Raw genomic sequence first — 72,089 nt, forward strand, 5'->3', positions numbered from 1 at the left:
GGGCACCTGGGTGGCTCAGTGGGTTAAATGTCTGACTCAGTTTCAGCTCAGGTCATGATCTCATGGTTCATGAGTTCAAGCCCTGCATCAAGCTGTGTGCTGACAGCATGGAGCCTGCTTGGGATTCTCGGTCTCCCTCTCTTTCTGCCCCTCCCCTGCTCATTCTCTTTCTCTCTCTCTCTCTCCCTCCCTCTCTCTCTCTCTCTCTCTCTCTCCCTCTCTCTCTCTCAAAACTACATGAACTCTCCCCCTCAAAACTATATAAATAAACATTTAAAAAATAAAATAAGTCATGGAGATGAAAAAGTCCAGAATAAGGAATATAATCAATAACATTGTAAAAGGTTGTATGGTGACAGATGGTGACTATGCTTATCGTGGTGAGCACTGAATAATATGTAGAATTGTTAGATCAATATGTTGTATGCCTGAAACTAATGTAACATTGTATGTTAATTATAATTCCATAAAATAAGCTCATTCTTAGATCTTTTAAAAGAGGTGATTTCATGCTTATACTGGGATTCAAGTACGCTATCCCATATAATTTGACTGAAAAGTGTATATAATGTGACATGTTACTCCCAGGAATTCTCATCACTGAGTGTGCCATTGATTAAAATATTTACACATAAAATTGAAACTAGTAAATAAGTAATTTAAAGGATTTTTGCATGAACACAAATATTAACTTACTGTTGACAGAAATGGAAAAGTAGAAAGTTACATACAAGTTACCCTTCCCCAACCACTATAATCTTGAATACAAAACTGCTGAATTTCACCTATGTTGTGGCATCCCTTTCCCCTAAATCTCTGTACAGCCAGACTTAGTCATAACCACGCCTTCTTTTAAATGGCATTTGGCTGACACTACTCACTTTGCATATTATGAAATTCCTCACAGACATGGTTGGTTTCATGGATATTTAGATGACAACATGTTGAAGGTAGGATATCAGTATATAGTCATGTTTCTGCTTGTTCTTAAGGACAGAGAAGGAAAGAATGAACACAAAGATGGTTTATTTACTTCCAAGTCGTACAAAACATGTTAGAATTTTCCAAAATGTGTTTTTAGAATACCAGGCTCAAGAGATATTCCATGAAGAGTTCCATGGACAAATGACTTTGGCAAATGACATACAGCATATTCCCTTCCTAGAAATTTACAAGGTGCATTAAACTATTAGAAAACTCTTAGAAGTCTAATAGTAGGGTAATATGGTTCATTCTGTTTAGCCAGCATTCCCAGACTTACTTGATTATGGAACTGAAGCATGGCAGAATATGTTACCCCAAAATATTCATTTGTATGTAAGGATTATTGTGAGCTAAAGGCACCCAAAGAACAGTAGAAAATGCTGCACCAGAGAAAACTATAGGGGCTATTGTTGAAAGTGTTTCTCCCATTTTAAGCAGAAATTCTTACTTTATAAAATGGATAGATGATGGGGTTATTATTCAATTGTCATCAATATTCACCATAGCATTATCTTATTAAACTTCCCTTATACATTTAAAATGAACTAACTTTAGGGGTGCCTGGGTGGCTCAGTCGGTTGAGCGTCCGACTTCAGCTCAGGTCACGATCTTGCGGTCCGTGAGTTCGAGCCCCGCGTCAGGCTCTGGGATGGCCCAGAGCAGGGAGCCTGCTTCCGATTCTGTGTCTCCCTCTCTCTCTGCCCCTCCCCCGTTCATGCTCTGTCTCTCTCTGTCTCAAAAATAAATAAATGTTAAAAAAAAATTTTGAATGAACTAACTTTTAATTTGTTATTAGTTAACTTGTATGCAAGTCTTTCAGAAAAATAGTAATTGAAGTGGTGTTCTTAAAACCACTGAATGTCAAAATAGTTCTTCCCACCCAAACATGATATGATTATAAAAAGTAAAGACCCAGAATTCAGTAACACAGTAACTAATGAGATCTTCTATTAAACATATTTATTAAAATAACTTGCACAAAGTAGGGACTTAATAAATTCTACTTGAATTGAATTGAATTGAACTGAACTGAATTGAAACACAGTATGCTTAATGGGGGGAAGCCTAAAAAAAATGAGCTACAGTCTTCTGCCAACAATGTGTTTCTACAAATCAATCAGTTCATAAGTAGAGGAATTCTGCCAGTTAGAATGCAAAACTTGTTTTGGTTGATGTGTTGTTGTTGTTGTTGTTGTTGTTGTTGTTGTTGTTTTTCCAGGTAAAGACAGTGGAGGAAGAGGATTCGTCTTTAGCAGGAAAGGAGAACAGTTTCATCTGGTAGCTGTACAGATAGGAGCCTTTTTATTCTATTTTATTTCAAATGAGTGTCTTCTCTCTTCTCCAAAGAGGTGCACCCCAGCCTTGAAATGCTCTTCTTTCTTTCCTCTGAGCTCCAGTTCCAGTTGCACTGTCTCCATGTTGGCCAGCCAGCATTTTCATTCTATTTTGCTTGTGAATTTGTAATATCCCCTGACGCAGCTCCCAGCTGTTTAGTCTTCAGACACCATTCCTGTTTTTGTTTAAGTTCTGGTTCCAAAGCTGCATAGGTTTTAAGTGGTCTGCCCCAATTCTAATTCCCCATAAGCCTTGTTATTTTTAGAACCCAATTTTTCAGAATAGGAGGCTTTTTGAGGAACATAAATTTCATGTTCTATTAAAAACTCCTGCAGTTATAAATAAATTACTCTCTTAAAAGAATGAATGAGTAGTATGTTTTGATGATATAGGCCGTTAGGTTATTTCTCAACCCCAAAGGGTGTTGGGGGAGGGGAGGAGTTGGGATTTAATCAATTAGCTCTGTTATGGTTTGGATAACTTCAATATCCTCCCAAACCTTCCATTTGCTCTCATCTAGCCTTTTTTCTGTTTCTAGAAAACATCATGTCAAACTCAAGGCTTTTGTAGATATTATTTCAGTTCATTCAAGTCTCCACTCAAATGTCACCCTCTCAGAGAAATCTTCCCTGACCACCTTACCTAAGGCTGTACATCCCTGAACTTCTGTTCTAGCCCATTTCTCTTTTTCATTGTCTTTGTAACAACTTAATATTTCCCAACTTTTGTGGTTTGTGAGACCATGAAAGCTTGGACCATATCTGCCTTTTTGACTAGAGATAAAGCCAAAGACAAAGGCGTTCACAGCTGGAGGGATATACACAGTGAAAAGACACCCCCATCTCTACTCCACCATCCACATACCTATGCTTCTAGTCCTACCTATACTGCTTTCCCTAATCACTTCTCATCACAGCCCTAGCCATTATTGAAAATTTAGGAGGAGCAATGAGTCTCCTAGCTTGGTCTCAGGTCATACCCTATCCTTGCCAATTCTTTGATAAATCCTCAGTTTCTAGAAGACGCTGGCTTCTGGGAGGCACTACAAAAATATTTCTTGATTGTATGGCATAATTAAAAGAAAAAATACTAATTGACAAATTAAGAGATTTTTCTCTGGCCATTCAAAATGATCTTTAATTAGCTGAATTTTGTCAATTTGTTTTTTTCTCCCCTGTGCTTCTCTGCTATCTGATTGTCTCTCAATGCATTTAGATGGATAGACTTACCATACTTTCAGGTTATTTTTTGTTTTCTGTGTCTTCTTATGGATCACTCTTCAGCTCTTTTCCCTGTTAGCTTTAATGTTTTTTAAAGAGCTGTATCATCTAAAGACAATGTTATAAAAACAAGCAGAGTTGAGTGAATGGGTGCCTCAGTGACTCAAACAATCTGAGTACGGTATGTTCTAGTAGAAAACCTTGCTTCAGAATAGATAATACACAACAGATTGGAGGATCTTAATGTCCATATTCAAAAAAAGTGTCAAGTCCATAAAGCCTTATGCTTTTTATTGCCATAAAATAAGCGAAAGTAAACAGTCTCTAGGATTATTCTTTTAAATATACATAAAATGTATTATTTTTTCCCCTTCTCCTAATCCAAGCTCAATTTCAAAGAATGATTTCCCAAGGAAGAGAATTATCTCTATTCTTGATGTGTAAAATCAAAACTATGCTGTAGTGGGAATTTACATTTAGATAGATTTTCCATAATAATAAATTTACTAATTAAGACGTAAAAATTTAAGCCAAACAAATAAGCATTTTGGTCTATAAGGAACCATATGATATGAATATATATTTTGATTTTTGATTAATTATTATTTAGGTTAGTGCCATACAGCTACAATTGCAGTGATAAATATGGGCACTAGTTATAGTTGGTATCTTTCTTCATTCACCTAACATCACTGAATAATTTGAGTCATGATTATGATGTTCAAATTTAACACCAATGAATTTTTCTGTGAAATTCATATACAAAAGCTCAGGCACATGGCACTTTGTTCTAACATAACAGGATCTTTAGGCCTCACCAGCTCCCACAGCTGTGTTACTGTCACATTCTAATGGGGCTACAAAGCCATTACTCTGTACACTGCCTTGCAACTAGGAAGAGCCCCTGTTTCTCTGAATAGTAATTTCAAATGTAAACAATACCTGTAAAACGAACTATTGGAAAACTCTGAGCCTAATGCAGCTGCAAATAAAAAAAGACCAGAAAATTGAATGTTCCCACTGCAATAACAAATGAATTCACTGTAGATGAAGCAGTTTCTATTAACTGGTGCCATGGGGGCTAGGTGGCTTAACTGTCAAGAAATTTCCCATGGGGTTGCTACTCACAAATCAGTCCAACACTAATGAATCTCATCCTATTTACCACACTTCTAAAACCATTATATAAATTGGTTCAATTGCATGGAGGATAAACACAGTTAGCAGGCTAGAGGATAAAAAAGGACAGGGAGAGGGAGCTTAGCATTAACACACACTGGAAATCCCACATGAAGAAATTTTCACCAGATCCACTACCTAAATATAAGCTAATAAATAGTAGTAGTGGTAGTAGCAGTAGTAGTTAGTATTATTATTTGATGATGATGATAAGTAACATTTATTAAGCTGCTAAGATGTATCAGGATTTGTTCTACCAAGTGCTAAATGCTATGCATGTCAACTCCCTACTTCTATAAACTCCCCTTGAGAGATAAAGGTAGGACTTAGGAAAGTTAAGTAACAAGTCAGGGATCATATAACCAGTAAAAAGCAAACCCTAAATTCCTTGCTACAACTCCAGAGTCTGTCCCTCTGTCATACTACTGCATAGAACAGATAAACATAAAAATATAATAGGAATGAAAAGTTTTAATTTCCTTCTGATGATGTCAGGGCATGTGATTTCCTCTCTTCAATGAATTAAATATGAACAAGTACAATAAATAAAGAGATCTCAGACTAATATCACCTTCCATTGTATGTTATTCCTGCTTTCAGAAACATGAGATTAAGATGATATCCAAAGTCCTTTCCAGTTCTCCAGTTCTTTCTGACTTTCTTCCTGAGTATGTTTTGCTATGACCAAGTCCAATTTCTTCAACGAGATACAGATCATCAGGTACAGAGAGCCATTGTCCTGCTCCATGGAGGCTTTGTCATCTGTTGAAACAATGGACTGCTGTTGCGAAAATTGGGTCTCCCTAACTAATATTTTCTAAAATTCCATGAATATTTTAATCTTCCTGTGCTTTCTAAAGTGCAGCCTTATCTCCTTATGTATTTCCAAAGTCCACAGGTCTAATCGTAAGGAAAGTGAAATCCTGCCATTGATAGATCCCATGAAAGGACATCTAGGAAGGCCTAGAGAAAGACTACAAAAGACCATAGGGCCCAAGAGAGTAAACCAAGAGACAGAGAGGTGGTCAAGGTCATAGGCCTGTGACTACTGATTCATGGATGTAACAAATTCAAAAAGAGTTGTTTACAGAATACTCTCAAAGCCTCTGTGGCTCTGTAAATCAAATTTATCTTTAATAACTACTTTAAATCCAATAAACATTCAATTATTACAGTTGTTACCTCCTAACTGAAAATCAATTGCTTAGCTTAGTGAGGCTTTATCGTTTTGGTCTGATCTACCTGGAAACATGCAGGGCCAGCAAAGTCATGGTCAAGGAGGTAAGCCCTGACAATCTCTTCTTTTTGTCTCCTTTGTAGACAAAAAAGGCTAAAAAGAAATCGCTAATGCTGGGAAACAAGCCATTTTTTTAATTGAAGTATAAAGTATTGGAAAGTGTATACATCTAATATAGACAGCTCAATGAATCTTTACATATTTATAACCCCCTTTTAACCACTACTCATATAATCGCACTGGAGTCTGGGAATCTCTAGCACCACAGATGGTTCACTTGTACCCTCTCCAGGGTACTACCTCCACTATTCACTTTCATGGATCCATTTTACCTGTCTGAACTTTTTAAAAAATGGAACCATAAAGATACAGTACGTATTCTTTTCTATCTGGCTTACTTTGCTCAGCATTGTTTTTAACGTTTATTTTTTTATTTTTATTTTTTTTGAGACAGAGAGAGACAAAGCATGAACAGGGGAGGGGCAGAGAGAGAGGGAGACACAGAATCGGAAACAGGCTCCAGGCTCTGAGCTGTCAGCACAGAGCCCGACGCGGGGCTCGAACTCACGGACCATGAGATCATGACCTGAGCTGAAGTCGGACGCTCAACCGACCAAGCCACCCAGGCGCCCCTGCTCAGCATTGTTTTTAAAATGCATCCATGTTTTGCTTGGATCAATAATTCATTCTTTTTTATTGTTATGCAAGTAATCTATTCTATAGAAGGATATTTAAGTTGTTTCTGGTTTGGGGCTTTTCTGACTAATGGCCATATGAACATCCTCATACAAGTAATTTCTGTTGGGTAATGCCCGGGACTAAAATTGCTAGACCATAGCGTAGGTACACAGTTGCCTTTAGTAGACACTGCCAAACAGTTTCCCAAGGTAATTGTATCAATTTGACCCCTACAGCAGCGTATGAGAGTTTCAACTATTTCACATACTTGACTGGTATATTGATTTTAAAACTAGCTGACAGCAAAGACTTTTTCAAACTTGCCCATGACCTCCAAATTTCTAGTCATTCCACAAATCCAATTACTATCTTAATTTCCCAGAATTAAAACAACCAGAAGTGTTTGCTCAGACAGTTAATATGAACATCATAAGGGGTGCCTGGGTGACTCACTTGGTTAAGTATCTGATTTCAGCTCGGGTCATGACCTCACGGTTCGTGGGTTCAAGCCCTGTGTCAGGCTCTGTGCTGACAGCTCAGAGCCTGAAGCCTGCTTCAGATTCTGTGTCTCCCTCTCTCTGCCCCTCCCCTGTTTATGCTCTGTCTCTCAACAATAAATAAATGTTTTAAAAAAAAAAAAAAAACATGAACACCATGAAATAAAAAGAACTCTATAGATCAAATACAAAGATTTTCTGATAACAGCAAATATCCAATGGAGAAAACATTTTCCAACATTTCTGTTGGATATGTATGCAAGAGTTTTAACCTTGCTTCATGAACAAAAGTCTGTATTTTCAGCAGGGTGGCTAACAACAGCTTTAACAGGAATTAAGCAATTAGATGATTCAATTTTTATCCTGTACAAACAAATTTGCCTTTAGCCAACACAATGGGGAATGAAAGGTCCTCCTCCACAAAGTGCAATCCCTACTTTATCCCATCCGTCTTCATTAGCTGGCACAAGAGCTAATATAAGAGAGTTCCACTTTCAGCAATTTATTCTTGAACCAATTTGATTATGAAGTTTATGCGCAAAAGGCCCATTTGTCAAAAATATAGAATGTACATGGTTGGGAGATAGGTTTTGAGGAAGTGAAAGATAAATAAAACAGTCACAGAAATTAACACAGAAATGTCCATGCCTTTGCACATTAGAGTAAACAGACAATGTGTTTCTCTAAAATTCTTACAAAATAGTTTTCTTTCTTTTGGCATATGTCATATGCAAAGCAATTATGTATATCAATCCTACTCAGTTTCAACTACTTTTTATTCTTTGTTAAAAGTTTGTTCATGACCCTAGTTCCTCAAAGTCTGACTCAGGCTTACATGCAGACATTCTTCCCTATGCAGCACTTTTTGTCATAAAGAAGATGTCCAAGACCATTCTCCTAAATGATCAAGCAAGACAGTACCTCAGATGTTTGATGTCTCTTCTTCCTCCACTGCCGTTTTTGAAGGAACTGTTTGCTTCTGTAAGTAAACACAACCTAAGAGTTTACTCTTCCATCTTTTCTCCTACATAAGCCCGCATCCATGAACTTCGTAAAAGCACCTACTATAAAAACGCAGTCACAGAAATTCCTTTTCTTTAGTCCAAAGCACTTTTATCTTCTAAAAGAGGATGTACCAAAATGCCATGATGGGCTTATCTTGGCTCCTCATGCTACAATCCCTAATTTTTCATTTTTTAATTCCAGGATGTTCTTAGGGAACTCTCTGCTCTAATTTGTCTTCACTTACTTCTCCTTAGTTACCTTTCCTCTAGTTACTACATCTCTAGTATCTTCTCCACACTTTCTGCTTTCTACCAACTCCTTATGCTCATTTAAATATGCTAATAAATCCCATTTTTCAAAACAAAACAAATTATCTACTCTCATCCTTTTCTTCAGTCCCTATTCTATCTCATCCTTCCATAATCAAATCTCTTGAAAGGATTGCCAAGATTCTATTCGCTCACATCCTAATCAACCCTCAATCTGCTCAGATCTTCCTTCTGTCTCCACCAATCTCTAGAAATTTCCACTTTATTGTATACCATTAGCATTCTTGTTGTTAAATCTAATTCACAATTTTGGGGTATTCCATTACTTTACTGTGGAACCTTCCTGAAGTACTTGGTCTGCCTAGATTCATGTCACCACTGTCTCCTGCTTTTCCTTCTGGTTACACATACCCTTCTCCTCTACAGCTTCCTGTTCCTCTATGTGCCCCTTAGAAGTTGGTGTTCCCAGGGTTCCCTGAACCTTCTTCTATACTCATGCCACTCCCCAGACAGTGTCATCCACTCATGTGGATTAAATTAGTAACCAGGGGAGCCTGGGTGGCTCAGTCAGATAAACATTTGACTTCGTTAAATTAGTAACCAGGGGAGCCTGGGTGGCTCAGTCAGATAAACATCTGACTTCAGCTCAGTCATGATCTATCATGATCTCATGGCTCGTAGGTTAGGGCCCTGCATTGGGCTCTGTGCTGACAGCTCAGAGCCTGGAGTCTGCTTGGGATTCTGTGCCTCCCTCCGTCTCTCTCTGTCTCTTTCTTGCTCACACTCGATCTCTCTCTGTCTCTTAAAAATAAATAAACATTTAAAAAAATGTTTAATTAGTAAACAGAGTACACCACTTTCCATAGATTAGTGGGGTCAAATGCAACATGAACTGTGGAATAATAGGAATATGAGGAAATAGAATCCTGCCATTGTTTTAAGAAAAAGTTTTATGTAGGTAACTTTCAAATCCCTCTACTGAATTCTAGACCCATAAATGCAAATTCTACACCTCCATGCAAATTTATCTTTTCTACCTTCTTCAACATCTGCTTCCAAATTTCAGTGAATGGCACCATTATCCACTGGGTAAGGAAACCATATTTGGATAACATCATTGTCTCCTCCTCCTCCCTCATCATTCCCAGTTACTCAAACTGTCTGATTCTAAAATAACAAATAATTATTTATTGAGTGCTTCCTATATACCAAGCACTGTGCAAGGAGCTTTTACATGCATTATCTAATTTAATCCTTTAAAGTAAGAATTACTATTACCCCATTTTTAAGGATGAGGAAACTAAAGCTTAGAGATGTTAGGTAAGTTGCCAAGGTGTTCAGCTAGAAAATATGAAGTTAGAATCCAGAGAGCCAGAGCCAGACTTGTTCAGAGCTAGTCTATTGTACAGCTTCCTAAACATTTTCAAGTCTGCACAGCCATCTCCCTATGTTAAGCCATCATCACCAGTCATTCATTCATATTCTCTCTCTCTATTTTATTTTATCTCTCTCTCCACTTTGCCTGGATTCCTAAAACAGACTTTTAATGTATCTCCTTAAATTCATTCTACCTCTATCTTCCACGCCAAAGGAAAACTCTCAAAACATAAATCTGATCAAGTTGTTCCCTGTTTTAAAATATTTCAATGGCTTCTTGTTGTGTTTCAGGGAAAAGTTCAAACTCCTTACCACAATTTACAAAAGCTTCTGTAATTAGACCTCTTCAGTGTGTCTCTTGTCTTTCCCCTTACCCTACACACCAGCACTAACAAACTTGTTTCATGTGCCAGGTGCATTCTAACTATAAGACCACCACTTACTATTTTCTCTGTATAAAATAATATGCCACACCCCATCCATTGCCTGTGGCTAGATCCCACAGGTTCTTCAGATTGTCACTTCCTCCATCCCCAACAGACAGGTCAGACTCTCCAGTTGTGTGTCCTCACTGCCCTATGTACTTCCTCTATCACTCTTTATTTTAATTGTTTATTATACTGTTTTCTCTATTTCATTTTAAACTCTTGAGGACAATAGTTGTCCATTTTCTATCACATTTCAGTACCCAGCACAGTACCCGACACAGGGTATCTAACCAATAAATATGTATTATATGGATTAAAATTCACTAATTAATGTTTAAGACAATTACAATTGTTCCTACATTTTCCCTCCAGAAGCAAGTTATCCTCCCCCAGAGCAATTTGTTTGCCTCCATTTGCAACCCCTAATACTTAATTTTCCAAATATTCTTGTCCCATGCAAGACACTGCAAGAAGTAAAGATGAATGAATTAGAGCTGCTACTGACAGTGAGCCTGTGGTCAGACAGGCAATGAGACAAAGTCCCAATTAGCTGAAGAAAAGGAGAACATATGATTAATTCCCCCAGCATTATGGGAAGATGTAATTTGAAATAAAGCTTTGAAATGGTTAGACTTTCAGTACACGGAGATGGAGGTAAGGGTCCCAATAGTAGACAGACTCTTAGGAAGAGAACAAAGCTGGAAAATGAATACTATGAAAGCTTCAATGGCAAGAGGTGTGAGGAATATGGATAGTCTAGTTTGTCTAGAGCTTAGGGAATGACATTAGGAGTAGATAAACCAAGAAGATATTTTGGAATCATTCATCCTTGGAGTCACTGAGGGCCTTGATACCAAGGGAAGAACTGTATACATATTCAGTAATCAAAGTGGAGCCAACAATTAGTTTGAGCAAAAGAGTGACATGGCTGGAGCTGAATTTCAAGACTTTTCCCCCCACATGGTATGTAGAATGATTAAAGCATGAAGACACTTGAGGTGGGGAAATTCCCATACTTCATCAAATCAAGTTCAAAAAAACAATAGCACAAAGCACGATTGTTTGATTTTGCATTGAAAAAGAAAAATAAATATCCAAGATTGAGAGTCAATTAGGATACTGAAGGAAGGCAATGTGGTCTCTGCCCTTGAGAAGCTTCAATTGTACTAGCAGAACCAGGAAGAGTAATAAATATTTTTTAAAAAGTATGATGGGGAAATACAGAATGAAAAAAACAAGAGTCTAAAACTTGGCACAGGTCTAGGAAGGAAAAAGTCTTCCCCAAAAAACTGAACTACAATGCAATTTTTATATAAATTGGTGGTCTGAATCACATTATCACTGTGATCCAAAAAATGTCAGACAGAATTTAAGAGAAAGGACAGAAGAGACATTATAGAACTGGAATTTATACAACTGGCAAACAACTTGATGTGGTGGAGGATAAAGGAGAGGGAGAGGTCAAAGACATGAAGGGTTTGATCCACAAGGACAGGGATTATAGTATACCTGGGGCAGACATAGAAGTCAGGATTAGGTGTTGTTGGGGAAGGGACAGGAGTGTGGTTTTGTACAGGCTGCATTTTAACTTTCTGTTCTGCATTTTTCCAGATGATTATTTGTAACAAGAAAACCAAAATGCAAACTAGGAGTTTAAGATTACGTTTTTTTAAAAAAAGCAAATCCTGTGTGTTGTTTGTTGTTGGATACAAATACAAAGGAAAAGCTGTGTAAGAACACATGCCCCACCCCCTACGCCCAAGGGAAATAGCACATGTTACAAGACTAAATGTTGGGGATGAGAGATACTTTCGTGTTTTACTCTCTAGATATTTATATTATTTGAATTTTTATAATGAACATGAGGTTAAGTATTATGTAATTTTTAAAGTTTTGGCTTAAAGCATTTGGCACTAGAAACATAGATTGAGATATCATTGGTAAGAAGATGCTAGCAAAAGATGCAGGAGAAGATTTAGTCGGATAAAGACACAAATATAAAAAGATAAAGTAAGTCATCTAAAGATTAAGCCTGGAAACACACTCTCAGAGAATGGATAGGAGACAAGACCAAGGAAAAAGGAAAATATCAGTCCAAAAGGTAAATGGAAAACCCATAATATGCAACATCACATAAAATTTAAAAAGAAGCTGGGGGTAGGAAACAGACACAAATTACTACATGTCAGACATTGTCTTAGGACATAACAGAGACAGTGCCATTTACTGAAGATTCATTACACATCAGAAACATGCTAGTAATTTTATAGTAATAATTTAATTTTGTTGTCCTAAGAAGCCAAAAGGTATACATAAAAGTCCTCATTTGAAGATAGGGAAACTTATACTCTGAAAATTTAAGATTTAAGATTTTATAGGTAGTTTGGGGCACTTGGCTCGCTCAGTCGGCGGAGCATGTGACTCTTGATCTAGAGGTTGTTAGTTCAAGCCCCGTGTTGGGTAGAGATTACTTAAAAATAAAACACAAGATTTTATAAGTAGTTTAGTTGGAGAACCCAAGTTCAAACCAGTTCCAAATTCAGAGACCTTGCTCAGAGTTCTGGCCATTTGCTTTTCTTGGAAAGAAGGAACAAAGTGTCAAATGCTACACTGATGTAGTGAAGATGATAACTAACAAAAGGGAATTAGATTGAGTATTTTAAAAAGTATCTACCAATTTTTTGGGAGCAGCACTTCCGTGAGTGAAGGGAGTGAAAGCCAAAAGCAAGAAATTAAAATGTAAATAAAGCCTTGGCAGTTATAGGAGTAATTTTCTAACATGGCATTAAAGAGAGGATTATTTATGACTGAAGAAGCAAGAGAAGGAACACAATTAATGCAGTGATATCCTGGAAGAGACGGGGCCATGACCACAGAGGGAAGTCCTAAACTTGGAAGATATTAGATCCTGAAAGAAAGGAATAAAAAAGAGAGAGAGAGAGAATCTCCGTGGAATGAATTGAAAGAGTTTCTACTGAGTGGTTTCCAACAAGAGTGGCTGGAATAGGATTTGAGGCTTGGAGAATGTAAAGAAGATTTTGAACAATCACTGTGAGAAATACTACAGAAAGTCACAACATGTGATCAAAGTTGGTGGGTAGCTGAAAGGGTCTGATTAAGAAAATAGCATGGACTGTATAAATCCACCTACCCAGATTTTTAACTTTATGTGGCAATATACAATATTCTAATATTCTAGAGGGTAGTCTATAGGAGTTAAAAATTCATCACTCCAGGGGCACCTTGGTAGCTCAGTCGGTTAAGCAGCCTGACTCTTGACTTTGGCTCAGGTCATGATCTCCCAGTTCGTGGGTTTGAGCCCTACATCACTCTGTACTGACAGTACAGAATCTGCTTGGGATTCTCCTTCTCTCCCTGTCTCTCTTCCCCTCAAAATAACTAAATAAACTTAAAAATAAATTCATCATTACACAATGGGTGGTGAAGCCAGAAATCATGTAGGAACCTGGAATTTATCAGGCCATATCTAGCAGGCTCTATAACCTGCTCCCGCTATAGCCTTGGGAATTTTACTTCATCTCTAAGCCTCAAAATTTTAATCTGTAGAATCAAGATAATAATATAGTGCCTGCTCCCATAATTTATTGAGAAATAAATGTTTGCATAACACAGTATTTCCTCAATACATAACCAATGCTAAGTAATGGGAGAATTTAGAGAAGTCTATCAAAGGACTGAAAGAAAAATGAGGACAAGGTACAAGTTAAGGATGAGGGATAGAGCGGAAGCAGAAAATGACAAGAGGTTGTGGTCAGAGAAGGAAATTTCAGAATTTGGGCACTTGCAGGCAAAGCAGTTTTGACTGATGAGGTGCAAGGTCAAACCAGGCAATTAAATAATTTTCAAAAATGGAAGCCACTGGAACTGAAGCATCTGAGAATTTGGGAAGGAAATATAAAGATAGTCCCAAGGGAAGTCCCAAGCCTCAGGATGGGTAATGAGGAAAACAGAGAGGGAGATAGGTGACCCAGGAAATCATTAGTGATAAGAGAACATCTATATGTTGTTTATAGGTGACTGAGACAAGAAATAAGAGAAAAATGGTATAAAGGAACTTCAAAATAAGAAATTACTAATAGAGGGTAAAGAAGATATAAAACTCTCTGAGAACAGAATGTAAGAATATCATTATCAAGAATTTTGAAGGTTCTGAGATTTAACCCTACTTGTAAGTAGCAGATTAGTTTGCTATAGCTTCATGGGTGTTAGTAGAAGACACAGGCCATATATAGCCAGAGTTCTAGCATTTTCTGTGTCATTTTGGGAAACCAGTTCGCTCATGGAGTTAGGAAAAGGGCAATACCTGTATACTCAGTGGGTTGAACATAGGGAGAGGAACCCCAAGCTTTGGGAAGCTGAAACTTGGAGTAAACATGGCCACACTTGTTCTGAAGGGAGACACAGTATCATCCACAGCTGTTTTCTGTACAAATATCCTTGAAAAGATAGTCTAGAACAAAGGCAGCCAGTGCCTCTACTCACAAGACATGCAGAAATGCAAGAGACCCACAGAGAGTTGTTGCCTAACAAGTATCTTCTTCTATTAGAAAAAGGTGGAGGGGTGCCTGGGTGGCTCAGTCGGTTAAGTGGCCGACTTCGGCTCAGGTCATGATCTTGCGGTCCGTGAGTTCGAGCCCCGCATCGGGCTCTGTGCTGATAGCTCGGAGCCTGGAGCCTGCTTCTGTTTCTGTGTCTCCCTCACTCTCTGCCCCTCCCCATTTGTGCTCGGTCTCTCTCTGCCTTTCAAAAATGAATAAATGTTAAACAAACAAAAATAATTAAAAAAAAGAAAAAGGTGGAAAGGAAATATTATCAGAGAAAAAACAGGTTCAATTACTGTAAGGAGATAAAAATAGAGTCACTGTATTTACATAAGTTTAACCTAATTTCAATGACAATTCCTTCTCCGAGGGACTGTTTTCCTCCAGGCTAGCATCTTAGAATTTGGGGCTTATCCAGGTTTTTAGAGACTGTGCCCTCCTTGGCTTCCCCACTCATCCTCACCTAGAAGACTCAGCAGGTCTCAGGCTCCCTGCTTATTCACTGCTGATCATCAAAAAGCATGCTGGTTCTAACTGTAAAAAAGTTATTTACTATTTACAGAACCGAGGCATTGTTATATGACTTCCTCCTGTATCTGTTCATTATTATATTAAATCACCCCAAGGTCTTAGCCTCTTACAAAAAGCACATTTCTTGAGAACTTCCAAAACTGACATGAAAATTCTGTTTCTCTGAGAGTCAAGATAAAGGACTGGAACTGAGATGCGTATGTTTCTTGATGCCATGAAGGACAAGGGCAGTGGAAATTCAGAAACAAAAAGTGTTACTATAAATTTGAAAAATCACATATTAAAAGCAACCTATCAGCATCTTCTTTGATCATATAAAACAGCAGAAATGATTCCACAGCCAGTGAACTTACTTATAAATAATTTTAGCCATGTGATACCAGAGCTTTGAAAAACACATCATTTTTAAATGCATAATACCAGAAAATTCCTGAAAAAGTGAAGGTTTAGTCACAAATCCATCTTTAATCTGCTTTGTGAAAAACATCTGGGTTTTTATGATCATCCGCTCTAAGCACTGAATGGGTCCAATGTCTAAAAGAGTGACAGTGTTTTACTTTTCATCTGGAATACACTATCATCCCCTATTATCTTTCTTACCCTCCTAGAAAGAGGCTAGGACTGAAAATTAAACTTTACTCCCCCCTTCAGAAAGAGCAGTTTCCTTTTCATACAGGAAATAATAATAATTTATTATTACCACCCTGTCAAAGAAATAGCAGAGCCTGGCAATAGTTAAAGCAGTAAAAACAGATTTTTATTCAGGACTATTCCAAAAGGAAGAAAGAGATCTCCCTAAAGAACTGGGCTCAATTCCCAATACAATAAGGAAAGAGTGGGAATGTAAAGCCAAGGAGAAGAGTGAAAGGGATACCTAACAGGATGTTTGCTGTCAGCAGGCCAGGGCAACAGGGCATCACCTGGAGATGGTGAGGGATGAGGAATTTGATCAGATATCAAGAATGATCAGATATGAAGGGTGGGGTAATCTAGCTAAACCGACTGAGCAGAATTCTTGATAAAACTAGACTCTACAAGCACGGAGACTGAAGCCCAAGAATAAGGTTTAGTCAAGCAGAGGGCTCAGAAGAGCCCTACTCAAAGTTGCTCAGGAAGAGAATCTTTGCCAAATGCATTCTTCTGAGCATGTCACATCCATTCACTCATTTAGCCCTCACAACAATCCCTTGATGCATATTCTGTTATATCCCCATTTTAAAGATTTGGAAAATGAGGCACAGAGAGGTTAAACAATTTGTCCAAGGTCCATGGCTAGTAGGGGGTAAATCCAAGATTTGAATCCAGACAGTCTAGTTCTAGACTTCATGTGCCTTGCAAGGACAGTACTACTGATAGTGACATTTACTGAGCAATGTTCCAGTCACAGGGCTAATTGTTTTACATGAAGCATGAAAATAACCCTCTGTATTTGGCTTCATTATTTTTCTTATGGTCCAGATGAGAAAACTGAGGTTTTAAGAGACCAACATAGATCATATAGCTAGTAAGTGGCACTGGTCATATGACTAGTATTAGCAAAAATGGGACTTAAGCACAAGGTTTTTTTTACTCCAAAGCCCATTTTCCTAACTTCCTTTCCCCGATCATTTCTTTTAATCAATAAATATTTATAAAGCTTCTACTGGGTACTGTGCAAGGCACTAGAGCTACAATAACAGAAAAGATCAAACTGCCCCACTTTCACAGAGCTTAGTCTATGGCAAAGACATTCAACCTATGGCAATTTCAACCTAGTAGCAGATGCTAAAGAGGACTAGGTACAGGGTGCTGTGAGAGCAGACAGGAGGCACCTAACCCTGGTTCAGGGGACTATGGAAGGCTCCTCAGAAGTCACAGAAGGCTCTGTAGAGGAACCAACATCCAAGCCCAGGTCTACATCCCCAGAAAAACCCATGGCATGGGCAGGAGTTAGCCAGGAGGCCAAAAGGTGACATAAATGTGTTTGAGCTGAAAAAAAGTGTGTGCAAAGGCTCGAAGGGCAGAGCTAGTGGTTCAGTACAGGCAGAGCACAGGGCAGGAGGAACACATGGTGATGTGCTGGAGAGGTAAGTGAGGACAGGTTCATTAAGGGTCCTGGCGGCCAAATGAAGAAATTCACACTTAATTCTAAGAGCAGCAGGGACCTCAGCCGCAGCAATTTCTATTTGACGCATCTCCAAAGATAAGGGAATTAAAAGCAGAAATGAACTATTGGGACCTCATGAAGATAAAAAGCTTCTGCATTGCAAAGGAAACAACCAACAAAACTAAAAGGCAACCGACAGAATGGGAAAAGATAGTTGCAACTGACATATCGGATAAAGGGCTCATATCCAAAACCTATAAAGAACTCACCAAACTCCACACCCAAAGAAAACATATAATCCAGTGAAGAAATGGGCAGAAGGCATGAATAGACACTTTTCTAAAGAAGATATCCAGATGGCCAACAGGCACATGAAAAGATGCTCAACGTCACTCCTCATCAGGGAAATACAAATCAAAACCACATTGTGATACCACCTTATGCCAGTCAGAGTGTCTAAAATGAACAAATCAGCAGTAGCACTGCTAGGAATTTACCCAAGGGATACAGGAGTGCTGATGCATAGGGGCACTTGTACCTCAATGTTTATAGCAGCACTTTCAACAATAGCCAAATTATGGAAAGAGCCTAAATGTCCATCAACTGAGGAATGGATAAAGATGTGGTTTATATATACAATGGAATACTAGTTGGCAATGAGAAAGAATGAAATCTGGCCATTTGTAGCCAGATCCTGGAAAACTTAACAGAGAACTATGGGGGAGGGGAAGGGGGGAAAAATTACAGAGAGGGAGGGATGCAAACCATAAGAGACTTAAATACTGAGAACAAACTGAGGGTTGACGGAGGGGAGCGGGGGGGGAGATGGGAAAGTGTGTGATGGGCATTGAGGAGGACATCTGTTGGGATGAGCACTGGGTGTTGTATGGAAACCAATTTGACAATAAATTATATATATATATATATATATATATATATATATACACATACACATATATATACATATATATATACATATGTATATATATATGTGTATGTGTATATATATATATATATATATATATATATATATATATATAACAGCAGCAGGGAACCACTGAAGATTTCACTGAAGCAGGAAGATAATGAGGTTCCATTTGTATACCAGGAAACCACTCAGGATGCATCATGAGGACTAGTCACTGGAAGAGGAACCAGGTTTTTGGAAGAAAGCCAACTGTGAGATGGTTGCAGGAATACAGGTGAGCATCAAGCAGGCAAGTGGCAGTTTTGGAGACTGAGAAGTAGTGGATTTGAAAGTGATCCCTGAAGTAATGTGAAATTTCCAGGACTCTGTCATTGGTATGCCTGTCAGAGGAGAAATAAGATGACACACAGATTTCTAGCTTGGAAATCTACTATTCCACAGAAGGAAATATAAGAGAAACAGTAGGCTTAAGAAGTAAAATAATTATTTCTGTTTGAGAAGTGCTGAGCTGTATGTGTTCTACACACAAATGGACACCCAGGTGGATAAGTTGCTTAAGTGGTTGGCAGGACTGGTTCTCCAGCAGTTCTGGAAATAAAGATGTGGGAACCATCTTCATGCAAATAGTATTACAGCGCTAGGGTTAAGAGGTCACCCAGAGAGTGGGTAGAGTGAGAAGAAAAGTGAGTCTGGAAAAGGCCAGTCTTTAAAAGTCAGAAAGAAAGTTTCAAAAGAGACTGAGAAAGACTGGCCTCAGAGGTGGGAGAAAAGCCAGTTGTGATGCCCTGAGATTTCAGGAAGGAAAGAGTGACCACCGTGTCAATGCTGCTGACAAGAAAGTAAAAGGACTGAGGCTATGTCCAGTGACCTTACCAACAAGAATTGATTTTTTCAGAGCAAACGATGCTGCTACAAGACAGCTGCTCCTCCTGTCTCTTGTAAAACAGGGGAGATGGGTTGGAGGAGGGCCTCTGGGAGCAACAAGAGGAGAAAGAAAGAGCTTTCTGATTAAAAAAGAGTTTGGAGGTCAAAGGTTGGGGTGAGGGCACAGGCATTGCCTTGAAGCAAAGTATGTGGTGTGGGGACTGATCAGGGAGACTGTCTAGGTTTGAGTCACCTAGGTGGTGCGACCTTGGGCAAGCCACCCAACTTGTCTGTACCTCAGTTTGCTCATCAGTGAAGTAGGTCATTGTGAGGTTTAAATGAGCTAATTGATGTAACATGTTTACACAATGCCTGACATACAATAAGCATTTTGTGTTAGCTCCTCTTAACACTCTTTGAGGATTGTATCCACCTTCGAAATTCTGATTAAATCTTTGAGAAAAGGGGTCTCCAATACCAACTGAGATTTAATTCTCTTCAACTGACAAAAAAAAGAGTGTTTAGAGATAGACTTATTTTGATCTAAATGGAAGAAGAAGGAGGGGTGTGGGGAGGACTGGCTTTATCACTACAACAGAAGCAGCAGAGTCTTTGAAAATAGATCAGGGGTTGCAAACTACTGTCCACAGCCTGTTTGCAATAGAACAGCCACGCCCATTCCATTACATAGAGTCTACGGCTACCTTCATGCTGCCGCTGCAGTGTTGAATAGTTGCAGCAGAGACTGTACTGCCTCCAAAGTCTAAAGTATTTACTGTCTGAACCTTCACCAAAAAAGTTGCTAACCTTGGATATAATCAATATTTTCAAAATATTATGAAAGCACCTAAAGAAAAATATCAAAGTCCTTGGGACTTTAACTGATTGTGGATTTGACATGAATTAGTTGTATGATGTGGCTGCCCCAAATTTTGTGCAAATGAACCACAGTTGGGCTGTTAGAAATACAGAATCCAGAATGATGGCGGAGATCGCTCATCAAGCTAGAAATATGTTGAGTTTGGAGCAGTGCTATTACAATCTACAGTGGAATTGTCTAAAAGAACTTGCTGTGATGATGGAAATGTTCTAAATCTGCACTGCTCAATACAGTAACCATTAGCCATATATGAATACTGTTTGACTAAAGAAATGAATTTTAATTGTATTTAACTTTAATTATTTTAAATATAACTAGCCATATGTGGGTAGTGGCTACCAGACTGGATAGTGGAGATGTAAAGTATTCAGCATGATGGAAGTAGTTGTATAATAAAAAGAAAAATATCTTATTCAGTGAATGTTTTTAGATTTATCTTGGGGATACAAAAGTAACATTCACTTAAAACCTAGTAGGTAGAGGGGGTGCCTGGGTGGCTCAGTTGGTTCAGAGTCCTACTTCGGCTCAGGTCATGATCTCGCCGTTCCCCATTTTGAGTCCCGCATAGGGCTCTGTGCTGACAGCTCAGAGCCTGGAGCCTGCTTTGGATTCTGTGTCTCCCTCTCTGTCTCTGCCCCTCCCCTGCTTGCACTCTGTGTGTGTCTCTCTCAAAAATAAATAAACATTTTTTAAAAATTATTTTTAAAAAAAGACCTAGCAGGTAGACAGATGCCTACAAAACTAAAATACAAGGATATAAATGCCATGATGATAGACAAAAATAGAGTGCTTACCACATGCCAGGCTTTGGGCAAAGCTCTCAACACTATTTTATTTAACCCTTCAAGAACTCAGTGGAATAAATATCATCCTAAATTTCATATTAAAACAAACCAAAATAAAACACTGAGCCCTGCTTTTGGAGGGTCAGACTTCTAGAGTAGGGAAGACCAAGGACAGCTAGGAAGGATAAATGCTATTTGAGCTGAATCTTGAAGGAGAAGGAGTTCTCCATAAAGATAAGAGGGAGAGACCATTCCAGGCAGGAGGGCACAACATGAGGAAAGGCTGTGGATGGACACAAGAGTTGTGTCATGAAGACACATGAAGAGCATGAAATCAAGACCTTCAGTGGATTGTTAGTTGCTTCCTTCTACATGCTACCTACTGCTATGCTATATATACACACATTATCCTGAGTACTGTGGAAGGTAAGATAAAATAAATGGTCGAGGCACTATCCCTGATCTTCACATACAATCTAACAGAGAAGACTAACACATATATAACCAGTCTGGTTGAAGTAACAGAGTTACAAATTACCCTGAGCAACAGGGATTGAACCTCTCAGTCATTAGGGAATGTGATAAAACCTCTAAATAGGTGAGATTCAGGTTTGTCTCAAGTATACAACATTAATAAGCATAGTAGAAAAGCCAACCAAAATAGTCAGTGGAATGCTAACAGAAGGAATTTGTGAGGAATCTAGAGATGTTTAGCCTGAAAAGTTAAGGTCAGGAGTGTTTGTCTTCTGTCTTTTCACATATAAAAGAATATTGCAGAGCAAAGAAATTATTCTTGCTTTGGGTGAGCGTAGATAGCAGAATTCAGAATGATGGAGGAAAACTCCAGAAGGCAGATTTTGGTTCTGCATAATGAAATTTTTGCTAACAGATGACAAGATTCTGTCCTTGATCAAACTTTAGTCAGGCTCCTCTAAAGCTCTTTCCTGACTAGACCCAACCTTGGCCCATTTAGCCAATTTTACTAAAAATACTGCTGGGTCAATTTAGCGAAAATCTCCCATGCATGATAGCTAATCAAATTCCTGGTCCAACACCCTCAAGATCTCATCACCCTAGCCTGCCTTCAGCAAGAATTCTATCAAGTCAGTTTAGCCAGAATCCCCCTATCTTTGATGTTTCCTCTTAGTAAGTTTCTATCCACTGACCCCCATCCTGCTCCTTGGCTATCGTACCCATTTGTCTTGGTCATGTTAGAAATAGAGCACCATTGTATACTGCAGTCTCTCTTTCCTATTGCAATTGTTCCTAAATAAAATTGCCCTTCACCGCTTTAACTTTTGTCTGGCTCTGGTTTTGACACAGAGCAGTCTGTATATGGCATACATTGCCTCAGGAATACATCCGTCTATAGAATAGTTCAAGGAGAGGCTGGGAAATGGAGATAATCATACAGGTTGAAGCTGATCTCCTGACCCTGATATTCTGGGATTCTATATACAGTTAATATCAACATGTTATTAGTTTTTTCTTGTAGCTCAACTGCAATCACTTTTCTGATAAGTTCTTAAAACTAAATTAGAGCTTGTGTATATTTATTTGCAATAACTTAGATGTGCAATTAATTATTCAGGGAAGAAATTCATTTTATTTTCCAAGTTTATTATCCTGGTGAATCTCATTTTGATACTAAAGAGAGCTTCCCTAACTTGAGTGATATTGTCTTTGATTATATACTGCAGGAAGCAGCACCCTTCAAATCCAAGTTCCTTAAACAAAATGTCTAATACGGTACACACTGTGAAATAATAAATTAGCATTTCTTCCCAAGTATTGTATAATTCAGATTTTTCACTAGTCTATAATGCTAGCCTCCTCTCACATTCCCACACTCCCTATGCTGACTTATTTGCCTGTCTCTAAGATCCATTTGGCACCCTTCCTCTGCTCTACATCATAGGAGGCTGATCTGTGCAACTGAACTTCCCAGACTCCCTCAAAAACTGTTTGTTAGGTTTGGCCATCAGGAGACACTGCTTGAATACCAGAAAACTAAAGATTGGAAGGTGGAAGGAGAAAAGAAAACCGGCTCACTCTCTCTTCCCAACCCCTCTTTGATTTGGATGGCATTTATAGCAGCAGCTGATCTCTTCTGAGGTCCTAGCTCCTGCCAGTCTGCCCTTCCCATGGTTACTGCTCCTACCAACTGCCAGGCCCCTGGGGAGTCCTATACCTGTACCTTCCCCTTTTGCCACCTGCCCCAAGTCCTGTTTTTGCTAATCTCTAGATTTCCTCTCTGTCTCCTTCACTCTGTGTGTGTGTGTGTGTGTGTGTGTGTGTGTGTGTGTGTGTATCTGTAAAATATGTAGAACATCATGTCCCCTTTATTTTTTATTTTTTTAATTTTTAATGTATTTATTTATTTTTGCTTTTCTGATACTCTGGCAACTAGTTCACTTATATTGAATTCTGTTAAATTTACCTCTGTGGTTCTATTTTCTTCATTGGACCTGCTATGACCCCATTCTCTAATTTAACAGAGGTTTTCTATAATTCTAAAGTGCGGGTTTAAAAAGTAAGTCGAAATCATCAGAAGAAGCTATTAATTTAAAAAAAAACTGTTTCTTCACTTGGTCTAAGTCTTAAGTGATGGCTTTTGTAGCCTCCTCTCTTCCTTACCATCTAGTTTAAAGTCCCTCTCCTCAATACAAAAGTAGCCGTTGCGTCATCTTGTACTTGAACATTGATTATACCTTCAAGTGTCAGAGATTTCATTTTGGATTCTTATTAGACTTTAAATCCAATTGAATTAATATAAATCCTTCAATAACAAAATCTATTTGGAAAATCACTCACAGGAATACCTTTATCTCTTTTATTTTATTTTCTACTCTTATTTTTTTCTTCCTGTCTATTGCCTTTTTCTCTTTTCCCCCATGGAAATAAAAGACATGATCAGAGCAACATTTAACCAGCCCACCAACATGACCTCTATCTTCCTTTGTGTCATAAGAGGGAGATGTTGCCATGGTAACTCTGGAGGAGACATTCTTGACTTCCTAGGTTGCAATCTCCAAAAAGAACTGTCTTTCAGATCTTATCCATCCTCGGGTGGGAGGCCTGGTATTGTTTTATATAGAATTTCTTTCTTTAATGTGAGACCCATATTTGAAGGGCAATGATTATGGATTGTCCCCAGACCAGAAGCACTTATCAGATGAGCACTATTCACCTGCAGACCATTTTGTGCTCAACTGCTTCTCATTCTGCTAATACCAGGACCATTTTGAAAATCATTGATTACTAATCCTTTAATATGTAAAGTGCTGAGAGCAGCCACTCCAAAGCCTTCCTCCTGAAATAAATGTTATTATCTTACCATTTCCTTATCTCTTGACCATTGGTCCTTTCTGCTTTCTATTTTCCACTTTATATTTTAATACTAGCCTTCTGTTCCCATCAACTCATTCTCTGACCTGAAGTATATAGTCCATCAGCTCCTGTGTCAAGCACGACTGCATGCAGTAGAGAGGACTGGATATCGCTGAAATCAAAGGTCACCAACTTTGGGAGTGGAGAAATCAAGAAGAGGGGACAGTCCATGTCACAGCAGACAAATTATAGCAACTTCTGTTTTGGACATACCTGACCCTTCCTCTCAGATTGATACTATTTCAGGAGCCAGAAAGAAATAAAGAGGGAAGGACAGAAACTTCCTTAATGCAACACTGTCTTGCGGTTGGCCTCCCTGGCAAGTTGTAAATCCTACATATAGTATGCAATGGCCTCATATCCCATCCCCTGCTCGGTTCCTGCCCTCTTGTCTCTTTCTTCCTTTTGCTTTAAATGGGGCACTGAGAGCTGATAGCATTATGTACAGCACCATTCTGAGTCCTTTGCATTCATTTTCTCCTCTGACCTTCATCAAAACCCACCATATTACTGATGAGGGCAAGTAACTTGCCCAACGTCTTTCAAGTAAAAAGTTGTAGAAGGAGGATTTGAACCCCAGACAGTCTGATCCAAAGATTCTTTCATATATAACACATTGAATCCCCAAAGGAGACAATCTGAAACACAGTATGAAGAGTCTGTTTATGCATCTAATTTCAAACTGGCCTATGAGCATTGTGAGTAGAAGGGATAACTCATATTCATTTCTGTAGCTCCCATGCCTGGCACATCTTATATACTCAGTAAGCATTTGTTGAAAGATAAATGAATTTATTGATTAATACCCACCTCTCTCCTTTATCCTGAATGCAAATTACTGCCAAAACCTTTAACATGGACTTTTTACCTCTATTCTTGATCACCCCTAACTGAGCTTCCACATCAAATATGAGTACTTTGACACTATTGCTTTAAAATTGCTAAATAGCCCCCATCAGAAGGATGAAGTGCCAATTTCTCTTCCTTTGTCTATCCTCAAGTTTTATATTTTCCTCCTCTATCACATTCCAGACAAACTACCCTTCACCCATTTGCTGAATTCTTATGGGAGTCTGACTTGTTGGCAGCTTCCCTATAATTCGAATGTTGCAACTCTATCCCCTACCCAAAGTTATGGTATAAGGAAGTGAGGCTTTGATGAAATATTTAGGACTGGAGGAGGTCATGATAATTAGGACTGGAGCCCTTGTAAGTGGGATTAGTACCCTTGTAAGAGTCACAGGAGAGCTTTTTTCCTCTCTGCTCTCCATCACAGACAGGTTGGCAGTCTGCAACCCAGAACAGAACCTTCACTGGAACTTAACCATGCTGACACCTAAATCTCAGACTCCAGGCTCCAGAACTGTGAGAAAGAAACGTACATGGTTTATAAGCCATCCAGTCTGTGATACTTTATTATAGCAGCCAAACTGATTTAGATAACTTCCTCTAAGAATTAGCTCAAGCAACACCTCCTTGGGATTAACCAATTTCCTGAAGATCCATGATTTCTGCACCTTACACAGATAACCACTATAGAAATTGTTGTATTTTGTTTTCACTATCTACTTCCTCACTGTTTGTGAATTTGCTAAAGGCTAACCATCTGGGACTTTTCATCTCCATATCTCCAGGACTTAGTATAGTGTCTGCTACTGTGAGCCTAAAGAAATAAATATTTGTCCAAAATAAGGAGGAAAGAAGTGGGGGAGGGATAACCCTTAATTTGGTTGAGAAGAGGAACCTCTGGGAACAGTCATGCAGTGAAGGCATTTTGGTCTTTGAGGCAAGGTGGGCAAGAAAGTTGTGAGGCCTGGAACACAGTCTGACATAACCAACCCAAGGACTATGTGATAATAACAATGGTTAGGAAGGTAGAAAATCAGGGAAAACAAGAGTCAGCAAGATACATTTCTAATATCTAACTTTATCTCAAACTGTCCCTGTCTGGAAGATTCATCACCAAATCCAATAGTGTGGCAATGCATCTTAAATCATTAAATTTATTGTGTGTTTCTCTTCAAGTCAAAATATTTTGAGATACAAGACCATGCCTGTTTCAAAGAGTGTGATATTATCTTGTCAATTGGTTTTTCCTACTGCCACTAATCAAAAAACTCATGTACATATTTCTTAGGACATAAAGCATAGAATATATTAGATTTAAAGAAAATCAGAATATTTTAATTTTTTTTAATTTATTTTTGAGACAGAATGCTAGCGGGGGGGTGGGGGGACAGAGGATCTGAAGCAGGTTCTGCACAGACAGTAGAGAGCCCAATGCAGACCTTGAACTCACAAACTGTGAGATCATGCACAACCTGAGTGGAAGTTGGATGCTGAACCAACTAAGCCACTCAGACACCCAAGAAAATCAGAAATTAAAATACTTAAGGGAACAGGAATTGTATTTTACCAATTGTAAAAGTCCTGACTCATGTTACTGTCTCTCATTTGTTTAACGTTAAGATAAAATATAGATTACATTAGCAAAAATCTGGTTATATTTAGTAAATAAAAGAAAACAAACTTGTAATGGTGTAGTAAAAGCAGCTTATCAGGTGAAATCCAGGCTCTGAGATATTTTTTAAGACTGAAATTTTTTGAGATCAATAATAAAGGCTAGAAGCAAGGAGAAAAAAGTCCCTAACATACAAGGGAAGACAGATCAGGTTTGCAGCAGACCTATCCACAGCAACTTGGCAGGCCAGAAAGGAGTGGCAGGATATATTCAGTGTGCTGAATCAGAAAAATATGCAGCCAAGAATTCTTTATCCAGCAAGGCTGTCATTCAAAATAGAAGGAGAGATAAAAAGTTTCCCAAACAAACACAAATTAAAGGAGTTTGTGACCACTAAACCAGCCCTGCAAGAAATTTTAAGGGGGACTTTCTGAGGGGAGAAAAGATGAATATATATATATATATATATATATATATATATATATGTATGTATGTATATGTATATGTATATATATATACATGTATACACACATATATATATGGATATATATATATGTGTGTGTATATATATATATACATATATATATATGGATCCATATATATATGGATCCATATACATATGAATACACACACACACACACACACACACACACACACATATACCGGTATATATATATATATATATATATATATATATATATATATATATATATCAAAAGCAACAAAAGATTAGAAAGGACCAGAGAACACCACCAGAAACTCCAACTCTACAAGCATCATAATGGCAATAAATTCATATCTTTCAGTACTCACTCTAAATGTCAATGGACTCAATGCTCCAATCAAAAGACATAGGTAACAGAATGGATAAGAAAATAAGATCCATCTATATGCTGTTTACAAGAGACCCACTTTAGACCTAAAGACACCTTCAGATTGAAAATAAGGGGATGGAGAACCATCTATCATGCTAATGGTCAACAAAAGAAAGCTGGAATAGCCGTACTTATATCAGACGATCTAGACTTTAAAATAAAGACTGTATCAAGAGATGCAGAAGGGCATTATATCATAATCAAGGGGTCTATAGACCAAGAAGACCTAACAATTGTAAACATTTATGTGCCAAATGTGGAACCACCCAAATATATAAATCAATTAATCACAAACATAAAGAAACTCATTGATAGTAATACCATAATAGTGGGAGACTTAAACACCCCACTCACAACAATGGACAGATCATCTGATCAGAAAATCAACAAGGAAACAATGCCTGTGAAGTTTACACTGGACCAGATGGACTTAACAGATATATTCAGAACATTCCATCCTAAAGCAGCAGAATATACACTCTTCTCCAGTGCACATGGAACATTCTCCACAATAGACCATATACTGGGACACAAATCAGCCCTAAGTAAGTACAAAAAGATCGAGATCATACCGTGCATATTTTCAGACCATAACACTATGAAACTCGAAATCAACCACAAGAAAAAATTTGGAAAGGTAACAAATACTTGGAGACTGAAGAACATCCTACTAAAGAATGAATGGGCTAACCAAGAAGTTAAAGAGGAAATTAAAAAGTATATGGAAGCCAATGAAAATGATAACAACACAACCCAAAACCTCTGGGATGCAGCAAAGTCAGTCATAAGAGGAAAGTATATAGCAATCCAGGCCTTCCTAAAGAAGGAAGAAAGATCTTAGATACACAACCTAACCTTACACCTTAAGGATCTGGAAAAAGAACAGAAAATAAAACCCAAAACCAGCAGAAGACAGGAAAAAATAAAGAGTAGAGCAGAAATTAATGCTATCAAAACCAAAAAATAAACAACCTGTAGAACAGATCAATGAAACCAGAAGCTGGTTCTTTGAAAGAATTAACAAAATTGGTAAACCACTAGCCAGTTTGATCAAAAAGAAAAAGGAAAGGACCCAAGTAAATAAAATCAAGAATGAAAGAGAAGAGATCATAACCAACACAACAGAAATACAAATAATAATAAGAGAATATTATGAGCAATTATATGCCAATAAAATGGGTAATCTGGAAGAAATGGACAAATTCCTAGAAACATATACACTACCAAAACGGAAACAGAAACAAATAGAAAATTTGAACAGACCCATAACCAGTGAGGAAATCGAATTAGTAATCAAAAATCTACCAAAACACAAGAGTCCAGGGCCAGATGGCTTTCCAGGGGAATTCTACCAAACATTTAAGGAAGAGTTAACACCTATGCTCTTGAAACTGTTCCTAAAAATAGAAGTGGAAGGAAAATTTCTAAACTCTTTCTATGAAGCCAGCATTACCTTGATTCCAAAACCAGACAGACACCACACTAAAAAGGAGAACTATCAACCAATTTCCCTGATGAATATGGATGCAAAAACCTTAACAAGATATTAGCCAACCGGATCCAACAATACATTAAAAAAATTATTCACCACAACCAAGTGGGATTTATACTGGGGATACAGGGCTGATTCAATATCTGCAAAGCAATTAACATGATTCATCACATCAGTGAAAGAAAGGACAAGAACTATATGATCCTCTCAATAGATGCAGAGAAAGCATTTGACATGATACAGCATCCTTTCTTGATAAAAACCCTCAAGAAAGTAGGGATAGAAGGAGCATAACTCAAGATCATAAAAGCCATATATGAACAACCCAACGCTAATATCATCCTCAATGGGGAAAAAACTGAGAGGTTTCCCCTTAAGGTCAGGAACAAGACAGGGATGTCCACTCTCGCCAGTTATTCAACATAGTATCAGAAGCCTTAGCCTCAGCAATCAGATAACACAAAGAAATAAAAGGCATCCAAATCAGCCAGAAGGAGGTCAAACTTTCACTCTTCACAGATGACATGATACTGTATATGGAAAACCCAAAAGATTCCACCAAAAACGGCTAGAATTGATTCATGAATTCAGCAAAGTTGCAGGATATAAAATCAATGCACAGAAATCGGTTGCATTCCTATATACCAACAATGCAGCAACAGAAAGACAAATCAAGGAATCAATCCCATTTACAGTTGCACCAAAAACCATAAAATACCTAGGAATAAATCTAACCAAAGAGGTGAAAAATCTATACACTGAAAACTATAGAAAGCTTATGAAAGAAATTGAAGAAGACACAAAAAAATGGAAAAAGATTCCATGCTCCTGGATAGGAAGAACAAATATTGTTAAAATGTCGATACTACCCAAAGCAATCTACATATTCATTGCAATCCCTATCAAAGTAACACCAGCATTCTTCACAGAGCTAGAACAAATAATCCTAAAATTTGTATGGAACCAGAAAAGACCCCGAATAGCCAAAGTAATCTTGAAAAAGAAAACCAAAGCAGGAGGCATCACAGACCAGACTTCAAGCCGTACTACAAAGCTGTCATCAAGACAGTATGGTACTGGCACAAGACCAGACACTCAGATCAATGGAACAGAATAGAGAACCCAGAAATGGACCCACAAACATATGGCCAAATAATCTTTGACAAAGCAGGAAAGAATATCCAATGGAATATCCAGTCTCTTCAGCAAGTGGTGCTGCAAAAACAGGACAGCAACATGCAGAAGAATGGACCTGGACCACCTTCTTACACCACACACAAAAATAAACTCAAAATGGAAGAAAAACCTCAATGTAAGACAGCAGCCATCAAAATCCTCAAGGAGAAAGCAGACAAAAACCTCTTTGATCTTGCCCGCAGCAACTTCTTAACTCAACACGTCTCCAGAGGCAAGGGAAACAAAAGCAAAAATGAACTACTGGACCTCATCAAAATAAAAAGCTCTGCACAGCGAAGGAAACAATCAGAAAAACTAAAAGGCAGCCGACAGAATAGGAGAAGATATTTGCAAATGACATATCAGATAAAGGGTTAGTATCCAAAATCTATAAAGAATTTACCAAACTCAACACCCAAAAAACAAATAATCCAGTGAAAAAATGGACTAAAGACATGAATAGACACTTCTCCAAAGAAGACATCCAGATGGCCAACAGACACATGAAAAAATGCTCAACATCACTCATCATCAGGGAAATACAAATCAAAACCACAATGAGATACCACCTTACTACCTGTCGGAATGACTAACATTAACAACTCAGGCAACAATAGATGTTGGCGAGGATGCGGAGAAAGACGATCTTTTTTGCATTGTTGGTGGGAATGCAAGCTGGTGCAGCCACTCTGGAAAACAGTATGGAGGTTCCTCAATAAACTAAAAATAGAACTACCCTAGGACCCAGCAATTGCACTACTAGGCATTTATCCAAGGGATACAGGTGTGCTATTTTGAAGGGACACATGTACCCCCATGTTTATAGCAGCACTATCAACAATAGCCAAAGTATGGAAAGAGCCCAAATGTCCATCAATGGATGAATGGATAAAGAAGATGTGGTATATATATACAATGGAGTATTAGTTGGCAATCAAAAAGAATGAAATCTTGCCATTTGCAACTACATGGATGGAACTAGAAGCTATTATGCTAAGTGAAATTAGTCAGAGAAAGACAAAAATCATATGAGGACTTTGAGAGACAAAACAGATGAATATAAGGGAAGGGAAACAAAAATCATATAAAATCAGGGAGGGGGACAAAACAGAAGAGACTCATAAATATGGAGAACAAACTGAGGGTTGCTGGAAGGGTTGTGGGAGGAGGGATGGGTTATATGGGTAAGGGGCACTAAGGAATCTACTCCTAAAATCATTGTTGCACTATATGCTAACTAATTTGGATGTAAATTTTAAAAAATAAAAAATAAAATTAAAAAAATAATAAGAGCTAGAAAATGTCATAAATATGCATTCCTCAACTCAAAAGAAAGTATAAAGAATATTCAATATCATGAAGAGTTTATTACTACAAATTGGATAATAAATGTCCTTTGGTCTTTATCAATATTATAATTTTGACATTTTTATATGGATAAGATTTACATTGGAGGTATTAACACCGGGCTTTCCTTTCTCTTGGTGTTCTGGTTTTTTGCTTATTTGTTTGCTTGGGGTATTAATTAGAGCAGTTAGTATAGTATAGTTAGTATAGCAGAAGTTACAGTTGTTGGTTAAATGATGATTATAATCATGTATTAAGAGTCCACCATGTCTACTAGAGTCTACTAGTTTACAAAAACCACCTCTGATCTTCATAACAGTTCTTACAGGGAATTATTGTTACTGCCTCTTTATTATAGATGAGAAAATCAAGGATTCAAATAGACTAAGTAATTTGCCCAGGGTTTCAGAGCTCATAAGAAAGATTTGGAGCTTGGACTCCATGTAATTTTACGAGATTCCATGAGACTCTAAACCCATACTGCCCCACTCCCATTCACTCCAAGATGCCAGCACTGCTCTGAAGAGAATAGAGAAGAGTGGTACATGCTCAGCCAAATGTATTTGGAGAGAAAAGCCTCTTTGTATCAGAGAATTGGACTGCAGAAGCCCATTTTGAAAATCCAAACAGTTTTTTAAAGAGGAAAAAGCACTAATGTTAAGATAAGCTATTTAAAATAATCTCTTTTAAAACATTATATGTTTTCATGAATATAAACAAAAAAAATAATGAAAGAGACCAAACTGTTACCCTGAGACTAAGCACAATAAGTGCCCTTTTATAATTAGACCACCCAGGGGTCCCAGACAGGACTGACTGGCACCAAGCCTGCCTTGGCTACCTGTCAAACCAAAAGGGGACATGATGGTCTTTCTCATGTGTCAACTTGGCTAGGCTACAGTCCCCAGTTTTTCAATTAAACACTAGTCTAGGTAATGCTGATTAAAGTCTACAATTAGTTGACTTTAAACAAAGAATATTGTCCTAGATAATCTGGGTGGTCCTGATTCAGCCAGTGGATGGTCAAAAGAGCAGGACCGCTCAGGTTCTATGCCCAAAGCTATAATACTTGGTAGTTATCTTGTACCCTCTTCATGCAATAGTGGCAATTGTCTCTAAAATAAGTCACATAATCCTAAATAAATACCACTGACTTCTGTCATGAGGGACTGTTCAATCCATTATGCTGATTAACCACACACTAATTTCATCTATGAAAACTTATTTCTAACTTTCATAATGCTTATTAGCCAAATGTCTAGTGTCGACCAGAGGTAGACACAGTGCTTGCCGTAGCCACCTAGAGAGAGTAGCCACTCTGATTAAATGCTAACTTGCCACCCTCCCCCTTAGAACACAGCTTAAACTCACATAAAACACACTGCAATGTGGAGGTATTTTGAAGTAAATAGCAGACATCATAACAAGTAACATAATCAAATATCTAAAAGGAAACCAGGTTTTCCCTAAACTATTGTGCCATTTTGGTGTCTTGTGGGTTGTAACACCCGCCTAGCCAGCAAGCTGGCATGACTGACCAAGCCTGTCTATACCTAATTATTTCTTGAAAAAGAGGAAAATCCGACTTCTGGACCTTGATAAGCTGAGATAAGCAAGGATGACACAAGTCTCTTCCTCTGAACAAGTTCAGATTGTCATTTTGATGGAGTTTTTCTTATTAAAACTTTGTGAAAAATTAAACTTGCACTCTTTGAGAGAATCCCTTAAAATAATAACTTTCATATGAGAAAACATAAACCACTGAAAAATCATTAAATTAAATACATTTCACAATTCTTAGAGAAACACATATTTTTAGGTTATTCAAAATATACGGTTAGTGTGACCACCTTCAACCATCAGAAATATGAATATCTAGAGAAAAGACAAGAAGTATAGCGTGTCTTTTTTGATCCTGAATGCAACAATGATATAGAAAAAGGAGTGCCAAGTGGATACCCTACATTTTCCATCAAATGCCTAATTTCTTATCTTTGAAAAAGCAAACCTCCACAGTTGAAGACAGGGGTTATTCATCAGGCAGATCGCACAGAATGGGTTTCATTTGGCCAAATGTCTATGAAGCATAATGTTAAATCATGAGCTTGGGCACCAAGGAGTAAGGCTTGGTTCTCCTCCACGCTTCGCAATCTTTTTACCTGCTCATCAAGCATATAATGGGAACCAATTTGCTGGTGAAATTCTACAGGGAGAATGGTACAGACCTTGCTGGTCCTTACTTCCACAAGGCTCAAGAAGACAGTACGCACAATATAAAAAGGTCCTTAAAAATATATACATGAAAAGGGACTTGAAGATCTATTTGCCAATTCATTTAATTGACATTTATTGAGCATCTTCTATTTGGCAAAGTCGGGACTAATAGGTAGGAGCTCAAGCAGGTGGAAGACTAATTCTAGCTACCCTCAAGGATTTCACAGTCAATTGGGGAAGATAAACACAAAATGGCATTAAACCAAATGAATAAGCACATTAGATAAACATGCACAGAGGATGTGTTAGTGAAGATGAGGCAAAATAGTGATGGAAAAATGATACTTCCTATCCTAGGTTGAAGAATATGGTCCAAGGAACATGGATCTGAGTTCCCACAACCTGTGAAAAATCTGCATTTGTCACTTTTTATCTCTCATACCCAGCACCAAAGCCCTAAGGCAACCTCTCTAGGACTGCCAAAGTATTAACCCATCACATTTCTCTAACGCATCAAAACCTCCGTGATCTTAGGGAAAATAACATCAATTAATTAGAACAAATCTTCTTAGATGAATTCTAAGGACTAAATTAATAATATGGTAGTGATTAGAAAGTATTAAAACAGAAACATTTTAGGGGCGCCTGAGTGGCGCAGTCGGTTAAGCGTCCGACTTCAGCCAGGTCACGATCTCGCGGTCCGTGAGTTCGAGCCCCGCGTGAGGCTTCGAGCCCCGCGTCAGGCTCTGGGCTGATGGCTTGGAGCCTGGAGCCTGTTTCCGATTCTGTGTCTCCCTCTCTCTCTCTGCCCCTCCCCCGTTCATGCTCTGTCTCTCTCTGTCCCAAAAATAAAAAAAATAAAAAACGTTGAAAAAAAAAAAAACAAACATTTTAAAACTCAATGGGAATACAATCATAATTTAGGAAATACTGGTTACCACACAGGCTGATAATTTAAAACAAAATATATATTGAATATCTATAATTCATTCTTTCCCAAACTGTGATACACAGCTCTCTTGATGTACTCCAGATGGTGTGTGAAATTATTTCAGGTGTCAAATGGAAAACACTCTTATTTTAATAGTTATATGTATGTGTATTTGTTTCTGCAGTTACTTATATGTAATTATGTTGGAAGTATAAGTAACATATCATGATACTAGCCTACATACATATGAACACATTTTAATGATACCAACTTTGTATTTTTTAAGGACATAAAACTGAGAGACTGAGGGAGTGAGGGAACAAAAAAAAACAACAACACTGAGAGACTGACTATACACATGGAAACCATATAGAAAAATAAAACTCTGACCCACAGTCTATAGCAACCATCCCAGGAAGCCAAACCATTATCTATGGTAACTAGTCCAAGGATCCAACATACTGTCTATAAGTTGATTGTTATCTCTCTCAATCAGTCCGGAAAGCCAAACAATAACCCCTGTAAACAATGGGCTCAAAATGGTCAGAACTGTATTATTAACTGAGAGCTTCCCTAGTGTTTGCCCCCATTTCCAACTTAGGACCAACCAAAGAAAGTTAAATATGCATCCCTAGTCAACCACATAGGATGCCCTGCTTCCATTAGCCCACCAACAGATTCCCTGTGCAACTAGCCTCCAGGCAAGGCCTACCTGAAGCTTTCCATTTCTTCCACTTTCCCACTGTACTTCCTGCCTTTGGGTCTCTGCCAAACGCAAGTGTTGGTGGCTGACTCCCTTGCTGTAGTGAGCTCAGAGTAGTATGCTTGTTCTCATTTGGGTGGTCTTCATTTATTTCCACAAAACAAAAGTCTCCTTCTAAAATAAATGTACTTAAATGTGAAAAAGGCATTAAATAAAATCTAATTAAATAATAGTACAGATGAATGAATATTACAAAAAATATCATAGTGGTATACAAATGAAGTAAGTTTAAAAACTGCATTCTGTGCAAAGCTTATGCTACGTGTTAAGCTAAGCACAACACCCTAGCATTGTTATGGCAAGAATATTGGGCATGCTCCCACCTCAGCCCTTTGCACCGTTTGTTTCCTGTGCTTGGCATGATTTCTCACGCAGCCACAAGATATGCCCCTCTCCTCTTTAGGTCACTGTTCAAATGTCTTCCTTGTGAGTGCTTCTCTTGACTATTTTGCTTTTATTAGCAAAACCCTCTATCCTATCTTTCCCTCCTACACACCCACTCCCACAGTCTTCACCATCTTTCATGTTTTATTTTAACCACAGCACCTATCATCATCCAATATGCTATGTACTGTATTTCTTTGTTACAGTTTATACTGCGTACTAAAAAGTAATTCCCCAAGGGCAAGGATTTTTCTCCCCTTCTTTTTCTTTTCCCCTCAATGCTGAATCCTCAATACATAAAACAGTGCTTGTCACTAAGAATGTCTTCAATTAATATTTATTAATTGAATGAAAGGAGGAAGGAACATCATCAGCTTTGGAATCAGCAGAACTCAAGCTCAATTTCAACTGGGTCACTAGCCAGCTGGTAGACATAGAGATGTGCCACCCAGCTTCCCTTCCAGGGGTCACCTGTCAGCTCCTTTAGGGTTTGCATAAGCTGCAGAGAATCATCTTACTCAAGGACATACCCTGAAGATAGCCAACACCCTGATTGACTTTAAAGATTCAGCAATTTCAGGGGCCCCTGGGTGGCTCAGTCGGGTAAATGACCGACTTCAGTTCAGGTTATAATCTCATGGTTCATGGGTTCAAATCCTGTGTCGGACTCTGTGCTTACCACTCAGAGCCTGGAGCCTGCTTTGGATTCTGTGTCTCCTTCTTTTTCTGCCCCACCTCACTCTCGCTTTGTCTCTCTCTGTCTTAAAAATAAATAAAACATTTAAAAAAATAATTTTTTAATAAAACTTAAAAAGAAAAAAAAAGGTTCAGCGATTTCAGCCCAACAGGCGATACTGATGCGTGGGATGTGCTCCAGGGCGCCCCCTGGTGTTGGCCATAGCTTAGTCAAGCCTGTATCACACATCAACTTCTACCTCTGCCCAATCCTGCTTCTTTCCAACTTGCCTCCCTTCCAAAGACCTTAATCCTAAATAAATACCCTGCACACCAAATTCCATCCCAGCATCTACTTCCTGAGAACCAACCTGCAACATTAGCTAGGTATGCAGGAGTTTAACCAATGACATCAACTAGGATTTCAACTTTCCTCAGCTTCCTTCTTCTCTAAATCCCTCAAGGAGGCTCTGAATAGTTGTGACACGTCGTCAGCAGCCAACCCAGAAGTAGCTTGTCCCTCTCAAGGCATCTATGTACTTCTGCAGATCTATGTGAGCAGGACCTAGGAATCATTCAGTGTAGCACAGACTCCAGAGATAAAGTCTGAGCAGACCCCAAGGATCCTGTCATGCAGGGCTCTAATCAAAACTTTCCTTCTACACAGTGAAATAAAGGGTCTTTGCCTTGCTGGTATTTATCTTCCTTCCCAGCTGCTACACTCAAGATGAAAATATTTGTTTTTACTCACAATGTCTGTCTTCAGGTTACAATACCCACAGGTTAGCTCATGATTTTGCAGCTAATAGCTCAGATCCTGACTTAGGACTCTCTAAATAAACAATAGAGTACTGATAACAATAATTACAGCAACTAATCCTTGGCTCTCTAGTGGATCCCATCCATTAATAATGCCATAAGCACCTGGCTATTACACTGTAGTTGCATGTTTCCTATACATAGTTAGCTATATTGGCCTGGGAAGCAAATTACTGATTAACAATTGGATGAGTGCAATATACATACTCAGTACAGATTTCTGCCAGTTTCAATCCAATGACCAGGAGAAAGAGACTCAAAACCCTATGAATCCCCTAATATACAAAAATCTCACTAAAAACATAGTTTTCTCTGTTAAAGGAGATGATTAGATTTTTAAATATTTCAGTGGCTGTTAAGCTAAATAGAAACAGGAAAGTTCAGAGAGCATTTTTTAATTAAAATCAAATTATATGGGTGATGACTTTACAGATAAATTGATTATGTGGCATATTACAGCTGTTATTTTTTCACTGAGTTGCGAAAGAATCTAAATGAATCATAACAGTCCAAAAAAATGAAATCTCACAATGGAAATAAAAAGGAAAAGAAAGGAAAGGGAAGGAAAGGAAAGGAAAGAAAAGAAAAGAAAAGAAAAGAAAAGAAAAGAAAAGAAAAGAAAAAGAGGCAAAATTACTTGTGAAAAAACCACCGTGCCTTATCAGTCCTCTTCTCTTTTGTGCTCTGTATATATTTGGAGAGCCTCATAAGGTTAACCACAGTGTTAAATATTCTATGAGTAAGTAACAGGAAACAGTTATTCCACAATTTATAGGGGCAGACAGCCTCAATACCCAACTCAGGGACACCCCAATAGCAATTAACTCATTGACATGAATGGGAAGAATGCCCTTGACATTGTCATCACTTCTTCATTTGAAAGCCACTATCATCCATTCATCCCTAAGTCAGAGAACCTCCTCAGGTACAATCCAGATGGCAGCAGCTGCCTGCCCAATGTAGTCCTCGTGTGACACATAGTCACACAGCATCAGCAGGGTAATTGTTTCCATGAGGATGATGTGACTTGAGGGAAGTGGCTCAAAAAAAGTATTACCCCAATCCATGAAGGATTTGTCATGGCATCCTAAGACAAGTGGCTTTTCCATCTTGGAAGCTGTGAGACAGGCCAACTGGCATAAAACAACAAAGGGACAAAGGCATAAGGAGTCCACAGTGAAACTAAAACAAATACATCTGAAGAGTCACTTACCACCGAGAGGCATGGAAGACCAAGGTGTGTAATCAAAATGTAATTTTGGAAAAAGCACAGACTCTTTGTCAAGGAAGTCATAATAACCTTCTAAATGCTTAGGTAAGGCAGAGACAGATTGTAAAGAAGAGAGCCTGAGCTTAATGGGATAGAAGAAATACTAGATTTTCTATCCAGCTCCCTTTTCCCACTTGGGAGCAACAATATTCATTTCGTAAAAGGAGAATTATAGTGTTTTTGCAATTTAATGCATTTAGTTTCAGATCATCAGAATCTGTGATTTTCAATAGGATAGGATAGGATAGAAAATATCAGAATGCATCACACTTAGGTATCATTTTGGAACACTGTTTCAGTTATAAGTATGCAGGGATGTATGCTATCTGCAAGTATATAAAGTGTGTGTCTGTGTATTGGGGAATGATATAAAATGTATTTATTACCCTGGGTCTTGGGGGGAAAAAAATGAAAGCCACTATTCTAACATATAAGGGCCTGGATTTCATTTTCACAGCCTTCATATACAGCCCATCAAAAAGCTGACTGAAAGCCCATTGTAGACTGCACATCAGTGCAAGAAAAGCCTGCGACCTAGTCATTAAAAGACATGATTCCCGATACTTTAGGCATTTTCACTAGAAGAAGGAGGGGGTTCTCCTGAAGGAGGGAAGGCAATGATTGAGAGGAAGGAGAAGGGGGGAAAGGGAGGAAGAGAAGGGAGAACAATTTCTGTGGGCAACAAACACTCCCCATGACACACCTGATACTTCAGATACAATCAGTTACTTGGATATCTAACATCCATTTTAACACCCAGTGGCCTTGTACAAACACTTGCTTCTATTTAAAATGCTTAATAGCACATTTGAAACTGAGGGAATGTCAGGACTTCTAAAATTCATCTGAATTTTGGCCATGTATCTATATGAAGGAGAAAAAAAACTCTACATATGTACTTTGAGCAAAGCAGAGGTCTTTAACCCCTTAAGAATTTAGAGGTAAATGAACTGGATGGGGGAAAAATTATATCTTTATTGGCACAAATATTTGATTGGTTATTTAGCATGTACTTCCATTATGAATGTGGTCAACAAACCAAGCAAATGAAAAATATCTGTGACTTTGTCGACAATAGAAATCATGGATATTTTCATAGTATATTATAATTATTGCAGATATCCAAAAACATTGTTTATATTTATTGCTACTACAAAACTAGGGTAGTTATTAAATTTTCTGCTATATTTTGTTATTTAATGTGTTACTAAAGAAGAATAAAAACTGCAATCTTTAAAATTGGTAACTGTATTTCAATGTAATTTGTTTCCTTTAGAACCATAGGTATTTTATTTTGTATATTTTATAGCATTATTCTATAGGCTTCTCCCGACTACCAAAAGGGTCCATGGCATAAAAATGGTTATATGACTAGAGAGGCTAAAGAGCAATGCAGAAAGAAACGTAATTATAATCCAGAACAATCGGTCACAGAGGCTGAATTGGAGGAAGTTATTGGAGCTATTTATACTATCAACACTTGAACTACCTAGAAGTTCTTAAGAACACCTCCCAATTCTCCTCACTGCTAAGGCTAATGGAAGACCATAGAGAAGAAACCAACATTTAGAGTAATCTCGGCTACCACAGACAGAGCTCCTGGAACTCAGGCCCTAGGAACAGGGACAAATTAGTTCTGGGGAACAAGCTTGCATCCTGGTTGGCACCCATGACCACTAATTGACTACCTCTGCAGAGCACAGGCTCCAATGACAGTAGCTATGACCAACCTGTAAACTGCCCCCTGGATATCTAGCAAACTACAGTCTGTATGGGCAGATCTGGGGTCTGCCAAGAATTCAGACTTTGGAGATACCCTCAGCCATGTAACCAGCACTGTGCTTCATATATTATCATTTAATCCTCTAAGGTTATCCTATAAAGAAGATTCTATAATTGTAACTTCCATTTTATATCTTGAAGAAACTGAGGATTAGAGGTTACTTAGTTGCCCAGAATCATAAAGCTATCCAGAGGAAGAGTCAGACACCAATCCCTGCCACCTAGTCCAGACCTTTTTTTTTTTTAATTGAAGTATAGTTGATACACAATATTACATTAGTTTCAAGTGTACAACATAGTGATTTGACAACTCTATACATTATGCTATGAGTAGCATCACAAGTATAGCTACCATCCACTACCATACAACCCTATTATAATACCATTAGCGACATTCCCTATGCTGTACCTTTCATTCTCATGACTTATTCATTCCATAACTGAAAGCCTGTACCTTCCAAGCCCCTTCATCCATTTTTCCCACCCCCCCCCCCAACTCCTCCTCTTTGGCAACCACCAGTATGTTCTCTGTATTTATGGGTCCATGTCTGCTCTTGTTTGTTTGTTTGTTTCTTCATTTGTTTTGTTATTCAGATTCCACTTAGAAGTGAAATCGTATGGCATTTGTCTTTCTTTGACTTATTTCACTTAGCTTTATATCCTCTGGATCCATTCATGTTGTCACAAATAGCAAAATCTCACTCTTTCTATGGTTGAGTAATATTCCATTGTGTATATATACCACACCTGTATACATTCATCTATCAGTGGACACATAGGTTGCTTCCATACCTTGACTATTGTAAATAATGCTGCAAAAAATACAGAAGTGCGTATCTATTTTTGAATTAGTGTTTTCATTTTCTTTGGGTAAATACACAGTAGTGAAATTACTGAGTCATATGGTATTTCTAATTTTAATATGTTGAGGAGCCTCCATACTGTTTTCCATAGTGGCTACACCAATTTGAATTCCTACCAACAGCGCATGAGGGTTCCTTTTTCCCCACATCCTTGTCAACACTTGTTCTTTCTTGCCATTTTGAGTGGTGTGAGGTGATACCTCCTTGTGGTTTTGACATGCATTTCTCTGAGGATTATGAGTTATACAAGTCCTTCACATATTTTTGGAATTAACCCCTTGTCAGATATATCACTTGCAAATGTATTCTCCCATTCAGTAGGTTGTCTTTTTCTTTTGCTGGTTTCCTACATTGTGCAAAAGTTCTTTATTTTGGTGTAGTCTCAACACTTTATTTTTGCCTTTGTTTCCCTTGCCTGAGGAGACAGATCTAAAAAACTGTTACTAAGGCTGATCAGATCCTGCACTTTCCAACAGTCTGCTAAAGCATCCACTCCCCAACTTCAGCAGAGAAGGGATTCAGAGAAGTAAGACTGTCTCTCTATTTAATACAGCTGTAGACACTACAAACTATAGTCACACTGGAAATTTAGGGTATTAGTTGGCTTGGGCTCCAATGAAATGCCATGGAAACTTTTCCTCAAAGGAGACAGAGATCTTAGAGAGAGAGAATCAAGGGGAAAGACCATCTACGCAAGAATATTCTCTCCAGTGTGTATTGGGGGTGGGGATGGAGACATAGAAATATAGGAACAGGCTCTAATGAGTGCAAAGAGAGGCCCCAGCACTTTTCCCTCTAATTGTTTCAGTGGTCTTTCCTGGGTCTCAGATAGTTTCCTCATATATAGACGCTGAGCAGTACCCTGTTGACCTCTGCATGACTATTTTCTGGTACCTCTTCTTGGGAACTCTCACTGCCTTTATCTCTCTGGATTTTCAGCCCCATTTCATCACCTTGGAGTGTCTTCCAGGCTCCATCTGGATTCACCCTCTCTGCCACAGCCTAGAAACTCTCAACACAGCAAGCTGGGACAATCATAGGGCTCACCTTATTTGTTTTTCATCTCTCACAAACTACTTTTTTTCATTGCCTAATGACCAATGTCTTAAAAATCATTGTTTCATATATCTTGTCTAACTTATTTCGGGTCAGAGGATTAATCTTATTTCAAATTCTTTAGTCAAAATATCCTATTGGATACCACTGAAAATTGTTTTCTATGATTTTATTATAATCTTTACTAAAGATGAATTTTTAAAACTGAGGTTAAAAATACTTTATTTCCTTATCCCAACATTAAAACTCCATTATCTAGGATGACCTAAGAGAATGTCCAACATGGTAGGAATTAAGAAACTATAGCAGGCTGATGGGGAATATACACAGCAGGTAATTTTTGCATCCTTGGATCAATCATAAAATAGGTTAAAGTAGGATGGAAAAGGAAGGGAGAGAGGGAGGGAGGGAGAAAGGAAGGAAGGAAGGAAAGAAGGAAGGAAGGAAGAGGGAAGGAAGGAAGGAGGAGGGAAGGAAGAAAGAGGGAGGGAGGAAGGAAGAAGGAAAGAAGGAAGGAAGGAAGGAAGGAAGGAAGGAAGGAAGGAAGGAAGGAAGGAGGAGGGAAGGAAGGAAGAGGGAGGGAGGAAGGAAGAAGGAAGGAAGGAAGGAAGGAAGGAGGGAAACTGATTCCAGAAGGAATACACAGTCCCTAACCACTAGCATGTGTGCTGAGTCATGCAGCCCCTCTTTCCCTTTCAAGTCACTGAGGTCCCATCAGTAGAACTGATATAATTACTTATTTACCAGGGATGCTGAGAAGATACTCTGGGTCAATTAATCCAGTGGGCTCAAAACGTATTATATTCTTACCACTTTATGAAAATTACCCAGAAACCACACTAATGATGTACTGTTGAGTTCAGAAAATGAGAATGTCAACAAAAAACATAAAAATGAAAGATACTGCTATACAAAATGTATCACCTGCACTTATTCTGCCAGGCAAAGTTGAGTTCCTCTCATTTAGGACAGACTGCTTTGTGGCATACCAGCCACAGTATATATTTTATGTGTAGCAATAAAGTCTTATTAGTATGAAATCTCATTACAGCTAATGATGCTCAAATCTCTCTTTCGAAGTAGGTGAGGTTGTCTTGCTTTGGCAGGAGTTGGCAGGTCGATGGCTGATAAAGTGAGAAGAATTTAGAAAGGTAAACCATGTCATCAGGCCCTGCCTGGTTCCCAGTCTCAGCAGCCCACTCTCCTCACCACTGCGGCCACTTGGCCTCAGATCTGATCTCACTACAACCTCAAGGTCAAAGGTTCTCAAAGTGTGGCTCCACTCAGGAGGCTCAGCAGCATCGAGGAATTTGTTAGAAATGCAAATTCTCAAGCCCAGGCCCCAGACCTGGGGAATCAGAACATTCTGGCAATGGGCTCAGCAATCTGCATTTTGCAATGCCCTCCAGGGGGTCCTGATGCACACCAAGGTTTGAGTGCCACTGCTCTGCCACGTCATCTTGCACTTGGTTACAGTTATAGAAAACCAGCTCTCTTGTCCCTTGGTTTGTTTGCTTGTTTATTGTCTGTCTCGGTCTGTTCAGGCTGCTATAACACAGTACCACAGACTGAGTACTTCATAAACAACAGAAATTTATTTCTCATAGTTCTGGAGGCTGAAAGTCCAAGATCGGAGTGCCAGCATGGTCAGAGTCTGGTGAGAACTCTCTTCTGGGTTGCAGGATGCTGACTTCTCACTGTGTCCTCACATGGTAGAAGGGGTAAGAGAGCACTCTTAAACCTCTTTTATAAGGACTTTATTAATCATTGCATTAATGAGAGTGCCCCTCATGACCTATTTGCCTCCCAAAGTCCCTACTATGTCACCTTGGGGGTTAGGTTTCAACACATGAGTGGGGGTGGGTGGGTACACTCAAGCCATAGACTTATCTTTCTTCCACTCTGGCTATATACTAGAAATACCTGTGGTGTCATTTAATGCCCTGTGCCCAGAATGAGACCAAATAAATACAAACTGGGGGAAGGAGACAGGCATTTGTATATTTACAACTTTCCCAGGGGGTTCCTGGGAGCAGCTATGCTGTAGAACCATGTCTGGACAAAGCCTGACCTCCAGCAGGATGTAATTAAGTGGTTCTGCCCGGCACTCTCATGGGCTTTTAACATCCCAGTTCTGATAGGTGGACTCCTGCCTCCTTCCTCCATGCAGGCCCCAGTTTTTTTCACCTGTTGTGGTAAATAGGCTTCTACTAATATGTCTGTCTTGCTCATCCGACCAGAGCTGTAGTCCCATGGGAAGAGGTGTACTGTGTGAGACAGTGTGCGGACTTTGGGGCCAAATACAGTTGGTCAAACACACTGAATCCTGGCTCTTTCACTTACCCCCTGTGTCACATTTGCAAAAATACTGAGAGTAAAAATCACCTGAAATTCAACACCTTGAGATAATCATGAAATATTTTATCACCCGCCTTAATATCAATGACCAACATTTCTTTATGCATGTGTATACAAAGGTACACATACACACATATGAAATTCTACATAAATGAAATTCTGTAACACATGTTGTTTTTATTAGTGTGGCAATCTTCCCTAGTCCCTTTTTTTCTCCTCCATCTTTTACATTCTACTTCTTCATTCTTCCTCCACCAGGAAATGATTTTTCACAACCTAGTGTGATCTTAATTCCTTGTCCATGTTCACATAAGCGTATGCAATTTAATATATTTATTATATATTATATATATAAGTATCTATGGTAAATATACATTATATATATATATGTATACATATATATATCTTCCATTTCCTACTTAAAAATACATAATGCAACTCCCTTCAAGCAACTAGTACAAATAACTAACATATTATTTTTATTGTTTACACATTATTTTATCCTATGAATTGTGTATCTATATTCATATGTATGTTCCATATGTATATTCATATACATATTTATAAGCATAGTCATATGTATATTCATATGACTACACTAACTTACTTCCAGAAAAATGTTGCAATAAACACTCAGAAGGGCAGGTTGTACACACATATATCCTTACACACTGGAGCTCTATCTTATACACTGGAGTAGGATTAGCGAGTAAAATTATACGTGTATTTTTACTAATTATAGATACTACCAGATTGTTTTCCAAAAAGGCTGTAACAACCCACATTCCCAGGAGAAATACATGAGAGTGCTCTTCCTCACATTCTTGCCAGCAGTGGGTCTTTTTAATTTTTACCAATTCAATCAATGGTTGGCAAATGAGAACTCATTGGTTAATTTGCATTTCCCTGATTATCACTAAGATTTAAAAACTCTTAAATCAGGTCCCAGTCAGTTAAACATTCAACTCTTGATTTTGGCTCAAGTCATGATTTCACAGTTCATGGGATCTCGCTGCCACTGTATATTTACAGAGCCTGCTTGAGATTCTCTGTCTGCCTTTCTATCTGCCCCACCCTACTCACGTGCACACTTTCTCTTTCTCAAGAAAAATAAATAAAACATTTTAAAAATAAAAATAAATTCATAAAAAAACCTCTTTCATATGCTTATTAGTCATTTTGGATTTGCTCTTCTGTGAACTACTTATTCACAACTTTTAAAAATTCCTCCATTGGAGTGTTTGTCATTTGTTATAAGAGTTCTTTAGCAATTATAGATATTTATCTTTTGTCCATCTTATAGAAGGCATATTTTTCACAGTGCCCCATTTGCCTTTTAATTTCATATATGAAATTTTTGTCCTACAACTTTATAATGTAATCATATGTCTACTTTTCTTTTTTTTTAATTTATTTATTTTTAAGAGAGAGAGGGAGACAGAGCATGAGCAGAGGAGGTGCAGAGAGGGACACACCAAATCCAAAGCAAGTTCCAAGCTCTGAGCTGCCAGCACAGAGCCCGACGCAGGACTCAAACCCACGAACCCTGAGATCATGACCTGAGCCGAAGTCAGAAGCTTAACCAGCTGAGCCACCCAGGCGCCCATGTCTACCTTTTTAAACTGCATTTTGACTTCGATTTCATGGTTAAAATATCTCCCTAAAATGGATTTTACTAATTTTCATATAAGGTTCTTTTTTTTTTTTTTTAAATCAGTAGGGGTGACAGGTGGCTCAGTCAGTCAAGCAATCGACTCTTGATTTCAACTCCAGTCATTATCCCAGGGTCATGGGACGGAGGCCCATGTTGAGCTTCATGATGAGCGTGGAGTCTGCTTAAGATTCTCTCTCTCTCTCTCTCTCTCTCTGCCCTTCTATCCTCCTCGTTATCTCTCTCTCTCTAAAATAAAAAATTGTAAACAATCAGTCTTTAACACAGCTGGTATTTATTTTTATGTATTATATAAAGTAAGAGATGTTAAGCAAATCTGTTAGTACATCCTCCTCCCCTCCATATCTTTAGAAACTTTCCATGTGCCCTGGCAGATTTCTAGCTGGCAGAATCTAAAACCCTACACTTAGAAGCTTTTTATCAGACATACAAAAGGCCATTAGAGGGGCGCCTGGGTGGCTCAGTCAGTTGGGCGTCCGACTTTGGCTCAAGTCATGATTTCACACTCTGTGAGTTTGAGCCCCGCGTCAGGGTCTGTGCTGACAACTCAGAGCCTGGAGCTTGCTTCAGATTTTGTGTCTCCCTCTCTCTGCCCCTCCCCTGCTCATGCTCTCTCTCTCTCTCCCCCCTCAAAAATAAATAAACATTAAAAAAAAAAAAAGAATTAGAATATTGGATTGTTTTCCTTTAGGTTTTTTCCTGCCATTAATGAACTATAATTGACATAACTGTAGAAGTTTAAGATGTACACATGATGATTTGATACACATATACATTGAGAAATGATTACTATAGTAAGCTTAGTTAACACATCCATCACATCACATAGTTGCAATTTTTTGTGTATGTGGTGTATACAATTTTCACTCATCAATTATACCTCAATAAAGCTGAGAGGACAAAAGCAGTAGAAGGGGGACAAGCAACATGGAGAAGCAAAGAAAAGAGTGACATGGACTTCATCAGAAAATATGAAAGAAAGAAGATAATGTAATGACAAATTTAAAGTGATGAAAAAACAAAAATGAACAAAACCGTGTCGACATGCATTCTATATACAATGAGAATATCCTTCAAAAATAAAGGAAAACATTTCATTTTCATGCAAGTAAAAGCAGAAGAGGGGCGCCTGGGTGGCTCAGTCGGTTAAGCATCCAACTTCAGCTCAGGTCATGATCTCAGGTTATGCTTTGTGGGTTCGAGCCCCGCGTCAGGCTCTGTACTAACAGCTCAGAGCCTGGAGCCTGCTTCAGATTCTGTGTCTCCCTCTCTCTCTCTGCCCCTCCCCTGCTCATGCTCTGTCTCTCTCTGTCTCTCAAAGAATAAATACACATTAAAAAAAATTTTTTTTAAAGCAGAAGAAAATATCAAGTCAGCATCTGTACTACAAAAAGGGTTTGGGTAGTAGGGGAATAATACCATGTGGAAACATGATATACAAAAAGCAATAAAGAGTGCTGAAAATGATAAATATGTGATCAAAAATAAAATTTATATTTCTCATTTTAATTGAGATACAATTGATATATAACATTATATAAACTTAAACTATACAATATATTAATCTGATATATTATCATATTGCAATATATTTTTCTCAGTTTTTAGTTTATAAAAGATTGCTGATTTTAGTAGAAATAATTATAACAAATACTATAACAATACTAAAACAAATTACTGTGTAGTTTATAATACATGTAGAAGAGAAATGTAACAAAACAATAACACAAAAGAGTGGAAGAGGGGAAGTTAAATTGTACCTTTGTGAGATTCTTACATAACATGTGACATGGTATATTATTGAAGGTAAAGTGTGATAAGTTCAAAATATCATAAATCTTAGGTACATACTATTACTATAAGTAACTACTAAAAAAACAAAGTAGAACAAAGAGGTACAGGTAATAAGCCAATAGTGGAGATAAAATGGAATGTTAAAAAATATTCAATTAATCCAAAAGAAGTTAGGAAAAGAAGATACAAGAAACAAAATGTAGAATGGGTAAATATAGAATGGTAATAAGATCAAAGACTTATATCCAACCACATTGATATATATAATAAATGTAAATGGGTGAATATTCCATTATAAGGCAGAGATTGCCCAGCAGGTTTTTAAAAAGCAATATTCAAATTTACATTATCCATAATAAGCTCATTTTAAATATAAAGATACATGTTAAAAGTAAAAGGATCATAAACAATATACTATTTTACCCTAATCATGAGAAAATTAGAGTGATTCCATTAACATCAGCAAATTGGGCTTTAAGACACAAAATTAAAGATAAAGAGGGTTGCTCCATAATGATTAAAGAGTTAATTTATCAAGAAGGCACAATGACTCTAAATGTGTCTGCACATAATTATAGACCTTCAAAATACATAGAGCAAAACTGACAGAAATGACAGGAGGAATAGATAAATCTATAATTATAGTTGAAAATCTCAACACTCCTGCCTCATAGTTGATAAAACAAGTATAAAGAAAGTTAGCAATACAAAAAAATTTGAACAAGACTATTAAGCAATTTGGTTTAATTGACAGCTGAAGAACACTACTCCCAACAATTGCAGAGCAGACATTCTTTTAAAATACCCATGATAGAGAGAGCCAAAGCATAAGAGACTGTTAAAAACTGAGAACAAACTGAGGGTTGATGGGGGGTGGGAGGGAGGGGTGGGTGGGTGATGGGTATTGAGGAAGGCACCTTTTGGGATGAGCACTGGGTGTTGTATGGAAACCAATTTGACAATAAATTTCATATATTGAAATAAATAAATAAATAAATAAATAAATAAATAAATAAATAAATAAAATGAGAAAAAAAATAAATAAAATAAAATACCCATGATAGGGACATCTGACTGGTTCACTTGGAAGAGCGTGTGACTCTTAATCTTGGAGTCATGAGTTCAAGACCCACATTGGGTGTAGAGATTACTAAAAAAATAAATAAACTTAAAAAAATAATAAAATAAAGTATACATGACAGATCACCAAAATGGCCATAGGTCATGAAAGAAACCTCAATAAACTTGGAAGGTAGTAAAGGTATGTTTTCCAATTAAGGAATTAAATTTTAAAAAAAATTACATAAAGCACTCAACAAATTAAGAATAGAAGGAAACTCCCTTAACACAATGGCATTTATGAAAAAAACTATAGCTAACATTATACTTACTGATGAAAGACTAAAATATTTCCCCTCTAAGATCAGGAAAAGACAGGGCTCCCAATTTGCCAATTCTATTCAACATCATACTGTATTAGCTGAGTGATTTTTTCCTCCAAAAAGAAATAAAAGGCATCCAATTTGGAAATTAATAAGTAAAGTTATCTCTATGGACACATGATATAATTTCATATATAAAACATCTTAAAGAATTCAGAAAAAAACTATGAGAGCTAATAAACAAATTCATCAAAGTTACAGGGTACAGATCAACATGCAAATATCAGTTGTATTTCTATACAATAAACAATCCAAAAAGGAAATTAAGAAAATTCCATTTATAGTAGTATCAAAAATATCAATGCTTTAGAATAAATTTCATCAAGAAGTTGCAAGACTTGTACACTAGAAACTACATACTGAAAGAAATTAAAGGAAATTTAAATAAATGGAAAGACATCCATGTTCATGGATTGGAAGACTTAATATTATTAAGATGATAATACCTAAAGCTATCTGCAGATCCAAAGCAATTCTTATTGAAATCCCAATGGTCTTTTGGGAGCAAAAATGAAAAGCAAATCCTGCCTATCTCTACAGTAATAAAAACATAGTAATGCTGGCATAACAACAGTCATATACACCAATGACATAGAATTCAGACTCCAGAAATAAACCCATATATCTGTGGCCAATTGATTTTCAACTGAGGTTCTAAGACCATACAATGGGGAAAAAACAGTCTTTTCAACAAGAACATATAGTAAATCTTAATAACTACAGATTTGACAACAGAATATCATATGACACCAAAAGCACAAGCAACAAAAGAAAATAAAAAACAGATAAGTTGAACTTAAACAAAATTAAAAGCTTTTGTGCATCCAAAGACATTATCAATAAAGTGAGAAAAAAAAACAATCCATAGAATAGGAGAAAATATTTACAAATCATATATCTCATAAGGGTTTAGTATCAAAAATATATAAAGGACTCTTACAACTCAACCACAGACAACCGCAATTTTAAAATGAGCAAAAGACTTAAATAAACATTTTTTTTCCTCCCAGGAAGATACTAAATGGCCAACAGATACACGAAAAGATGTCTGATATCATTAGTCATTAAAGAAATACAAACCAAAACCATAATGAGATATCACTTCACATCTACTTAGATGGCTATAACCAAAAAATAGAAGATAGGTGTTGATAAGCATGGGAAAAAAAAAAATGGAGCCCTGTACATTGCTGGTTAAAATGTAAATGGTGCAGTCATTGTGGAAAACAGCTTTGTAGTCCTCAAAAAGTTAAACATAGAATTACCATATGGCCTAGAAGTGGTCCTAGATATATGCCCCAAAGAACTGAAAACAGGTATTCAAATAAAAAAACTTGTACACACTGTTTATAGCAGCATTATTCACAATAGCTAAAAGTTGGAAGCAACCAAATGTCCTTCAACTGATGAATGAATAAACAAAATGTGGCATATTCATAAGTGGAATATTAGTCAGCCATAGAAAGAAAAAAAGTACTAATACATGCTACAGCATGGCTGAACTATGAAAATACGCTAAGTGAAAAAAGCCAGACTTAAAGGTTTCATATTATATGATTTGATTTTCATATTAAATATTCAAAGCAGGCAAATCCATAGAGATATAAAGACATTAGTGATTGTAGGTCCCAGGAAGAGGAGGGAATGGGGAGTGATTACTTAAAGGGTACACAGTTACTTTATGAGTGATGAAAATGTTTTGGAACTAGAGAGAAGTGATGGCTGTACAACATTCTCAATGTACTAACTGAATTTTACACTTAAAAATGATTAATTTTCTCCTAAACAACCAATGGATCAAAGAAGAAATTAAAGGGGAAATAAAACAGTTCTTGAGACAAATGAAAATGGAAACCCAACATACTAGAACTTATGGGATGCAGCAAAAGCAGTTCTAAGAGGGAAGGTCTTAGCAAAAAATGCCTACATTAAGAAGCAAGAAAGATCCGAAGTAAATAACCCAACTCTATGCCTTATGGATGTAGAAAAAGAAGAATAAACTGACCCCAAAGTTAGCAGAAGAAAGTAAATAATAAAGATTACAGCAAAAATAAATGAAATAGGGAACAGAAAAGCAACAGAAAATATTAACCAAATGAAAACCTGGTTCTTTGAAAAGACCAACAGAATTCACAAACCTTTAGCTAGACTAACCAAGGAAGAGAGAGAAAGGATCCAAATCAACAAAACTATAAATGTAAAAGAAGACATTACAACTGATACTATAGAAATTCAAAGGATTATAAGAGGGTACTATGAACAGCTATACGTTAACAAACTGGACAAACTAGGAAAAATAAAAAAAAATTCCTAGACACATACAATTTACCAAAACTGAATCAGAAAGAAACAAAATCTACACAGATCAATTACTAGAAAGGAGATTGAATCTGTAATCAAAAACCTCTCAATGTAGAAAAGCCCAGGATTTCATGGCTTCACTGGTGAATTTTACCAAACATTTAAAGAAGAACTAATGACAATCCTTCTCAAACTCTTCTGAAAAATTTAAGAAGAGGGAACACTCCTAAACTCATGTTAAAGGCCAACATTATCCAGGTAGAAAAACTAGAAAAGAACACTACTAGAAAACTATCAGCAAATATTTCTGATAAATATAGATGCAAAAAATTCTCAAACTAGTAGACTAAATTCAGCAGCACATTAAAAGAACCATACACCATTATCAAGTGGGATTTATCCTTGGAACGCAAGAATGGTTCAACATATGCGAATCAATGTGATATATCACATTAATAGAAAAAAAAGAATCAGATGATCATCTCAATAAACAAAGAAAAGGCATTTGACAAAATTCAACATCCATTTGTAATTAAAATCCCTTAACAAATTAAGGCATAGAAGAAATTTCCAACATAAGAAAAGCCATATATGACAAGCACACAACTAACATCATACCCAGTGGTAAAAGGTTGAAAGTTTTTCCTCTCAGGTCAGGAATAAGACAATGATGCCAACTCATCACTCTTACTTAACATAGTACTAATAGTCCTACCTAGAGCAATCAGGCAAGAAAAAGAAATAAAAGATATCAGAATCAAAAAGACAGAAATAAAACTGTCTCTGTTTGCCAATGACATAATTTTACATATAGAAAATCCTAAAGACCCAACCAAAAAACCCACGAATGAATTCAATAAAATTGAATTAACTTACAAAAATCAGTAGCATTTCTAAATACAGTGAGTTTTCTGAAAATGAAATAAATCAACCACATTTACAATAGCATCAAAAACAATAAAATACTTTGGAATAAATTTAACTAAGGAGGTGAAAGATCTCTACTCTGAAAACTACAAGAAACTGATGAAAGAAAGTGAAAAAGACAAAAATAAATGGAAAGATAGCCAGTGTTCGTGGACTGAAAGAATTAACACTGATAAAATGTCAACACTACCAAAAGACATCTATAGATTCAATGCAATCTCTATCAAAATTCCAATTGCATTTTTTACAAAGGAAGAAATAAACTCCTAAAATTTATATAGAACCATAAAAGAACCCAAATAGCCAAAGAAATTCTGAGAAAGAAGAACAAAGCAGGAAGCATCATATTTCCTGATTTCAAGTTTTACTATAAAGCTATAATCATCAAAACAGTATAGTACTGACATAAAAATAAATAGGTCAATGAAACAGAATCAAGAGCCCAGAAATAAAACCAGGCATACACAGTCCACTAATATTTGAATAAAGTCAAGAATACTCAAAGGAGAAAAGACAGTCTTTTTAATAAATAGTGATGGGATAATCAGATATTCACAAGTAAAAGAATAAAACTGGAGTCATAACTTACACTACTCAAAACAAACAAACAAACAAACAAAAAACAGAAATAGGGGCTCCTGGGAGGCTCAGTTGGTTAAGCAGCCAACTTCAGTTCAAGTCATGATCTCATGGTTCACGGGTTCAACCCCGCATCAGGCCCTGTGCTGACAGCTCTGTCTCTCAAAGGTGAATAAATGTCACACACACAAAAAAAAATTAAAAAAAAAACTAACAAGAAATAAGTTGAAAATTTAAATGTAATACCTGAAACCCTGAAATTTCTAGAAGAAAATATAAAACTAAAGCTCTATGGCAATGATTTTTTGGATATAGTAATAAAGCGCAAGTAACAAAATAAAAAATAAAGTAAGACTACATCAAACTAAAAAGGTTCTGCACAGCAAAAGAAACCATCAACAAAGTGAAAAACAACCAACAGAATAGGAAAAAATATTTGCAACCATACATTGGATATGAAATTAATACCTAAAATATATAAAGAACTCCTACAACTCAATTACAAAAAGCCAAATAAACCAATTAAAAATGAGCAAAGGACATGAATAGACATTTCTGCAAAGAAGATATACAAAAGGCCAATAGGTACATTAAAAGACACTAAATATTACTAGTCATTAGGGAAATGCAAATTAAAACCAAATTGAGACATCACCTCATTCCTCCTAGAATGGCCATCACCAAAAAGACAAACAACAACAACAACAACAACAAATTCTGATGTGGATGTGGAGAAAAGGGAACCTTTGTGCATTGTTGGTGGGGTTGTGAACTGGTGCAGCTGCTATGGAAAGCAGTATGGAGAATCCTGAAAAACTTAAAAATAGAACTACCATATGATCCAGCAATTCTACACTGAGAATATATCCAAAGGAAATAAAAACACTAAATTCAAAAAGACATCTGTTATCCCCATTTCATAGCAGCATTATTTACAATAGCCTAGACATAGAAACAACCTAAATGTACATCAATGGATGAGTAAATAAAGAAATTGTGGCACATATATTCAACAGAATATTATTCAACCTTAAAAAGGAGGAAATCATATTATTTTTTACAACATGGATAGACCTTGAAATCATTATGGTAAGTGATATAAGTCAGACAGAAAAACAAATACTTTATGATCTCACTTATGTGTTCGGGGTGGGGGGAGGAACTCTCAGATAAAGAGGTCAGACTTGTGTTATCAGAGGCAGAGGGTGGGGGAAAAGGAATTTGGAGGAAGGTAGCAAAATATGCAAACTTCCAGTTATAAGGTAAGTAAGTAGCAGGGATAGAATGTACAGCATGGTAACCACAGCTAACATCGCTGCACAGGAAAGTTGTTAGGAGAGTAAATCCTATCAGTTCTCATCACAATGAGAATGTTTTCCCCTTTCTTCTTTTTTTCTTTCTTTTCTTTGTATTCTGTCACTATGAGAAGATGGATGTTAGCTGAACCTATTGTGGTCATCATTTCACAGTATGTGGAAATAGAACCATCATTCTGTATGCCTTAAACCTATACAGTGATGCATGCCAATTATTTCTCAATAAAACTGCAAAGAAAAATTATAATCCAGCGAAAAACTGGTTTCTTCTGCTTAGTTTAGACGAAGCATCTTTAAACATCAAGTAACATGATTCTAGGCATTAATTAAACCCTGTGTAAATGAATTTTTTCTTTAAATCATTAAGGATATATTTCTTAACTTTGCCTATTTTTTAAAAAAAATTTTTTTAACGTTTATTTATTTTTGAGACAGAGAGACAGAGCATGAACAGGGGAGGGGCAGAGAGAGAGGGAGACACAGAATCTGAAACAGGCTCCAGGCTCTGAGCTGTCAGCACAGAGCCCGACGCGGGGCTCAAACTCACGGACCACACGATCATGACCTGAGCTGAAGTCGGACACTTAACCGACTGAGCCACCCAGGTGCCCCAACTTTGCCTATTTTTAAGTCTTTATTACACTATAATTTATCAACTGCTACAAAAAGGGAAAATATTTGAAATATCATTAGGTCCATATGAAGAATTTTATTGTAGAATGTATTTTTCTATAACTAATAAGTACTATTTTTTCCATTTATTCAGTTTTTGGCTTTGATGTTTTATAGTGTGCTCATAAAGATCAGGTCTCAGACCCTAAAAATAGTTAATTTTATATTATATGAATTTTTCCTAAATAATAAAACTAATCAATAGTAAAAAAATATATAAAATTCTCAATTATTTGGAAATTCAACAAAATATCTGTAATTTGAGTCAAAGAAGATCTCAATGGGAAATACTACATTTTAACTGAATGATAATAAAAACAGAGCATATCAGAACTTATGAGATGCATTTATATAAGTGCAAAGGATAATATTTATACACTTAAATACTTATATTAAAAAAAGAATAGGGGTGCCTCACTGGCTCAGTCAGTAGGGAATGTGACTCTTGATCTCAGGGTCGTGAGTTCAAGCCCCACACTGGGTGTGAAGCCTACTTAAAAAAAAAAAAAAAATCTAAATTTCTAGCTTAGTAAGCAAAAATAAGAGGAATATATAAAAATCTAGAGTAAGAATTTTTAAAAAATTATAAAGATAAAAATGTAAATCCATAATATAAAAAGAGACTTTCACTGAGATCGTAAGCTGGTTCTTTGAAAAACTGAATAAATTTTATAAAGCTCTAGCTAGTCTAATCATGAAAAAAAAAAGAAGACACAAATTATCCATTAGAATGAAAGAAGGGACAATAATAGAGATCCTCCTAATATTATAAAACTACTAAGAGGTTATCATGAACAACTTCATGCTAGTAAATTTAACTATTTTGATGATATGGACTTTTTGAAAAGATATTAGCAGATTGTATTTTATAAAATTGGTACAATAATTCTTACTCCATATGCTCTTTCAGAACCTACCTCTCCCCCATCAAGAGATGGAGTCTACAACTCATACCCTTGAACTTCAGCAGGGCTTTACGAGGGCTTCTACTAACAGAATACAACAGACATGGCATTAGATAACTTCAGAAGCTAGGTCATAAAAGTGAATACAGGTTCAGCCTAACACCATCCAAATCCAAAAGTTGTGTTCTTCAAAATAGCATTAATGGGGCACCTGGGTGGCTCAGTCGGTTAAGCATCTGACTTCAGCTCAGGTCATGATCACATAGTTCACGAGTTTCAGCCCCATGTAGAGTTCTGTGCTGACAGTTCAGAGCCTGGAGCTTGCTTCAGATTCTGTCTCCCTCTCTCTCTGCCCCGCCCCCACTCATTCTCTCTCTCTCTCTCCCCCCCCCCTCTCTCTCTCTCTCTCGCTCTCTCTCTCTCTCATTCTCTCTCTCACTCTCTCAAAAATAAATATTTAATTTAAAAAAACACACAAATAGCATTAATAAAATAAAAAGACAAGATGCAAACTGGGAAAAAATATTTGCAATACATATAGCTGACAAAGGATTTGTATCCAGAATATTTAGAGAACTCTTTTAACTCATTAAGAAGACAACTCAAAAAATGGGCAAAAGATTAGAATAGACGCTACATACAATAAGATATACAAATGACCACCAATAAGCATACAAAGCCATGCTTAGAAAAGGATATTGTATCATTCCATTTGTATGAAATTCTAGTACAGGCAAAACTAATCCATAATTTCAGAAAGCAGTCAAGTAGTTGACTAGGGGCAAGAGTTGCAAAGGCAACTGACTGCAGAGTGGCATGAGTAAACTTTTTCAGAGGATGAATATTTTCTTTATTTTGAATGCAAATAATTGTGCACTTGAAAGTGGTGCTTCACACTGTTCTATTGTTCTGATAAATTTCTTAATATTTGTTGAATATTTACATCATTGAAGTAGTTTAAAAGATAAATTTAGGGATTTGGTGTTTATTATAATGTCAACATATAGCATTTCCTACATATAAATCAAGTTTCAGAATATCTAAGGTCACTTTTAGTGCAAAATCTATATTTTCCCATAAAATAAAATAAAGCATTCTCTACAAAGAAATCAAACACTTTAACTGTGTTCTCATATATCCCTGATTTTTCCTTCCTGATTCTTCATGACCTAAATAAGGAGCTGAAGAGAAAGAATAACTTTCTACACTGAGCCACGGAACATGTTTGGTGTCTCCCCCTGACATTGTAGTACTTCAGCTCCCAGAATAATTGAAGGAATGAGACACAGGGTGGTTTTTCATTAGGTTCATGCATCACAAACTACAAATGCTGCTTAAAATCTACTCTTTTTCCTCTTCTCCTACTTTCTTAGAATTTTCCTAGTGGTGCTGATTATGAAACAGTCAGGCCTTACGTCAAACTCAGAAGTTAGAGGGAAAGGTGCATTGACTTAAGAACAGCAGTTTCTGAATAGGTGATTATTTATGTTATTAAATGGAAGGACGCCAAAAAAAATGGGTATCATTAAACATGTTTCTGAGTATTGAAAAATCAGTGTATTATTTTATTGTCATAATAATAATAACAATAGCCAACTATGATAACAGTATTTATTATGAGGAAGGCATTATTCTAAGTAATTTCCATATATTAACTCATGTTAATTCCCACAATAACCATGGAAGGCATTTCGTATCCCTATATACAGACACACAAACTGAGGCAAGAGAAATTAAGTAGTTTGCCCAAGGTTGTATAGCTAATAAACGGCATAGTTGGAATTTAAACCCAAATAGTGTGGTCCAGATTCTGAGCCTTTATTCTGTCACCTCTCAATGTTTATTGTACCAGCATTTGACTGCTATTAAAAGCAAGGGTCTAGACTCTCACTTGTGTGATTCTGCAATAAGAGTTCTAGATTACTTTCCTGGCCCATTTCATATATTTAGTATGTATGAACAAATACATCTTAATCTATATCTATACACACACATTTGGAAAATATATATATGCACATACATACATATGTATACATCATATAAGCGACCTGAAAACATAGGAAGAAAGCAAAATAAAAGGTTATTGATGATAGACAATAACCACACAGTTTACTCAAGAGTTCATGCCACACATCCTAAAAGATCTCTTCCTTCTCTCGTCTTTTATTGCACTTTCTTTCTACCATAATCATGATACATCCCATATACTATACTTAGTACCATTGTTATTTGTGTATTTTTCTCAATGCCTTAACTCCAGTATAAACTGAGGCCATGTCTAAGACATGTAACCTAGTTCACTGACTTTCATATAACAGCTGCTAATAAATGTTTGTTGATTTGTTTCCTCTGATATTCATAGGCCTGATGCAGCAGAAGTCTATCTAAAAACAAAACTCACTGCCATCAGAAGTCAGTACAGGAAGGCAAGTAGATGAGTTCAAGAGTCTGAGGATGCTGTCCTCAGTCTAGTTATGATCATACAGTCGTAGAAAGAGCAGAAATAGACCATGATTTGCTCCTGCCTCTGCCATAAACTATGTGATCTTGGTAGAGTTACTTATCCTCTCTTAATGAGAATCTCAGTATTCTCATTTAGGAAATGTACTTTGACAATTTTAAATAAAATAAGGAGTATATAAGTCTTAGCATGGTACCAGGCATAAAATAAGGACATGATAAATTTATCCCTCTCACATCTCATCTCTTTATCTCTCCAGGATAGGCCTCACAAATTAAATGTAGGTAAACGTAAAATAATCTGAGTATAAAAGACAGTATGAATGCCACGTAGGAATAAAGATCAAATGTTGCCACATCTTCCCATAATGGATGTGAAATAGAAATCTGGAGTTTTATGTGGAATTTTTCCACAGTTACATGTTGATAGGGATGTCAAAATTATTGAACCACTGTATTGCCAATATTGTGAGGTCAAACAAAACTTGTCTACTGTCCTTTCACATCCAAAGGCCATAGGCTTGCTGCCCTTACTCATCTAAAAAGGCAAACAACACTGCCATCTGCAACACAACCTGAATTTAAGTAGGCATAGACAAATATATCTCTGTATCTATGTGCACACCACACATTTTGTGATGTACACATGGCTTTGGGGACATATTGTCAGAAACCATCTGCCTTACTTTATTTCTTTTCAAACTGATTATTTCCCAACATGATGACATGAATTTAGCTAATCCCAGCAGGGGAAATTATTATATTAAGTCTCTCCTCTATTTAGTCAGACAACAATTCTTGAACACAAGGTCAGAGTCATTCTGCCTTAACCATTCTCCTGTGTTTTTAACAACTGCCTTTGTGCCCAGATGGTCTGAGTCACAGCCTTCTTCAATACACATGTGCTTTTGCCATTTCCTCTGGATCCTTTCTTAAGAGTGGAAGTCACAAGATAAGTGACAATTTTTTAAAGGCTAATTAAGAGCCTTTCTGCATACGTCCTACTTAATTAGCTTCTGTCAACCTTGATAATACTCAAATTTTAAAAATTGCACTTTACTTATATTTATTCTGCTTGTATGAATCATGTGAAATAACAGAAGGCAGCTATTGTTCTGTGCTTTTTCTGTGAATGACTACTATATTGTAATAAAGGAATTATCAAAATAATATAAATGCTAACCCAGAGACTCTTTAATGTGAATATATTTCATACTGATGAACTCCTATAATTGCTGCGAATGTTTAAGGACAGAAAGGTAATTTTTCTCTGGCATAATAGCTCCTGGCAACTGCTTTAGAATTGCTTAATATGAAGGTGACCAGTGGGGAGGGCCACTTCTCTGCTCTGTACTAGTGCTCTTCAAATTCTGGTAGGTTACCACTTTTCTGTAGAGCTTGTAAACTACTCAGATTCCCTGTCCCCACCTGAACTTGTATGACCCTTATCTTGTGTGTCCCTTCTCCTCTCTGATCTTCAGTATTCTCTTGTCTAAAATGGGAATTACATCTACATTCTAGGTATTTAAGAGTTTAAAATATAATAATGAGCAAAAGTCTTAGCACAGTGCCAAATTCAGAGTACCAACACAGTCCTAATTCGGTGAGCACCCTCCCCCTGGTAATCCTGTGACAGGTGGTCTGGAACTAAGCGTATTTTGAAAAAGTCTTCTCTTGTCTCTAGACTATGATTCTCAGCCCTGGTAATTCACAGAATTACCTGTGCCACTTTTCAAACTATTAGTCCTTGAATTTCACTCCCAGAAATTCTAACACTACATGTCTATCAAGGAGCCCAAACATTCTGAAATTTTGAAAAAAGTGATTCTAACAGTAGCCAGAGGAGATTATCATTCATAGCAGTGGTCTCCAAATATCTTTATCCATGTACACTGGGGAAAAAATTCAGCATGTATCTATAGATAGATAGATGATTGATAGATAGATAGATAGATAGATAGATATTATTGAAATGTAAGCCAGTTTTACTATACTATGTATTATATGCTTAGAAAATATGCAAAGATTGGGGCACCTGGGTGGCTCAGTTGGTTAAGCATCCGACTTCCACTCAGGTCATGACCTCACAGTTCATGGGTTCAAGCCCTGCATCAGGCTCTGTGCTGACAGCTCAGAGTCTGGAGCTTGCTTCAGATTCTGTGTCTCCCTGTCTCTCTGTCCATCCCCTGCTCACATTCTGTCTCTGTCTCTCTTTCAAAAATGAGTCAACCTTAAAAAAAATTGAAAATATGCAAAGACAGACAATTTTTAAATAAAATAAAACAAAAAATTTTAATTATGTTTTATTTATTAATGGCATCAAAGCTCTTTTGCCAGTACTTAAAAAGTTATTTCTAGTGAAATTCCAGAAACTTAGTTCTTAAATGTTTGCTGACATCATGCCACTAACTACAATTTCACAGCATAATATACACTGTTTATATCTCAGAATAGCTCAAAGCACAATGCAAGTCAATATGTAACCATGTATCTGAAAGCATACATCATTAGTGATGGTGGATATAAATTCCTATTTCAAAGAGTCTTCTTGATAATCCTAATCTTTTTTGCTGACTGCTTGCTAGATCTGATTAGACTGCCAATGTTTTACCTTGCAATGTGGCTGATGGAGAGCTTGTATAAGGAGTCAGAATATTAACACATTCATTTTCTTCTTGTTTGCCTGTGTTTGTATTATTAGCATGGTTCTCATCAGCAGAGTTTTTTTGGCAGGAATCTTTTTTTTAAGTTTACTTATTTATGTTGATTGGTGGGGAGGGGCTGAGAGAGAGGGAGAGAGAGTCCCAAGCAGGCTCTGCGCTGTCAGCCCAGAGGCCCATGCAGGGCTCCATCTCATGAACCGTGAGGTCATGACCTGAGCTGAAATCAGGGGTCGGGCATTTAACCAACTGAGACAGCCAGGTGGCCCTCTACAAGAATCTTCTGAGGCCTTTGCAGTGTTTACTAGGGGGGGTCTTCTTAAGGCTTTACTAAATATTCATATTCTTGGACTATCACAGGTCACACTTGGCTTCAGATTCGTTCAAAAGGATGTAGGCTAGGAGTTACAGCTTGCCAGAGAACAGAGTTAAGCAGAGCTAAGCATTCTTCTTCTGTCAGAGTCCTTGAGCAGTTCTTGCTGCACTCCAAAGGGTGGCCTCTGACCTCCCTATGTGACAGCTCAGATTCAGGACTAGGAAATCCTCCACATTGGGTTGTTTCAGAATCTGTCCTGATAGTCAGTGTCTCTTGCAGCAACTCCGTAACCATAGATCTGGGGTTCCCACAGGGACATACTGTGGATCCAAGATCACCACTTAGCCAAAGGCTATGGTGTCTCCATTAGGAATATATAGTTCCCCCAGTCTAGTTGCGGCCTTTCACTCAGTCATTTTTGCCAATAAGCAATGTTGCCTAGCAACCTGCATGACATATCTTTATAAAAATTCTAAGGGAAGTACTGGAAAGTTAATAAAAGGGCTTGTTCTTATTCAGAAGGAGAAAGGGTTTGCTAACCCTGTATTTACACCATTGTGGATATCCAACTTTGTGGTAGTTAGTTAAGTAAAAACTGAGGATATAATTTTTACATTCACTTAACTGAGCACACAACACACATCATACCACATTTTTCTAAAAGCCAGCAAACATGTGAGGGTGTCTCTGTTACCTCTGCCTTGGGGAAGCTTACATCCAAATATCTCATGTACTTATACACAACTAGGAAACATTTGATGCATGGACAGGACTGAGGAAGAAGTGCTATCATATTCTCATATTTTCTCATTTTTAATAGATCTTTTAGAGAAGTGTTAGGTTCATACCTTGAGAGGAAGCTATAGAGATTTCCCATGTACTCTCTGCCCCAGATATGGATAGCCTCCTTCATTATCAACATCCCTCACCACAGTGGTACACTTGTTATAATTGATGAACCGACACTGACACATCAAAATCACCCAAAGTTCATAGTTTACATTAGGGTTCACTCTTGGTATTGTAAATGCTATGAGTTTGGACAAATGTATAATGACATGCATCCACCATTATAATAAAATATAAGGGCCATGAAGAACACTCACGATGCTTTGTTGTGGGAGGCTTTGACACACATTACAGGACATGAAGCTTCTTTGGCTCTAACCCACCAAAACCAGTAGCATTCTCCCTCTATGGAACAATCAAAAAAAACATGGTGGATACATTTTCTCATCATTTTGGATTAAAAAATAGATGAAAGCTAGATAAATGATAGATACATACATACATACATACATACACACACAGATACACAGCTACATAGATACATACATAGAAACACTAATATTTTGTTTCCGAACTCCAATGAGCTGCTTCTTCACACTCATTGAGGAGCATCTCTCCTCTTTGGAGACACTGTTCTTCACCCTACATCATCTGAGCTCTGCTTACTCCACCAGCCTCATCCAGTCATATTTCTCCTTATTCTCTGTGCACTGTCCTCAGTGCACTCTTCTTTTAGCTCTTCTAGCCAGTGCTTGTCAAACTGTAACATACATATGAATCACCTGGGGATTTTGTTTTGCAGATTCTGATGGAGACTGAGGGAAGGACCAACAAGTTCCTGGTGGTGCTGATACCACAGCACAAAGACCTCATTTTGAGTAGAAAGTCTCTGGGTCCACATCAGAATCACCTGGGGAGCTTGTGAACCAGCTAACACCTGGGTTCTGGCCATCCTATTTCTCCTCTGAAAACTGCCTCATATAGTCTTCCTTCTTCTCTAAGGTACTTCACACAACAACTCCCACCAGACTGCTTCAAATCACAGCTGTAATGTCACTGCTTGCATAAGACCCCTGTCTTAGGCTGTTTGGGATGCTTTAACAAAAATACCAGTGACTAGACTAGATGGCTTAAAAACATCAGAAATTTATTTCTCATACTTCTAAATGCTGGGAAGTCTAAGATTCAGGTGCCAGCAGATTTGGTATCTGGTGAGAGCTCACTTCACAATAACTTCACATAGTGGAGGGGGCAAGGGAGCTCTCTGGGGTCTCTTTCATAGAACATTAACCCCATTCATGAGGGTCAAGCTCAAAGGCCCCACCTCCAAATACTATCACATTGGGCATCATTAAGTTTCAACATATAAATGTGGGGTGACAAATTTGGTCTATAGCAGCCCCCTGTCAGTCTCTTTTACCACCCTAATCTGTACCTCATAATGCTCTCAGCATTACAATTAAATAATGAAACGCATGTATCTGTTTACTTTCTGTCAAAATTCCTTTAAGCAGGGATCATTCCTGCCTGCTTCGTTCATTGTTATATCCCCAGTGCCTAGCATTGTGCCCCACACATGCTAAGACCTGTCTTAATATTTATTAAGTAAATGAATCAATCTTTTAAAATACATATCTTCGTGTAATACCAAGCAAACTAAAGAAATATGAACCCTACACTTCTAAACTATATGAAAAATATATATTCTTATTATTTAATCTCAAAAATGACACTCTTAACAATACTACCACGTTAGTCAAAACTCACATATTAAGCATCTATTTTGTCAGTCAATAGATGAGGGGGGAACCTGGCTGGCTCAGTGAGTAGACCATACAACTCTTGATCTCAGTGTTGTAAGTTCAAGCCCCATGTTGGGGAGATTACTTAAAAATAAAATCGTAAAAAAATAGATAATAGTAAAGAAGACAGATAAAACCCCAGACCTAACAAAGCTGTAGGGTATACAGATATATTCAAGGATTTGGGGTTCCGACAAATCTGAAGAGACTAAGGTCAAGCATCTCTCTCTTCTCCATAGTGGGAATGAGGCTGAAAATGACAGGTGCTGCACACCGATCTAAGACAATTTGTATACATAATTACATGCATTAAATTAAATAATTTCAAGTGGATTAAATGAGGTGTTATGAAGCATATATTGAAGGTCCTGAAGCTAATCCAGGGAAAGTGGGAAGCTTCCCTGGGGAAATACATTTAGATTGAGACCTAAACAATAGTTTAGACAGGCAAAGGGTGAGAAGTATGGAGATTTCCAAGAGAAGGAACAGTATGTTCAAATGGCAGGATCCTAAGGAAAAAGACCTGAGTGAACAGAGTCCAACAAGGCTGGAGCAGATGAGTGAGGTGAGGCTGGAGAAAGAAGCAGGAAACAGGTCATGCAGGAACTTGTAGAAAATTTTCAACTTTATTCTGAGTTCAGTGCTAAGTACCCAAGGAGTTTTAAGCAGAGAAATAATGTGTTTTGGTGGCAGCACTGGAAGATGTTCCTGGCTCCAGCAACTCCAGATAAGCCTCTGCTTCTCCTAATGATTATTATTTCATTCTTATTTATTTATTCTTCTGCAGTTTTCTGAACCATAAAATATCTCTGTCCTTTGTAAATTACTTGGTGATTCATCCTGAGCCTTATAAAGCTTAGCTGAAGGCATTCTGATGCTTATAGTCTACATATTTTCCCAGAATCTAATCAAAAAGCCATAATTCAATCTTTGATTGTTCTCAATAGGGCATACTACCTTAAAATATTATTTTACCCATTTTGGTAGCAATATTCTTTTCAGGTATTAAAGTTGCAGGAATTAAAACTATACATAAAATTGTACTTCTATTTTAAAAGATATAAAAAAGGTTCTTAGTGTCTGGAAAGCAATACAAATGACTACTAAGTTTGAGGACAGAAAATGTACTTATTAATATTTACAATAGAAATTTTATAATATTTGAAGTGTTTTAGGTGACCAATGCTGCATACACCCTCCTCTCCATAAACAGAGCGTGTAGTTTGATTTAATCTAGAGTTAGATGTAACAAAATGAAGAAAGTCTGTTTCTTAGCAGCACGATTTTTTCCAAGGAAGATTTTTTTTAGATTGAGATAATATTTATTTAATGATTTGAATGCATAGAGATGGGGATAGTAAATGTGAGACCCTCTGCCCAAGAAGTATGCTTGTAGACAATAAGTAATTCCTCCCTTGCTACATCTGTTTTGCATGAAACCAGTGGTTTTAAATTCTATTAAGCTCCACTGGCCCCTTCTTATGATAAATATTGGATAAGATCTCCAGAAATTAAATTATTGGATATTTCCTATCTATGAACATTTGCAACTTGATAAAATGCCTTAAAAGTACTATAAGTAGGGTTGCTAGATAGAGGGGCAATACTTAGGACACACTTATACTAAAAAATCATTGTTTATACGAAATTTAAATTTAACTGGTCTTCCCATATTTTTATTTGCTAAACCTGACAACCATAATTATAGAAGGAACAATAACATAAGAGTTATTTGAATATATAACTGCTCAGCCTTGACTACACTAGGACACATAATGAGGTAGTCAGATGCTTGCACCTATGATGGAATTACTGCAATTGGAATAGCTACAAATGCACTGATATTGGTAGGTCACTGGCCATTCAAATAACTGTATTACAGCCATTAATGGTGTGATTTTATGAAATGACAAACACCCTCTAAGACAAAACAAGCCACCAACTTCTTTTGATTTCCACAGTGGTTGCATTCCTGAAAAATCTGGCATATATTAAAACCACGCAGGGGTGCCTGGGTGGCTCAGTTGGTTAGGCGACCGACTTCAGCTCAGGTCATGATCCCACGATTCGTGAGTTCGACCCCGCGGTGGGCTCTGTGCTGACAGCTCAGAGCCTGGAGCCTGCTTCGGATTCTGTGTCTTCCCCTCTCTCTCTGCCCCCTCCCCTGCTCACACTCTGTGTCTTGCTGTCTCTCAATAATAAATAAACGTTAAAAAAAAATATTAAAAAACAAACAAACCATGCCAAACACACATGCACACACACTGTAGGTGAGCTCTAGGTTCAGATAATGACAGGATTTCTCACTTATGTGAATATCCAGCAGGACATTCAAGGGTCATGGAAGACATGGTACAATTTGTTGTGTTGGACTTTGCTACACATTGAAGAACATTTAGCTTCTTTGGCTCCAGCTCATCACAGCCAGTAGTGTTCTCCCTCCATAGTAACAGTGGAAAAACACTCCCACAGATATCCTCTAATGGATAGTAGCAGTCTCGTTGAAATTAGTAATTAAAACCATACATAAAGGAAGAGTGAGGGGAGACTTCTTCTAGGACAAATGAAGGAAGAATTTGAGGAAAGAACATAGATGAATAATTTAAATTTGATCAACTTTCTTCTCTTCATACATCATAAAACTGCTGGTTGGCCTACAAAACCATTGGTAAAATACCCATTTCTTTGTTTCTGAGAGCTTGGAGTTGGGAGGAAAAAAATAGGCTCTGAACATATATTCCCTCTCCCTCTTCTAGGACCCATCACCCATAGTGGGGGAGGAAGGTTAAGGAGGCAGAGGTCATGGGAGACTACTTGTCAGTATTAGGAAGGGGTTTCCCACTTTGCTCTTGTTCTGCTGGGTAGTGCTGAAGACCTTAGCTTATGTGGTAGTTGCTGCATAAAGACTACATGTGTTTTTTTCTTGAAATAGTGTAAAACTTCACTCTGGCCCCCTCCATAATGGGTAAATCCCTTCTCTACCCACCCAGAGCTCCTACCCCTCCTGTAATTTCTGGGTCATTCATTGAAGTCCTCTTTCCACACCCTCCAAGGACTAAGGACTGGATATCTGGGTTAGTGCCTCCCCTCTGCTTCTTAGACATACTATAGCACAATTACTTCTGGAACCATATGTTACTCCATTGGTCTCCCTTTGTCAGAAATCTCCAGGCCTCACTGGGCACTAGTCTCTAGGTTCTTACATATCTCAAATCTCTGAGGACTGATGTCAAGAATTTCCAGTTTTCCACAGTGAAGAAGAGGCTGAAAATGGCAAGTTTTTCACACTGGTCTAAACCAATTTGAATCTTCCTGGAAGATATCTATAGTTCTGCAGTTAGAGATAGGTAAGAACTGTGTAGGTCCTTCCCCTCAACCTTGCTACCACATGGTATGCTACAATAAATTTGCTACCCGTACTGGCAAGCATGTAAAGGGCAACAAAATAGTCTTACAATATGTACTGGAGGTTTAATAAAATCCTCAGTTTCTGTCCAACCATGCATGAAAGTTCTCTTGAAGCAGGTACAATGGTATTCATTTAGCCTTCTGGTCAGAGTCAGGTAACAAAATCTTCCAATAGGAAACTGAAAACAGTCTCCCAATTTCTTTGCAATCCTACACCAAGGGGGTTGTTCCAAATAGTGTAGGCTCTTGAATTCCCTGAGCACTTACATTCTCTTCATACAAGGGGGAAATGGCTGTACAATATTACTCGTCTATTCACACATCTTGAGCATCACTGATTTCACTAATGAAAATTTTCTAATATTCATTTGCTAATTAACAAAGATAACTGAAGTCAGTGTGCCTTAAGAGAGTGGATCTCTGATTCATCCATCATTCAAATGCTAACTAACTACTTTCAAAGTGTGCATGTCCAATTAAGAGAACTTCAAATATTAACTAACCACCCATAGGATTAGTAGATTAAAACTAATTAATATGCATATATCATACTCTCTGTGATGATACAATAAGCAGACATCCTGGTTGACCTGGGGAGTCTTATTCTACATCTGTTGTCCAGAGATTATAAATAATGTCCCCTTTCACTTTCAAAAGTGTCCCAGTTTGGGCAAAAATTTCATAATCACCATATAATACAAGGGAATTCCTAGTTTCACAGGACACTCTTCAAGAACTTTCTCTCCATAACAACGCTGAAAACATTCAAGTTGTGCTTGCGGGGTCTACAGCTCATTAAGCATTCTGTGGATAATGAAACGCCAGACTTCCTGCTTGGAGGATACCCCCGGCAAACATGGGTGACTCTTGAGGAGATCCCATCCCTTGGCTTTGGAGAGGAGAGATCATTGCCCCCACAAGAAGGAAGGGAAAATAGGGGCTCAGTCATTTAAGTGTCTGACTTTTGATTTCGGTTCAGGTCATGATCTCATGGTTGTGAGATCAAGCCCCATGTTGGGCTCTCTGCTGACAGTGTGGAGCCTGCTTGGGATTCTCTCTCTCTCCCTCTCTCTCTGTCCTTTCCCTGTTCTCTCTCAAAATAAATGAACTTAAAAAAAAAAAGGAAGGGAAAATAAACCACTCTTATTGAATGTCCTAAAAGGACATGCCCTGCCCCATCTCTCCCATCCTCTTTTTTACGTTGGGTTGGGAGATGTGGGGAAGGTAGATGGATAGTGGTGCTATTGATTCTACACTGTCCCCTGGTTGTGAGCCTGGCAGGCAGGAGACTGGCCCTAACTGTTGGCAGCTCATTGTAGAATATGCTGTATTTCCTATCTTTGGTCATCGACCCTAGACATCCTAGTTTTTAGCCAGCAGCTCCACAGCTCCTGCTCTTTCTCTAAATTCTGGGCTCAGTCACACCTTTTTGATACCATCCAAAAATGCTGGAAAACAAAACTTGGATGCAGAAGGATCTAAGAAAGAGAGAAAAACCCCACTCAACATCCTGTTACACTTGCACAGACACATAGCCCAAAATTAACGTGAAGACATTCCAATTTGGTAGACTCATGCTCATTCCATTGCCAGGTTTCTGATAGCTGTGCACATAGAGGGAGACACCCTGGGACAACTGAGATGTCATGTCTCTCAAAACCGCTGTTCAGAAAGTGGATTTGAATCCACTCTTGGTCTCACCAGTCGACTGAGTCCCCCTCCCCAATCCCACCCCTGCCCAGCTGTCTCCCTTTGAATATCTTTACTGTGGGAGAGTGGTGGCAGGGGGATGGGGGAACAGATTCACATAGGTGGCTGCAGTTTGGGCTTTAATCCCATAGTTGAAGGTAACTGAGCACCTCACAAAGGGATTCACTGACCTAATAATTTTCCTCACACAGCCTGCATTTTTTGTAGTTAGCCATCTTCAGTATTGTACTTCTTCATTTGTTTTGTTGTTTTGACCACTTCAGACCTGATTTTCACCCTGGGCACCCAATTCCTTTAGAGCTGCCCCAAGAGTGAGACACTTGATGCCATCATTTTAGTGACAAAAGGGACCATTATATGTTCAACTCCTTCACGTGAGAACCACTGTGATAGAAAGACAAAAGAATCAGGAGCTAATATTAGAGAACTTATGTTCAAATCTATTGATTAACTGTGTGATCATGGACAATGCACTAATCTGTCTCAGTTTCTCTTTTTAACAATGGACAAAATTGTTTAAAGAATTGTTAAGAGATAAAAACGCATCACAAAATTATAAAAATAAATAAAACATAAGTGTATTTGGGGGATATTTAAATATCAGCACAATTATAGCTGGTCCTCACCCTCACCCAAACCATAGGTCCAAACCCTATGGTTTAATTCAACGATTTTTCAACTTTACAGTGGTGTAAAAATGGCATGTCTTTGATAGATAGAAAATGTACTTTAAATTTTGATCTCTTCCCAACCAGCACTAATATGCAATATAGTACTGTCTCCTGGTGCTGGGCAGCAGAGTGATCCATGGCTCCCAGTTAGCCATGTGATCACGAGGGTGAATAATTGATACACTTACAACCATTCTGCACCCAGTTAGCCATTCTGCTTTTCACTTCTAGTGCTATACTAGTATTTAATAACTTACATGAGATATTCAGTGCTTAATTATAAAATAGGCTTTGTGCTGAATGATTTTGCCAAACTGTAGGCTAATGTAAGGATTCAAAGCACATTTAAGGTAAGTCAGTCTAAGCTATGATTCAGTTTGTTAAGTGTATTCAATGAATTTTCTTATGATATTTATGATAGCTTATGATATTTTCAACTTACGATGGGCTTATTGGGACATAACCCCATCGTAAGTTGAGGAAGATCTGTTATGTAAGTTGTCTGAAGTTACACGCTACTTAGGACGAAAATCCAAGTCTTTTAACTCAGTAATAATAACTGACATTGTTTGATTACTGACTGTTTTAGGTATTGTGCTAAGCCCTTGATATGCACATTTATTCTCATTTATTATTAATATTGTTATTAATATATAAGACCAATTTAAAATGGTTAGTACACTTGTCAATGCCACATATATAGTAAGCAGCAAAAACATAGTCAAATCAAAGTTTGTGTAACTAGAGAAGCTGAGCTCTTGTAGCCAAGTTAGCAGATCTTAAATTTACGTATCAGGAATCAAATTAAAAATACTAAATTATGTGATTCATCTTTAAAGTTTGAGAGACCATTGTTGGGGGTAATCAGTCTCAGTTAATATACAAAAACACCTGGCACAGTGCCTGGAACAAAATAGCTCCTTCTTACTTCTTTCCTGTTAGTGTGGCTTACCAGGAGAATTGCTCTGGTGCCCCAGCACCTGCAGCATCTGGGGTGAGAGTAAGAATGAGCACCTGCAGTCAGGTGGGGACCTGGAAAATGGTGAAAATGCAATGAAGTAAAAGTGGTAGAAACACAGAGAATGCAGTGACTTATCTTATGGAGGGAGTGGGTAGTTCACAAATATGCAAGCAACCCAAAACTCCATTAGAACAAAACTAACCTTCCCAATGGTCATGCTTGCGTAAATATAATAGCCCAGACCAATCCAGAAACTCACTACTTTTTTCTCTTAAGGCTGCCCTCGATTTTAATTTTAACCTAATTGCCTTTGTATCAACAGAGTCAGGGGTTTCAAGAAAACTATCATTCTCCATACTTGCCCCATAGTATCCCACGTTGGCCTTCATAATTTCATAATTTATATACAGTCAACTTTAAATTAAAAACATTTCTAGGTTTCTTGCTTCACAGTAAGGGGTGTGAGAAAAGGAATAAATCCTTTTTCCAATACCAGTGAAGAATGCAAGTAAAAGGACCTCTGGTCTTAAAATGGATTAAATTAGTTGAAATAGCTTACCCTGGAAATGACTCATTTTTCCATTCCCACTAATATCATGAAAAGACTGCTGGGATACTGTCCCCAAACACTTCATCGTCTAAGTCGGTACCACTGTTTTCCTCCTTGTGAGCTTCAATTAGGCACACTCCTTCCTGAAATGATGGAATAAAAGGCTTACTGGTTAAAAATCTTTCTTAACATCATTGACACTTAGAGAGGTACATATTTCTTCTGGAGAAGCAAATCATCAATCTCGGAAAAAGCATCCTGGTTAACACAACCCTCCTCAAATGCACAAGGGACTGTGTGTCTTCAAGGCACCTAGCCAGCTGTCAGAGACCAAGATGCCTGTGGCCTCCCCAGCTTTCCTACCACCTGGACAAAGTTTTGTTAAAGTGACTTTGAGCAGTTGACTAAAGAAGGAAAGAGTCATAGTAGAAGAACTTGAGAGGGTTATGAATA

Source organism: Panthera onca, chromosome C1 (assembly GCF_046562875.1).
Source record: "Panthera onca isolate mPanOnc1 chromosome C1, mPanOnc1 haplotype 2, whole genome shotgun sequence".
Classification (NCBI taxonomy): domain Eukaryota; kingdom Metazoa; phylum Chordata; class Mammalia; order Carnivora; family Felidae; genus Panthera; species Panthera onca.